This window comes from Scyliorhinus torazame, chromosome 4, assembly GCF_047496885.1.
Source record: "Scyliorhinus torazame isolate Kashiwa2021f chromosome 4, sScyTor2.1, whole genome shotgun sequence".
Lineage (NCBI taxonomy): Eukaryota > Metazoa > Chordata > Chondrichthyes > Carcharhiniformes > Scyliorhinidae > Scyliorhinus > Scyliorhinus torazame.
In genome coordinates, this window is record NC_092710.1 from 49,326,341 (window position 1) to 49,387,288 (window position 60,948).

Sequence of the window (60,948 nt, forward strand, 5' to 3'; positions counted from 1 at the left end):
CCCCCAATCGAAAACACAGCCCCTTTTATATTGTTTTACCTGGCTTTGTCCTGTGATCGGCCAGCCCCTTTTGCATTGAAAAAGGTAAGATTTAAAGTTCCCGCTGGTCCCGCCCCCTTTGAGCCGGTCAGACCTGTCGAGATGGGAGTACCTCCCCTAGGTCCGCCTCCAGTCTGTTTTTTAAGATAACGAGGTTGAGCTCCCTTGAAGATTTTCAAAGACTTCCATCTGCTCCGGAGATAGCTGCTATGTTGATGGGGTGTTGATTGGATTCTGCTCTGGTGGAGGCAAAGTCCTTTACATCTGCATGGGGCTATGACCATCCCATTGTCCTGCTTGCATGCAAGCCTCCTGTGTATTCCCGTGCCCCTTTGTCTGTGTTTTGATGTTATCTTGTTGTCTGGCTCCTTCTTCCTTGTAGCTCCTAGGGGGGTGTTTGTAAATATTTATGTACTTATGTCCCTACTCAGCTCAGCGGACCAAGCCTGCTGGGAAAACTGGTTCTGTTCTCTTGGCTGAAAAGTCAGTTTACAGTCTCTGAGTTTTTATGCTTGGGCAGTTCCAAAAGGGCCGAATTGCCCGAAAACCTTACACATCCTGCACCAGGTTCATAGCCCTGTAGCTTACAGCACTTAAGGTGCAGTAGTTTGGAGTCCCTGCCTCCACCACCAACTCGAGCAGAAAATTCCAGAATCCCACTACCATCTGCATAAAAAAGTATTTCCTCATGTTCCCTCTACACCGTCTGCCACTTTTCTGCCACTTATCTTGAATGTATGGCCCCTCGTACTACAATTCTCCACCAAGGGTAACAATATTCACCTGTTCACTTCATAACTTCCCGATATAATTTTGTACACCTCAATTAAATCACCCATCTGCCTTCTTTAGTCCAAAGAAAATAACCCCAACCTATCCAATCTCACCTCGTAGTTACACTTTTCTAGCCCTGGCAACATTCTTGTAAACCTCCTCTGCACTCTGTCCAGAGTAATTACGTCCTTCCTGTAATGTGGCGACCAGAACTGCACACAATATTCCAGTTGTGGCCTCACCAGTGTTTTATACAATTCCAACATTATATATTTACTTTACATTCTATACCTCTGCCAGTGAAGGAGAGCATTACATGTACATTGTTTACAGCCTTGTCTACTTGAACTGCTGCTTTTAGGGACCTGTGTACCTCTATGCCAAAACGTATCACTTCATCTATCCCTCTTAGTGTAATCCCATTTATTGTGTACTCCTTATAACTCTTTGACCTCCCTAAATACATGACCTGACAGTTTTCTGTGGTAGATTCCATCTGCCACATTATTGCCCACTTCACCAATCGTTCTATAATATTTAGGAGATTATAGCTATCCTCTACATTGTCCACCACTTGGCCAATCTTTGTGTCATCTGCAAATGTTTCTGAATCCTACTCACCACATTCACATATAAATAGTTAATATATATTACACAAACTGTAAGCTCCAAACACCGAACCCTGTGGAACACCACTTCAAACAACTTTCCATTTTCAAGGACAGCCATCGACCTTTGGTTCCTGTCTCCAATCCAACTTTTTATCCAGTTTTCCACATTGCACTGTATCCCATGGACTTTTACTTTTTTAACCAATCTGCCAAGTTGGATTTGTCAAACGCCTTGCTAATATCCATGTACACACTATTGACTTCACACCCTTCATCAACCCTTCTTGTCACTTCCTCAAATAATTCAATCAAATTTGTGAGGCAAGACCATCCTTTCAGAAATCCATGCTGACTATCCCTGACTAGTCCGTGCCTTTCTATCTGACAGTTAACCCTGTCTCTCAGGATTGATTCTACTAATTTGCCCACCGTCAACATCAGACTAACTGGCCATTTGCCATTTCTTTCAATCCATTTTGAAACAACGGAACCACGTTTGCATCTCTCCAGTCCTCCGGTACCTCCCCAGTATCTAATGAGGATTGAAAATTCATCCTCAGAGCATCTGCTATCTCGACCCTGACCTCCTTTAGTAAACTTAGAAACATTCCATCTGGCCCTGGCGACTTATCAACTTTCGAGGATTCTAACCCTTCAAATACTTCCTCTCTCTTTATGATTATACCATCCAATATTTCAGAGGGGTCCTCCTCGACTTCTATATCTGCATAATCCATTGCCTTTGTAAACACGGAGACAAAATATTAATTTAAAACCCGTCCCACAGCCTCTGCATCTACACAAAAGTTCCCTTCTTCATCTCTGATGGGTCCCACTTTCTCCCTAACTAATCTTTTACCATTAATACATTGGCAAAACATCTTTGAGCTTTCTTTAACTTTGCTTTCTATAATCTTTTTTCATGTCCTCTCATTGATTTCCTTATTCATTTTTTTGATACACATCAACTGATAGGAAAATATCAAGTAGTAGTCAAGCCAGCACCCTCAATACCCATTCCGTCATTTCAGGAATCTTTTACTAGCTTCCTAATTCATTGCGTGGGACCCCTTCCTTAAACAAAATATGTGAACTGTATTTCTTGACCATACTGGATCAGTTTATCCATTCCATGGCCATTCCATTACGGGATATTACAGTTAAGAGGGTTGTACAGCAGTTAACTATTTTTTTAACCAGATATGGACTAGCAAAAGTAAACCAATCAGATCAAGGATCCAATTTTATGTCAAAGTTATTCAGGGAATTATGGATAGCTTAGGAGTAAACCAATTTAAATCAACTGTGCATCATCCACAATCACAGCGGGAATAGAAAGGTGGTACTCCACTTTCAAAACCATGTTCAGGACCTATGGTGAAGATTATCCAGAGGGTAGGGATAAAGGTGTTCCATTTGTACTATTTGCAATTAGGGATGCACATAATGTATTAACTAAAGTCCGTTCCATTTGCTTTATTATTATGACGTAAGTGGACCACTTAAATTGATTAAGGAGAACTTGGCCAGTCTAAATCGATATTATTGGATTATGTGTCAGATTTAGGGAGAGATTAATTTGGGGCAACGAGTTGGCTGGAATGCATTTCAAATTGTCACATCATATAATGAAATAAGAGGCGTATACGAAATACAAAACTCGAGTTTCATTAGTGAGGAGAAAGTATTAATATTGTTCAGAGTGGTAGTTAACCATTAAAAGTGAAATTTATTGGGCCCTATCAAATCAAAAGGAAATTTAGCAAGGTAAATTAGACAATGGATCGAAGGAAAACTGACATAGCGTGTCATGTTAATATTCTGAAAAGTCATTTTTATAGGGAAGAAAAGCAGGAGGATGTGTTCCTTGTTATAACTCACGGAGAAGTGATAAATCCAGATGGTTTCGAATTTGACATTCCGCAAATTAGATTGGACAATGATGAAACAAAGATGAAATTTGGATAAATTACAGAGTTACCTTCCGGAGGAAAATCAGAGTCATCTGGAAGAGCTGTTAGAGTCAGGTAAAGCTGTACGTGAGAGCACCTAGGAAAAGAATGGTCAGTCTGTGGAATTTGTTACCACAGGAAGTAGCTGAGGCCAAAACATTGCATGTTTTCAAGAAAGTTAGATATAGCATTTAGGGAGAAGGGGATCAAAGGATATGTGTGGAAAGCCAAATTAAACTATTGAGTTGGATGATCAGCCATGATCATAATGAATGGTGGAGCAGGCTCGAAGGGCTGAATGGCCTCCTCCTGCTCCTATTTTCTATGTTTCAATGTTTCTATATTCCCAATATCAACAACAAGAAGAGCATAGTGTTTTACAGCACAGCATGAGAACCTGCATACCGTCGCATCCGCACCGGCCATTAGCAACTAACTATTCCAATCCCATTTTCCAGCACTTGCTCCGTAGCCTTCCATACAATCGCATCTGCCCCGGATATGATCCTAATGGTTCAAGTATTTAAAGCCCTCCCTCATGCACCATCCCTCAATCCACATGTTTATCTGACCTATCCTCCTATTGCTACACTCAGTCGGCCGTGGCACAGGAAGTAATCCCAATATCACAGCATTAGATGCCATTTTTCTAAACTTTCTGCCTGACTCCCTAATTTCACGTTATCTATGTCATTTGTACCAACCTGTACTATGAGCTCTGGCTGATCACCCTCCCCTTTCCGAATGTCCTGTACTGCTCCATGACATCGTTGATCCTAGCACCAGTAAGGCAACAAACCATTCAGGAGATGTGCTCATGGCCTATCATCTTTCCTCAGTATTTAATTCCCCACCTCAATAGCTTGCTTTGCCCTTTTCCTCCTGTGCTGTCCAGCAAAGACAACTGTGGTGCCACAGAATTGGCTGCTGCTTTCCTCTGAGAGGTCATCTCCCCAAACAGTATCCAAAACGGTATTTCTGTTTTGCAGGGGAATAGCCACAGGAGATTCCTGAACTGCCTGCCTGGCCTGGCCCTCTTGCTCTGTCTGGTCTTGACCCATTCCCTTCCTGCCTCTGGAGTCTGAGCCTGCGGTGTTACCACCTCTCTATACGTGCTATCCACAATAATCTGAGCCTCGAGGATGCTCCACAGTGTCTCCAGGCATCACTCCAACTCTTAAATTTGTGCTTCCAGGGATGCAGCTTGAGACATACCCCGCACATGCTGGTCCTGGGAACTGGAAACATTTCTGGTCTCCCACATGGAGCAAGAAGAGCACACCATGGCTTTGAGCTCTGTTACTATGTCAGACCCCTTTAAGTTAAATTAATCTTTTGACATCGAACAATATTAACTCGTATTAACTAATATTAACCACAGCCCTTCTTCACTACCCCTTTTATTATAGCATATATGATAGAATACCTATGTAATGTAGAACTGCACGCATTCAGCTGTTTTGCTTACCTTGGGGGATATAAACTTGCAGTAACTGTTCCTAACTGTTGCCATATTCAATTATTTGAGTTTCAGCTCTGTAACAGTCCTGGACATCAGTCACTCACAGACCACTCAGCTTACTGCATTATTGTGACATCAGTATTGAACTGTATTTTTCCAACTCAGCGTGCTGCCTGAACAGTCCCTGAGAAGTCTGGTTTTGGGAGTCTGCACATGAGTGTTTTTTACAGAAAGTTCGGACAAGATTTTAGCAGTTTAGTTGCCCCATCGAATGTATTTCTAAAAAAGCACAGGAAATGTCATTAGACATCAGAATGTCAGGGGACGTTTCACAATCTGTAAACTATGTTAACCAACCCACCGGTTTTGATAACACTGAATTATGACTGTACTCGTTGGAATTTACAAGGATGCGGTGGGGGGGGGGGGGGATCTTATAGAAACATACAAAATTATGAAGGGAATAGATAGGATAGATGCGGGGAGGTTGTTTCCACTGGCGGGTGAAAGCAGAACTAGGGGGCATAGCCTCAAAATAAGGTGAAGTTGATTTAGGACTGAGCTTAGGAGGAACCTCTTCACTCAAAGGGTTGTGAATCTATGGAATTCCCTGATAAGTGAAGCAGAATTGACTCCTTCATTAAATGTTTTCAAGATAAAGACAGATAGTTTTTTGAAGAATAAAGGAATAAAGGTGTTCGGGCGGGAAAGTGGAGCTGAGTCCACAAAAGATCAGCCATGATCTCATTGAATGGCAGAGCAGGCTTGAAGGGCCAGATAGCCTACTCCTGCTCCTAGTTCTTATGTTCTAATGCCAAGAAATTGAAGGTGGCTATTTGTGCGAGTGTGCCTTGGTGTTGCACTATTACAAGCAGAGGAGAACGGTATAGAAAGACCTGTTGGTTATTTTTCCAGAAAACTAAACTTTTCATCAAAAGATCTCTTTGATTACAGAGTTACAGACTGGAATCTAATCGAGGGGTTCAGGATGGTTTATATATAGAATAACAGATACCCGGGAGTGAGTTACAGACTGCAATCTAATGGAGGGCTTCGGGATAGATTATATACAGAATAACAGATACCCAGGAGTGAGTTACAGACTGGAATCTAATCGAGGGGTTCAGGATAGTTTACATAGAGAATAACAGATACCCGGGAGTGAGTTACAGACTGGAATCTAATCGAGGGGTTCAGGATAGTTTATATATAGAATAACAGATACCCGGGAGTGAGTTACAGACTGGAATCTAATCGAGGGGTTCAGGATGGTATTTATTTATAGAATAACAGATACCCGGGAGTGAGTTACAGACTGGAATCTAATCGAGGGGTTCAGGATGGTTTATATATAGAATAACAGATACCCGGGAGTGAGTTACAAACTGGAATCTAATCGAGAGGTTCACGATGGTTTATATATAGAATAACAGATACCCGGGAGTGAGTTACAGACTGGAATCTAATCGAGGGGTTCAGGATAGTTTAAATATAGAATAACAGATACCCGGGAGTGAGTTACAGACTGGAATCTAATCGAGGGGTTCAGGATGGTTTATATATAAAATAACAGATACCCGGGAGTGAGTTACAGACTGGAATCTAATCGAGGGGTTCACAATAGTTTATATATAGAATAACAGATACCCGGGAGTGAGTTACAGACTGGAATCTAATCGAGGGGTTCAGGATGGTTTATATATAGAATAACAGATACCCGGGAGTGAGTTACAGACTGGAATTAATCGAGGGATTCAGGATGGTTTATATATAGAATAACAGATACCCAGGACTGAGTTACAGACTGGAATCTAATCGAGGGGTTCAGGATAGTTTAAATATAGAATAACAGATACCCGGGAGTGAGTTAGAGACTGGAATCTAATCGAGGGGTTCAGGATAGATTATATACAGAATAACAGATACCCGGGAGTGAGTTACAGACTGGTATCTAATCGAGGGGTTCAGGATGGTTTAAATATAAAATAACAGATACCCGGGAGTGAGTTACAGACTGGAATCTAATCGAGGGGTTCAGGATAGTTTATATATAGAATAACAGATACCCAGGAGTGAGTTACAGACTGGAATCTAATCGAGGGGTTCAGGATGGTTTAAATATAAAATAACAGATACCCGGGAGTGAGTTACAGACTGGAATCTAATCGAGGGGTTCAGGATAGTTTATATATAGAATAACAGATACCCAGGAGTGAGTTACAGACTGGAATCTAATCGAGGGGTTCAGGATGGTTTAAATATAAAATAACAGATACCCGGGAGTGAGTTACAGACTGGAATCTAATCGAGGGGTTCAGGATGGTTTATATATCTCTCTCAGACAGACACACTCAGTCATTCACACTCACTCACGCTTACACACTCCTCTTACACTGACACAAACACTCACTCATTCTTTCACACTGACTCACACACACACGATCTTACATACTTGCACACTCACTCACCTACTCACTCATTCTTACACACTAACTCGCTCACACACTGAAACTCACTTACACAGTCACTCACATTGACACTCTCACACATTGACTCGCTCACTCTTAGACACACTCACCCTTACACACACTCGCCGTTTACAGATACACTGCAGTGCGATACAATGTGCAATCTAAATCGAGGGGTTAGATTTAACTCACTCTTACACACTCACTAACAACCTTACACAATCACACACTAACACGCACTCTCACTCACTCGTTCTTACACACAGACTCATTATTACATACTGACTCTCACACTCACTGACTCACACACTCACTGACTCTCACACACTCACTGACTCTCACACACTCACTGACTCTCACACTCACTGACTCTCACACACTCTCTGACTCTCACACACTCACTCTCACACAGACTCTACACACTGTCACTTTGACACACTCACTCCCACACGCTAACACATACTCACTCTGCAATCTGGTAGAGAGAGAGAGAAATCTCAGATCAGAAACTCTGAACTCAATTTTGAAAGTGGTCATCATTTGTTGGGCTCTCCCTGTGCCCAGGTTGCCTGCAGAATTCACAAAATTGACGATAGTGTGGTCACTTTTAAAATGAATCCATTGACTGTAAAGTAATCTCGATTGCCCAGAATTAAAGTCTCTTAACTTGAAGCGGGTTTAATTCTGGAATGAAGCCTGTGTTTTAGGCCGAGACATAAATATGGAGGGTGAAATTAAATTCGCAGGTCATTTGAATTCAGTTTGAATTCACTCACTCTCACTCACACACAGACACACTCACTCATTCACACTAACTTACACACAATTACTCACTCACACTCACTCACTCTTACACACTCTCACTCACACTCACTCATACATACTCAGACACTCCCATCCTCACTCATCCACTCACACGCTCACTCACTCTTACACATTCACACACTAACTCACTCTTACACGCTCAATCACTCTCTCTCAGACAGACACACTGTCATTCACACTCACTTACACACAATTACTCACTCACACTCACTCACGCTTACACACTCCTCTTACACTCTCACTTACACAAACACTCACTCATTCTTTCACACTGACTGACACGCATGATCTTACATACTCACACTCACTCTTACATACTCACTCACACCCGCTCACTATTACTCACACATTCCTACATACGCACACACTCTTACACACATACTCACTCACTTTTACACATTAACTCACTCACTGTTGCACACTCACCCACACTTGCAATCACTCACACTCACATACCCACTCCCACACTCACTCCCACAGACTCACACTCATTCACATTCACTCACACGCTCAGTCTTACACACTCAGTCACTCTTATACAAACACACTGTTCACACACTCACTCGTACTCAGTCACTCTCATTCTTACACTCACACACACTAGTTCTCACTCGTACACTTACTCTATGACACACTCATTCACTGCTTTACACATTCACTCAGAGAGAGAGGGAGGCGCGCAGTGCGAGGGGCGCGCGCAGAGCGAGGGACGCGCGCAGAGCGAGGGAGGCGCACAGAGCGAGGGACACAGCGAGAGAGGGACATGGCGAGAGAGGCAGAGAGAGGGACACAGCGAGAGAGAGGGACACAGAGGGAGAGAGGGATACAGAGAGGGTCAGAGAGAGGCGGGCACACAGAGAGTGAGGGACACACACAGAAAGAGGTACACAGCGGGTCAGGATCTGAGGTTTCGGGGACGTGAGTGGGTCAGGATGTGAGGGTTAGGGTACGTGAGGGTGTGATGGTGTGAGGGTGCCAGGACGTGAGGCAGTCAGGACATTGGGGTTTTCAAAATGACCGTTTTCATTGAATTCAAATTGTTTCAGTAAATTCTAATCTCAGGAATTGACATCAGAGGATTTCAGTGAAAATCCCATTGAACCCCCTTGTCTAATAAAATGATGTTGTTGTCGATGACCGTGTATTGATTCAGGAATAAACTTTACATCTCACAGTGAGAAATCAAATCGAATCCAAATTTATAGCGCAGCTCATTGAAGAAATCTGTCTGTGAACAAGTAAAATATGAAGTGAAACTTTGCAATGAGCTTTGATCTTGTGGCCAGGAATCTACTCGTAAGACTTCCGGTTGCGGTGATGACCAGCTAAGTCGCGCGATAGTAGTGGCCAGATTGCGGAGGATCCTCTGGAGCAGCGGCAGAGAAGAGAAGGGAGAAGCAAGATGGCGGCTGAGGGAGCCCAGATGGTATGGGGCCCGGAACAGCAGGAGTTCCTCCGACGATGTGTGGAGGAGCTCAAGAAAGAGGTTCTGGCGCTGATGTTGCTGGCAATCGAGGGATTGAAGGAGACGCAAAAGACCCAGGCGATGGAGCTCCGTGGAGTGAAGGCAAAGGCAGCCGAGAATGAAGACGAGATACAGGGCTTGGTGGTGAAGACGGAGACGCACGAGGCACTGCATTTTGGGTCTTCCCGAAGGGACAGAGGGAGCTGATGTTGGGGCGTATGTGAGTACGATGCTCCATACTTTAATGGGAGCTGAGGCCCCGACGGGCCCCCTGGAAGTGGAGGGAGCATACCGGGTCCTCGTGAGAAGACCAAAGGCAGGGGAAATACCGCGAGCAATAGTGGTGAGGTTCCACCGCTACAAGGACAGGGAGATAGTCCTGAGATGGGCTAAGGAGACACGGAGTAGCAGGTGGGAGAACGCGGTGATCCGCGTGTATCAGGATTGGAGTGCGGAGGTGGCGAGAAGGAGGGCGAGTTTCAATCGGGCCAAGGCGGTGCTCTACAGGAAGAAAGTAAAATTTGGAATGCTGCAGCCGTCAAGACTGTGGGTTACACACCAGGGCAAACACCACTACCTCGAGACGGCAGAGGAGGCGTGGACATTTATTCAAGAAGAGAAGTTGGACTAGGTTTGAGGAATTGATGTTTGGAAAGAAGTAGCGAGGTGGTGGCAAAGAAACGTAAAGGGGGGAGAGGGGGAGGGCTTATCTGTAAAAATGTTAGACGGGAGACACGAAGAAATGTGGGCGCCGGTGGGGAAGGGGACAGGGAAGGGGAGAGGGATCTGCGCCACTAGGGACGGGGCCGAGAGGGAAGCGCGGGTTTTTTCCCGCGCTATGGAAATTGCGGCGGGAAAAGTGGGCGCAGGAAGGAAGGGGGCCTCACACTCAGAGAGGCCAAGGGTAAACGGGGGTAGCCGAGGTCAGCCACAGTTTGCTGATCCCGGAAGCAATATGGGGGGAGCAATCAAGCTAGAAGAGAATCTAGCGGGGGGGGGGGGGGGGGGGGGGGCGGGGATTAACTGGGTTGCTGGTGCTGAGGGTAAGGGGGAGCTGATACGGAATGGGATGGTCGGGACGGGAGGGCGCCGTCTGGGGGACAAACGGGTGCGTGGGACCCGGGTGAGGAGCTGGTTTAAAAAAGGGGATGGCTAGTTGACGATGGCGGGGGGGGGGGGGGGTGAAGGGCCCCCCAACCCGGTTGATCACGTAGAACGTGAGAGGTATGAATGGGCCGATTAAGAGGGCAAGGGTGTTTGTGCACCTAAAGAGACTGAAGGCGGATGTGGTTATGCTTCAGGAGACGCACCTGAAATTGGCGGATCAGGTCAGATTAAGGAAAGGATGGGTGGGACACATATTCCACTCAGGCTTAGATACGAAAAATAGAGGGGTGGCAATACTGGTGGGGAAACGGGTATCGTTTGAGGCTAAGACCATAGTGGTGGACAGTGGGGGCAGGTACGTGATGGTGAGTGGCAGACTGCAAGGTGAGGCGGTGGTGCTGGTGAACGTATATGCCCCGAACTGGGATGACGCGGGTTTTATGAAGCGTATGTTGGGGCGCATCCCGGACCTAGAGATGGGAAATTTGGTAATTGGGGGGGGCACTTCAACACGGTGCTGGACCCAGAGCTGGACCGGTCCAGATCAAGGACCGGGAGAAGGCCGGCATCGGCCAAAGTGCTTAAGGGATTTATGGAGCAGATGGGAGGAGTAGATCCCTGGAGATTTGCTAGACCGAGGAGTAAAGAGTTTTCCTTCTTCTCCCACGTCCATAAAGAATACTCCAGGATAGACTTTTTTGTCCTAGGAAGGGCGCTGATCCCGAAAGTGGCAGGAACGGAAGATTCGGCTATAGCCGTTTCAGATCACGCCCCACATTGGGTGGATCTGGATCTAGGAGAGGAGAAGGAGCAGCGCCCACTTTGGAGATTAGACATGGGACTGTTGGAGGACGAGGGGCTATGTGGAAGGGTGAGGGGATGTATTGAAAGATACCTAGAGGTCAATGATGATGGAGAGGTCCAGGTGGGAGTAGTATGGGAGGCGCTGAAGGCGGTGGTTAGGGGGGAGCTGATTTCCATAAGAGCCCACAAGGGGAAAGAGGGTAAAGAAAGGGAGAGACTGATTGGGGAGATTCTGAGGATGGATAGGCAATATGCGGAGGCCCCGGATGAAGGGCTATACAGGGAAAGACGGAGACTACAGACGGAGTTTGACCTGCTGACCACGGGTAAGGCGGAGACGCAGTGGAGGAAGGCACAGGGAATACAACACGAATATGGGGAAAAGGCGAGCCGATTGTTGGCCCAACAACTTAGGAAGAGGGGGGCGGCGAGAGAGATCGGAGGAGTTAGGGACGGGGAGGGAAGGATGGAGCAGAGAGCGGGAAGGGTGAACGGGGTGTTTAAGTCATTTTATGAGAGGCTGTATAAGTCCCAACCCCCGGAGGGGAAAGAGGGAATGATACACTTCCTGGACCAGCTGGAGTTCCCGAGGGTTGAGGAGCAGGAGGTGGCAGGTCTGGGAGCGCAGATTGAGGTGGAGGAGGTGGTTAAAGGAATCGGGAACATGCAGGCAGGAAAGGCCCCGGGACCAGATGGGTTCCCGGTGGAATTTTACAGGCAATATGTGGACCTACTGGCCCCACTCTTGACGAGAACATTCAATGAGGCTAAGGAAAGGGGGACACTACCCCCGACAATGTCGGAGGCGACAATATCATTGATCCTGAAACGAGACAAAGACCCGCTGCAGTGCGGGTCATACAGGCCCATCTCCCTCCTAAATGTAGATGCCAAGTTACTGGCCAAAGTGATGGCGACAAGGATAGAGGACTGTGTCCCAGGGGTAGTACATGACGACCAGACAGGGTTTGTTAAAGGGAGGCAATTGAATGCCAATATACGAAGGTTGCTGGGGGTGATGATGATGCCCCCACCGGAGGGGGAGGCAGAGATAGTGGTGGCGATGGATGCAGAGAAGGCATTTGATAGAGTGGAGTGGGACTACCTGTGGGAGGTACTGAAGAGATTTGGATTTGGAGAGGGGTTCATCAGATGGGTTCAGCTGCTGTACGGGGCCCCGGTGGCAAGCGTGGTTACAAATAGGCAACGATCCGACTATTTCCGATGACATATGGGCACAAGACAGGGGTGCCCCCTGTCCCCGTTACTGTTCGCGTTGGCAATCGAGCCATTGGCCATAGCGCTCTAAGAAGTGGAGGGGGGTGCTCAGAGGAGGAGAGGAACATCGGGTGTCATTATATGCGGATGATTTGCTGCTACATGTGGCGGACCCAGTGGAGGGGATGCCAGAGGTAATGCAGACACTCAGGGAGTTTGGGGAGTTCTCGGGATACAAATTGAATATGGGAAAGAGTGAACTTTTTCTGATGCACCCCGGGGAACAGGGCAGGGGGATAGACGATCTGCCACTGAGGAGAGTAGCAAAGGATTTTCGATATCTAGGGATCCAGGTGGCCAGGAACTGGGGAACCTTGCATAAACTTAACTTGACGCGACTGGTAGAGCAGATGGAGGAGGACTTTAAGAGGTGGGACATGGTGCCCCTGTCATTGGCGGGTAGAGTACAGGCGGTTAAAATGGTGGTCCTCCCGAGGTTTCTTTTCGTGTTTCAGTGCCTCCCCATACTGATTACAAAGGCCTTTTTCAAGAAAGTGGACAGGAGCATTATGAGCTTTGTGTGGGCTGGAAAGCCCCCGAGGGTAAAGAGGGGGTTCCTGCAGCGCAGTAGGGACAGAGGGGGATTGGCACTGCCGAGTCTGAGTGACTATTATTGGGCCGCCAACGTGTCTATGATATGTAAGTGGATGAGGGAAGAAGAAGGGGCGGCGTGGAAAAGGCTGGAGATGGCGTCCTGTAAGGGAACAAGTTTAAAAGCACTGGCGACGGCGCCGTTACCGTTCTCCCCGAAAAAATACACCACAAACCCATTGGTGGTGGCGACTTTGAAGATTTGGGGGCAGTGGAGACGACATAGGGGAGTGACGGGTGCCTCGGTGTGGTCCCCGATAAGGAACAATCACAGGTTCGTCCCGGGGAGGAAAAATGGGGGATTTCAATCTTGGCAGCGAGCAGGAATTGGGAAGTTGAAGGACTTGTTCTTAGACGGGACATTCGCGAGTCTGGGAGCATTGGTAGAAAAATACGAGTTGCCACCTGGGAATGCCTTCCGATATATGCAAGTGAGGGCATTTGCGAGGCAACAGGTGAGGGAATTTCCGCAGCTCCCGGCGGAAGGGACCAAGGCCAGAGTGATTTCGGGAGCATGGGTCGGTGAAGGTAAAGGCACCGATATATACAGGGAAATGAGAGACGAGGGGGAGACGATGGTAGAGGAGCTGAAGGGTAAATGGGAGGAAGAGCTGGGGGAAGAGATTGAGGAGGGGCTGTGGGCAGATGCCCTAAGCAGGGTAAATTCCTCGTCCTCGTGTGCCAGGCTTAGCCTGATCCAATTCAAGGTTCTACACAGGGCGCATATGACGGGAGCAAGGCTGAGTAGATTTTTTGGAGTGGAGGATAGGTGCGCGGGAAGCCCGGCGAACCACACCCACATGTTTTGGTCATGCCCGGTATTGCATGGGTTCTGGGTGGGTGTGGCAAGAGTGATCTCAAAGGTGGTGGGGGTCCGGGTCGAACCAAGCTGGGGGTTAGCTATATTTGGGGTTGCAGAAGAGCCAGGAGTGCAGGAGGCGAGAGAGGCCGATGTTTTGGCCTTTGCGTCCCGAGTAGTCCGGCGAAGGATTCTACTTATGTGGAAAGAAGCTAAACCCCCGGGCGTGGAGGCCTGGATAAACGACATAGCAGGGTTTATAAAATTGGAGCGAATCAAATACGCACCAAGAGGTTCGGCTCAGGGGTTCACCAGGCGGTGGCAACCGTTCCTTGACTATCTCGCAATGCGATAAGGGAAAACAGGAAAGACAGCAGCAGCAACCCAGGGTGGAGGGGGGGGGGGAGGGGGTGTATTCTGTATTTGGGGTTTTTTGTTTTTTTCTTTCTATGCTAGTTGTTTATATTTATTTTTTCAGTATTATTATTGCTTTTTTCTTGTTCTTTTTCTGCACTTGTTGTTAGTTTAATATATTGTTTAAATAACGGTCAATGTACATTTTGTTACTAAGTTGTAAAAATGGAAAATTCTTTTTGATCGAAAAACTTTAGTAAAATGTATTTTTTTTGAAAAGGAATCTTCTCGTAAAATGGAGGCAGAAATGAAGTTGTGTTTAACTCACATTCTGTGATTTCTTGCTGGTTTTTACTCATTCTATGGAAAGCCTTCCTAAGGCGACAGACGAATGGTCATTCCAAACATGTCAGAAACTCAGAGGGAAACATTTGTCAAACAAAGACAGAAATAATGACAGGACATTGCTGAATCTCTTGTTGACTGCTGAATTAACATAACCATAGACAGGACAAGTGTCTTCCTTAGCAGACACAGGAACCACACCGAGGGGGACATTCCTGACAGAAAGTCGGGGGTAGGGTCTGCACACAGGTCACTGAGGAGATCTCAGTCCAAACTGTTTCCAATCATTTCCCAAACGTTTGACATTTGTGGCTCTTCCAACATTTAAGATACTTTGCTGTCTCTATTCTGTGAATCCAGCTGTGAAATATCTTCACTTCAATGTCTTTTCCCCAACACTATCCCCATGTCCCTTTATGTCTTGGGATTTAGAAATCAGTCAATCTCTGCTTTAAACTTGGTCAATATCTTTCCATCTTTGAGAGTGGAGAAATCACCAGGAATGTGGGATTTGATCTCCAGGGTTAGGTTGGAGAAACAGGGCTCGTTCAGGCCCTATTGAACCAATCTCTCCTCCTAGGACAGTCCGGCAATCTCACTATCAGCCAATTGACCCTCCGCTGCACCCCCCTCTCTACTTTCAGTGACTGGTGTACAAGCTCCCTTTGTACATCCACATTGCCCAACATATCACCATTTAAATTTGACTCTTTCCTTCAGTTTTTGTTTGACACTAACTTGGACAACTGTCCGAATTGTCTCAGTGTTGTGCTCACATAAAATGGCCACCATTAAGTAACTTAAAATGGCTGACTGCTGATCGTGGATTTGTTTAGACAGATTCCCAGAGAGAGAGATAGAGAGATGCAGAGACAGAGAAGATGGTGAGAATACAGAATACATTAATTCAATATTCAGAATCTCCATCAAACACTGTTAGCAAAAGTACATCATGGAGTTAGATACAGATTACACATCCCTCTACACTGTCCCCATTCCCAGGGCAGCTACAGTACGATGATGTATACAGAGCAAAGCTCCCTCTACACTGTCCCCATCAAACACTCCCAGGACAGGTACAGCATGGGGTTAGATACTGGGTAAAGTTTCCTCTACACTGTCTCCATGATCACTCCCAAGACATGGCAGAGGCAGTACAACGTGGAAATCACCATCCCTCTGTATAGTCTGAACAGCGCTGTCGGAATGTAATACATTTCAATCAGAGCTCACAGAATCATAGAATATACATTGCAGGAGTAGGCCATTTGGCCCATCGAGTCTGCACTGGCCCTCGGAGAGAGCACCCTACCTATGCCCACGCCTCCAGCCTCTCCAAATAACCCCAGTAACACCACCTAACCTTTGGGTCACTAAGGGGCAATTTAGCACGGCCAACATCTCCTCTCATCCTTCTCGGCTCTCGTGAATTCAGGCACAATCATAGAATCCCTACAATGCAGAGGGAGGCCATTCTGCCCATCGAATCTACACCAACCCTCTGACACAGCATTCTATGTAAACTCAGTCACCCGCCCTATCCCAATAACTCCTTAACCTAATCTAAACAATCTTTCTTGGACACTAAGGGGTAATTTAGCAGGACCATTCCACCTGGCCTGCACATCTTTGCACTGTGGAAGGAAACCGGAGCACCCGGAGGAAACCCACGCACACACGGGGAGAAACTGCCAACTCCACATAATCAGTCACACAAGGCCGGAATTTAACCCGGGTCACTGTGAGGCAGCAGTGCTAACCACTGTGCCACAGTCAAACCAATCTCTCCTTGTAGGACAGTCCGGCAACCTCCCTATCAGCCGATTGACCCTCCGCTGCACTCCCTCTCTGGCAACTATATCCTTTCTTAGTTAGGGCGACCGAAACTGTACGCAATACTCCAGGTATGCTCTCACCAAGGCCTTGTGTAACTGCAGTAAGACATCTCCACTTATGAACTCAAATCCCTCTTTCAATGAAGGCCAACATATCATTGGCCTTCTTAACTGCTTGCTGCACCCCCCTCTCCACTTTCAGTGACTGGTGTACAAGGACAACCAGCTCCCTTTCTATATCCACATTCCCCAACAAATCACTGTTTAAATCAGACACTTTCCATCAGTATTTTGTTATACCAATGTGTACAAATGTCAGAAATGACTGTGCTGTGCTCACCTAAAATGGCCACCATTAAGTAACTTAAAATGGCTGACTGCTGATCGTGGATTTTGTTTTGACAATATTCCCAGGCAGACAGAGAGAGAAGCAGAAACAGAGAGATGGAGAAACTAATAGAAGACATTTATTTGAGATTTTGAAATTCCGTCAAACACGACCAGCAAAGGTACATCATGGGGTTAGACACAGATTCCTCTACACTGTCCCTGGCAAACACTCCCAGGACAGGTACAGCACAGGGTTAGATACAGAGTAAAGCTCCCTGTATACTCTCCCCATCAAACACTCCCAGGACAGGTACAGCACGGGGTTAGATACAGAGTAAAGCTCCCTCTACACTGCCCCATCAACCACTCCCAGGAGAGGTACATAGGAACAGTAATGGGCCATTCAGCTGATCGAGCCTGCCTTAGCGACTAGACCACCTTAATCAATAACCTATTTTAATAATCCGATAGAAAGCCCTGGATCAATTTATTTCCTGGCAGCATCAGTTGCTGTAAATGCTGCTCTACACTATGTCTGAAATATTATTGCATTAGAGAATGTCATTGTGAATATTATCTTGTAATATATAACCGTTCTCATCTCTATTTAAACACATTAGCTCCTTTCCCAGTGATCACTGCAGTTAACCCAGTCACTGTTTATACTATAAGCTCTTGTCCCAGTTAATACTACATTACACCATACTGCTGTGGACACTACAATTAACCCTTTTGGAGTGCTGACTACCATGTAGCCAGGGTAAGAGCCTGTGGGACTACCATGTATAATAAGCTTTATTGTCACAAGTAGGCTTACATTAACACTGCAATGAGGTTACTGTGAAAAGCCCCTAGTCGCCACATTCCGCCGCCTGTTCGGGTACACGGAGGGAGAATTCAGAATGCCCAAATTACCCAACAGCACGTGTTTCAGACTTGTGGGAGCAAACCGGAGCTCCCGGAGGAAACCCACGCAGACACAGGGAGAACGTGCCAGGAATCGAACCCGGGACCCTGGAGCTGCGAAGCCACAGTGCTATCCACTGTGCTATCGTGCCGCACAAAGAGTCACACAAACAACTCCCCCCCCCCCCTCCCCCCCCCAGACACACAAACACGTATACAGACAAACACAAACTCACACACAGACACAAACTCAGACAGGCTGGGTCAATGCATCTTTCAAATACATATTTCAGGGCAGCACGGTAGCATTGTGGATAGCACAATTGCTTCACAGCTCCAGGGTCCCAGGTTCGATTCCGGCTTGGGTCACTGTCTGTGCGGAGTCTGCACATCCTCCCCGTGTCTGCATGGGTTTCCTCTGGGTGCTCCGGTTTCGTCCCACAGTCCAAAGATGTGCGGGTTAGGTGGATTGGCCATGATAAATTGCCCTTAGTGTTCAAAATTGCCCTTGGTGTTGGGTGGGGTTACTGGGTTATGGGGATAGGGTGGAGGTGTTGACCTTGGGTAGGGTGCTCTTTCCAAGAGCCGGTGCAACTTAATGGGCCGAATGGCCTCCTTCTGCACGGTGACAGCCTCCCCGAACAGGCGCCGGAATGTGGCGACTAGGGGCTTTTCACAGTAACTTCATTTGAAGCCTACTTGTGACAATAAGTGATTTTCATTTCATTTTTTCATTTTCATTTTTCAAATTCGATGATGATCTATGAAATGGAGCGAGATCCATTCTCCACCTTTAACTTGGAGAGGTGTATCTGGCCTGTGTGTGACCCAAGTCACACGCTGACTCTGAACATCCTCACAACAGCTTGCGGACAGACTTTTCTAAAGCACTTTTCATAACCTTTGGGTATCACAAACTGCTACACAGGCAATGGAACCCTTTTGAAATCTAGTCAGTGGTTATTTAGGAAATGGACCAGCTAATTTCAGAGAGAGAGAGACACACAGAAACAGGATGAGATTGTGCTGTGCATGTTTCACAGCTGACACTGAGACACACACGAGACGTACAATATCAATTATTGTTCTGAAGCATGTGATTAAATCACCCCTTAAACTAAATTCCAGTGTTTCAGAGTGAAGCTTCTTCTATACTGTCCATCAAACACTCACAACCCAAATACTGTCTGGGCTTAAATACAGAGTCAAAATCCCTCTGTCCTGTCCAAGGAATTTTTCATTGCAGATAGTTATTTTTATTTTTTGGAAAAACAGAACTCAAATTGCACCGAATCCCAGGGTGGACTCATGTTTATTTCAGCCCTTCACATTTAAACATGAAGTTTAAGCTCCGATTACAGGTGTCTGCTTGTCTCTGTTTGTATATTCTCTGTTACTGTTGTTTTGTTACTTGTCTGAAGTATTTGAATAATAGGCCTTGGTTAATCAATCCTTTTTCTCAGCACATGGAAGTTGTGAATCTTCAAGGCTGTCAGTCTGATGAAGATAACAAAAAACGACATGCTTTGATCATCAATCCATTCCCCAACCCTAAATAGACCTCACACATTTCCATAATGCAGGATTATCTCCATCAAAACTTCTAATCAGTTCCCAATACTCTTGTTAACACTTGCCTGTATAACCTAAATTCCACTGACAGATTCCAAAAGCTGCACAGAAAAATGACAGGTTATTTTAAACTTTGAAACAAAACTATTTGAACTTGTGCTTCAATCCTATTATACAGAAATGTTGTCCCTGTGGGCTGACAGTTTCTCAGTAAGACTGAAACATTGAGGTACGCCTTGCACTGCACTGGACAACATTTGTGGCACTTCCAAAATCTACGACACATTGCTGTCTGTATTGTGTGAATCCAGCTGTGAAATATCTGTCCAGTTTAAACTTCCACTGTTTCTGTCTTCTCATCATTTATAAAGATCACGGTTCTATTCTTTTTAAGTCTAAAATACATCATCTTACATTTCCCGACACAGAAACACGTCCACAGTTCAGTCAACTGCCAAAACGATAATATTTCCCTGCAATTTGATGTTTTCAGCTGTGCTGTTTACAACGCTGTCTAATGTTTGGTGTCATCGGCAAACTAGGATGTGTAGCATTCTATCAAATTGTCTTAAATGGCTAATATATATGTGTCTATGCACGCATGTGTGTGTGTGTGTGTATGTATCTGTTGCCGTGTATGTATCAGTCAGTGTGTGCACGCGCATGTGTGTGTGTATCTGTGAACTTGTGTCTGTGTACGCATTTAAGTCTCAAAGGAAAATATGAGCAGGTGTAGGCGATTTGGCCCATCGAGTCTGCTCCACCATTCAAACAGATCCTGGCACGCACAGACGCACGCACACTCACACACACATTCCTATTTTATTATACACAGTCGAGTTGTGTCTGGAACATGCTCAACGATTGAGCTTCCACAACCCTCTGGATCAGAGAATTCCAAAGATTCTCCACCCTCTGAATTAAGAAATTCCCCCTCATCTCAGTCTGCAATGGTCCACTCCTGATTCTGAGCATTCGCGTCAAGAGGGCGACAATACAAGACCGGGGATGTACTTCTGAGGCTGTATAAGGCTCTGGTCAGACCCCATTTGGAGTATTGTGAGCAGTTTTGGGCCCGGTATCTAAGGAAGGATGTGCTGGCCTTGGAAAGGGTCCAGAGGAGGTTCACAAGAATGATCCCTGGAATGAAGAACTTGTCGTATGAGGAATGGTTGAGGACACTGGGTCTGTACTCGTTGGAGTTTAGAAGGATGAGGGGGGGATCTTATTGAAACTTACAGGATACTGCAAGGCCTGGATAGAGTGGACATGGAGAGGATGTTTCCACTAGTAGGAAAAACTAGAAGCAGAGGACACCATCTCAGAGTAAAGGGACGATCCTTTAAAACAGAGATGAGGAGGAATTTCTTCAGCCAGAGGATGGTGAATCTGTGGAACTCTTTGCCGCAGAAGGGTGTGGAGGCCAAATCACTGAGTATCTCAAAGACAGAGATAGATAGGTTCTTGATCAATAAGGGGATATGGGGTTATGGAGAGAAGACAGGAGAATGGGAATTAGAAAAATATTTCATAGAATTTACAGTGCAGAAGGAGGCCACCCGGCCCATCGAGTCTGCACCAGCTCCTGGAAAGAGCACCACACCCAAGGTCAACACCTCCACCCTATCCCCATAACCCAGTAACCCCACCCAACACTAAGGGCAATTTTGAACACTAAGGGCAATTTATCATGGTCAATCCACCTAACCTGCACATCTTTGGACTGTGGGAGGAAACCGGAGCACCCGGAGGAAACCCACGCACACACGGGAGGATGTGCAGACTCCGCACAGACAGTGACCCAAGCCGGAATCGAACCTGGGACCCTGGAGCTGTGAAGCATTTGTGCTATCCACAAGGCTACCGTGCTGCCCTAATTCTGGCATATCAGCCATGATTGAATGGCGGAGCAGACTCGATGGGCCGAGTGGCCTAATTCTGCTTCTATGTTTATGGTCTTATGGTTTGAGACTGTGCCCCCTCCCCCTGGTTCTAATCTCACCAGTCGGAGATCATCCAACCGACATCTATCTTGTGATGCCCCATGTGAATTGTGTATGTTTCAAGATCACCTCTCATTTTTCGGCACTCTCGGGAACACGGGTACATTTTCCTCAATCTCTCCTCATCAGACAACTTCACCATCCCAGGGATTCGTCTGGTGAATCTCCATTACACTCCTTCTACAGCAAGTATATCCTTCCTTAGATATGGAGAACAAAACTCTACACAATGGTCCAGGTGTGTTGTGACCAAGGCTCTGTACAATTGCAGCAAGTCATCTTAAACCCTGTACTAATAACCCCGAGCGATGAAAGTTAACGTACCATTGGCCTTCCTGATTGCTTAATGGACCCACACGCTAGCGTTTAGTGACCCATGAATAAGGAGTTAGATACAGAGTAAAGCTCCCTCTACACTGTCCCCATCAAACACTCCCAGGACAGGTACAGCACGGGGCGAGATACAGAGTAAAGCTCCCTCTACACTGTCCCCATCAAACACTCCCAGGACAGGTACAGCACGGGGTTAGATACAGAGTAAAGCTCCCTCTGCATTGTCCCCATCAAACACTCCCAGGACAGGTACAGCACGGGTTAGATACAGAGTAAAGCTGCATCGACACTGTCCCCATCAAACACTCCCAGGACAGGTACAGCACGGGGTTAGATAAAGGGTAAAGCTCCCTCTGCACTGTCCCCATCAAACACTCCCAGGACAGGTACAGCACGGGGTTAGATACAGAGTAAAGCTCCCTCTACACTGTCCCCATCAAACACTCCCAGGACAGGTACAGCGTGGGGTTACAAATGGAATAAATGTTCCTCTACAATTTCCACAACAGAAGCTGCCAAGATATTTACAGCAAGTAGAGGGAATGAGGCAATGTTTCCAAAGGAAGGGTTTTATTTTTAAAGAAGATAGGGAATTATCATCATAACAGAACTTACCCCAAATGATGATTATTCCAATATCCAAATCAAAAACGATGCAGAATTCATTCGCATCCCACTTTTCCGGATAATCTTAAATAGATAAACATAGAAATAATTAGCAATAACAGACCACAAGGAAGAGGAGCAGGCCTGAACCATTCAGCCCTTCCAGCTCGCTCCACCAGTCAATATGATCATGGAGCTTCTTCCATTTCAACCCCGTGTTCCTGCCCTATCCCCGTGCCTCTTACTGACCCATCAATTGCAGTCTAGAGCCGGCTCAATGACGGAGTCTCCACATCCCTCTGGGATAGAGAATTCCCAGGATTCACCACCATCTGAGTGACAAAATTCCTCCTCATCTCAGTCCGGCATATCGTTGGTGAATACACAGATTAAATTATATCTGGGAATGAATTACAGACTGCAATCTAATGGAGGGCTTCGGGATAGATTATATACAGAGTAACAGATACCCAAGAGTGAGTTACAGACTGGAATCTAATCGAGGGATTCAGGATAGTTTATATATAGAATAACAGATACCCGGGAGTGAGTTACAGACTGGAATCTAATCGAGGGGTTCAGGATAGTTTATATATAGAATAACAGATACCCGGGAGTGAGTTACAGACTGGAATCTAATCGAGGGGTTCAGGATGGTTTATATATAGAATAACAGATACCCGGGAGTGAGTTACAGACTGCAATCTAATGGAGGGCTTCGGGATAGATTATATACAGAGTAACAGATACCAATGAGTGTGTTACAGACTGGAATCTAATCGAGGGATTCAGGATAGTTTATATATAGAATAACAGATACCCGGGAGTGAGTTACAAACTGGAATCTAATCGAGGGGTTCAGGGTAGTTTATATATAGAATAACAGATACCCGGGAGTGAGTTACAGACTGGAATCTAATCGAGGGGTTCAGGATGGTTTATATATAGAATAACAGATACCCGGGAGTGAGTTACAGACTGGAATCTAATCGAGGGGTTCACAATGGTTTATATGTAAAATAACAGATACCCGGGAGTGAGTTACAGACTGGAATCTAATTGAGGGGTACAGGATGGTTTATATATAGAATAACAGATACCCGGGAGTGAGTTACAGACTGGAATCTAATCGAGGGGTTCAGGATGGTTTATATATAGAATAACAGATACCCGGGAGTGAGTTACAGACTGGAATCTAATCGAGGGGTTCAGGATGGTTTATATATAGAATAACAGATACCCGGGAGTGAGTTACAGACTGGAATCTAATCGAGGGGTTCAGGATGGTTTATATATAGAATAACAGATACCCAGGAGTGAGTTACAGACTGGAATCTAATCGAGGGGTTCAGGATGGTTTATATATAGAATAACAGATACCCAGGATTGAGTTACAGACTGGAATCTAATCGAGGGGCTCAGGATGGTTTATATATAGAATAACAGATACCCGGGAGTGAGTTACAGACTGAAATCTAATGGAGGGGTTCAGGATGGTTTATATATAGAATAACAGATACCCGGGAGTGAGTTACAGACTGGAATCTAATCGAGGGGTTCAGGATGGTTTATATATAGAATAACAGATACCCGGGAGTGAGTTACAGACTGGAATCTAATCGAGGGGTTCAGGATGGTTTATATATAGAATAACAGATACCCGGGAGTGAGTTACAGACTGGAATCTAATCGAGGGGTTCAGGATAGTTTATATATGGAATAACAGATACCAAGAGTGAGTTACAGACTGGAATCTAATCGAGGGGTTCAGGGTAGTTTATATATAGAATAACAGATACCCGGGAGTGAGTTACAGACTGGAATCTAATCGAGGGGTTCAGGATGGTTTATATATAGAATAACAGATACCCGGGAGTGAGTTACAGACTGGAATCTAATCGAGGGGTTAGATTTAACTCACTCATACACACTCACTCACACTCTTACAAATATACTCTTACGCACTCACTCACTCTTACACAATCACTCACTCATACACACTCACTCACACTTACACACCCTCATTCACTCTTACACACTCAGCTGTACACAGAAACTCACTCGTACACAGGCACTCACTCATTCCTACACTCCCTCAGTCTCCCACTCACTCACACTCTTCCACACTCACTCACACTTAAACACTCACTCTTACACATTTGCTCACACACACTCACTCTTACATACTCTTACTCACCTTCACACTCACTCACATGCACTGTCACTCACACACTCATTCACTCACTCTGATACACTCACTCCCATACGCTAACACACACTCACTCTCAGATATTCACTCACTCACTTACACATTCAGTTACTCATACTTACATGCCCACTCACACACTAACTCGCTCACTCTTACACACTCACTCAGGCTCACTCACTGATTCAAACTCACTCTTCCACACACACTCACACTAACACATACTCACTATCATTCACACTCACTCTTACACACTTCCACTCTCAGTCACTCTTATACTCACTCTTACGCACACATTTTCACACATTCACTCTCACTCTTACACTCACCTACTCTCACTTTTGGACACACATACTCACTCGCACACTCGTACTCACTAAATCTCGCTCTTACACTCACTCAATTACACACTGACTCTGTCACACACACACATCCTTACACACACTCACTAACTCATTCACTCACACTCATGCACTAACTCGAACACTCACTACCTCATGCTCACTCAATCACACACTCAATGGCACACACTCATTCATGCACACCGTCTCCCTCTTACAAACTCACTCTCTTACCCACTCACATACTCAACCACACACTAAATCACTTACTCTTCCACAATCACTCCTACACTCTCACAGACTTAATCACTCATTCACACTCTTACACAATCACTCACTAACACACTCTCACTCACTTACTAACTAACTGACCCTGACTCACACTCGCTCACTATTATACAGTTACTCACTCATACACACTCATTTACACACTGAAACTCACTTATTCCTACACACTCACTCATTATTAAACACTCACTCGCACACTCACTCACACTCCTGCACTCACTCTTACACATTCAATCACACACACACTCGCCCTCTTACACACTCACTCACGTGCACACTTATTCTTATACATTCACTCACACACACTCCTACACTCTCACACACACTCCTACACTCGCACTCACACTCCCTCACACACTCACTCACTCTTCCAAAATCACTCACACCCACTCTTGCACACACACTTGCACACTCACTCACCTACTCACTCATTCTTACACACTAACTCGCTCACACACTCAAACTCACTTACACAGTCACTCACATTGACATACTCACACACTGACTCGCTCACTCTTAGACACACTCACCCTTACACACACTCGCCGTTTACAGATACACTGCAGTGCGATACAATGTGCAATCTAATCGAGGGGTTAGATTTAACTCATTCTTACACACTCACTGACTCTGACACACTCACTGACTCTCACACACTCACTGACTCTCACACACTGACTCTCACACTCACTGACTCTCACACACTCACTGACTCTCACACACTCACTGACTCTCACACTCACTCTCACACAGACTCTTACACACTGTCACTCTGACACACTCACTCCCACACGCTAACACATACTCACTCTGCAATCTGGTAGAGAGAGAGAGAAATCTCAGATCAGAAACTCTGAACTCAATTTTGAAAGTGGTCATCATTTGTTGGGCTCTCCCTGTGCCCAGGTTGCCTGCAGAATTCACAAAATTAACGATAGTGTGGTCACTTTTAAAATGAATCCATTGACTGTAAAGTAATCTCGATTGCCCAGAATTAAAGTCCCTTAACTTGAAGCGGGTTTAATTCTGGAATGAAGCCTGTGTTTTAGGCCGAGACATAAATATGGAGGGTGAAATTAAATTCGCAGGAGGTCATTTGAATTCAGTTTGAATTCACTCACTCTCACTCACACACAGACACACTCACTCATTCACACTAACTTACACACAATTACTCACTCACTCTTACACACTCTCTCACTCACACTCACTCACTCTTACACACTCTCTCACTCACACTCACTCACACATACTCAGACACTCACATCCTCACTCATACACTCACACGCTCACTCACTCTTACACATTCACACACACTCACTCTTACACATTCACACACACTCACTCTTACACATTCACACACACTCACTCATTCACACTAACTTACACACAATTACTCACTCACTCTTACACACTCTCTCACTCACACTCACTCACTCTTACACACTCTCTCACTCACACTCACTCACACATACTCAGGCACTCACTTCCTCACTCATACACTCACACGCTCACTCACTCTTACACATTCACACACTAACTCACTCTTACACGCTCAATCACTCTCTCTCAGACAGACACAATCATTCACACTCATTTACACACAATTACTCACTCACTCACGCTTACACACTCCTCTTACACTCACACTTACACAAACACTCACTCATTCTTACACACTGACTCACACACATGATTTGACACACTCACACTCACTCTTACATACTCACACCCTCACTCACACTCACTATTACTCACACATTCTTACATACGCACACACTCTTACACACACACTCACTCACTTTTACACATTAACTCACTCACTGTTGCACACTCATCCACACTTGCAATCACTCACACACACACTCCCACACTCACTCCCACAGACTCACACTCATTCACATTCACTCACACGCTCAGTCTTACACACTCAGTCACTCTTATACAAACACACTGTTCACACACTCACTCGTACTCACTCACTCTCACTCTTACACTCACACACACTCGTTCTCACTCTTACACTTACTCTATGACACACTCATTCACTGCTTTACACATTCACTCACAGAGTGAGGGAGGTGCACAGAGCGAGGGAGGCACGCAGAGCGAGGGACGCAGCGAGAGAGAGAGAGGGACTCAGCGAGAGAGCCAGAGAGCGAGGGACACATCGAGAGCGAGGGACACGGAGATCGAGGGACACGGCGAGAGCGAGGGACAGGGAGAGAGCGAGGGACACAGAGAGAGCGAGGGACACAGAGAGACCGAGGGACACAGAGAGTGCGAGGGACACAGAGAGAGCGAGGGACACAGAGAGAGCGAGGGACACAGAGTGCGAGGGACACAGAGAGAGCGAGGGACACAGAGAGAGCGAAGGACACAGAGAGTGCGAGGGACAGAGAGAGAGCGAGGGACACAGAGAGAGCGAGGGACACAGAGAGAGCGAGGGACACAGAGAGAGCGAGGGACACAGAGAGAGCGAGGGACACAGAGAGAACGAGGGACACAGAGAGAGCGAGGACACAGAGAGAGCGAGGGTCACAGAGAGAGCGAGGGTCACAGAGAGAGCGAGGGACACAGAGAGAGCGAGGGACGCAGAGAGAGCGAGGGACGCAGCGAGAGCGGGGGCACAGAGAGAGCGAGGGACGCAGAGCGCGAGGGACGCAGAGCACGAGGGACGCAGAGCACGAGGGACGCAGAGCGAGGGACGCAGAGAGCGAGGGACACAGAGAGCGAGGGACACAGAGTGAGGGACACACAGAGCGAGGGACACACAGAGCGAGGGACACACAGAGCGAGGGACACAGAGCGAGGGACACACAGAGCGAGGGACACACAGAGCGAGGGACACACAGAGCGAGGGACACAGAGCGAGGGACACAGAGCGAGGGACACAGAGCGAGGGACACAGAGAGAGGGACACAGAGAGAGGGATACAGAGAGAGGGACACAGAGAGAGGGACACAGAGAGCGAGGGACACAGAGAGCGAGGGACACAGAGAGCGAGGGACACAGAGAGCGAGGGACACAGAGAGAGCGAGGGACAGAGAGAGAGCGAGGGACACAGAGAGAGCGAGAGACACAGAGAGAGCGAGGGACACAGAGAGAGCGAGGGACACAGAGAGAACGAGGGACACAGAGAGAGCGAGGACACAGAGAGAGCGAGGGTCACAGAGAGAGCGAGGGTCACAGAGAGAGCGAGGGACACAGAGAGAGCGAGGACACAGAGAGAGCGAGGGACACAGAGAGAGCGAGGGACACAGAGAGAGCGAGGGACACAGAGAGAGCGAGGGACGCAGCGAGAGCGGGGGCACAGAGAGAGCGAGGGACGCAGAGCGCAAGGGACGCAGAGCACGAGGGACGCAGAGCACGAGGGACGCAGAGCGAGGGACGCAGAGAGCGAGGGACACAGAGAGCGAGGGACACAGAGTGAGGGGCACACAGAGCGAGGGACACACAGAGCGAGGGACACACAGAGCGAGGGACACACAGAGCGAGGGACACACAGAGCGAGGGACACAGAGCGAGGGACACAGAGCGAGGGACACAGAGAGAGGGACACAGAGAGAGGGACACAGAGAGAGGGACACAGAGTGAGGGACACAGAGAGCGAGGTACACAGAGAGCGAGGGACACAGAGCGAGGGACACAGAGCGAGGGACACAGAGAGAGGGACACAGAGAGAGGGATACAGAGAGAGGGACACAGAGAGAGGGACACAGAGAGCGAGGGACACAGAGAGCGAGGGACACAGAGAGCGAGGGACACAGAGAGCGAGGGACACAGAGAGCGAGGGACACAGTGAGAGAGAGTGGGACAGAGAGAGAGAGAGGGACGCAGCAAGCGAGCTAGAGAGAGACGGACACAGAGGGCGAGGGACACGGAGAGGGAGAGGGACACGGAGAGCGAGGGACACAGAGAGGGAGGGACACGGAGAGCGAGGGACACACAGAGCGAGGGACACGCAGAGCGAGGGACACGCAGAGTGAGGGACACGCAGAGCGAGGGACATGCAGAGCGAGGGACAAAAGGGAGCAAGGGACAAAAGGGAGTGAGTGACAAAAGGGAGCGAGGGACACAGTGAGAGCGAGGGACACAGCGAGAGCGAGGGACACAGCGAGAGCGAGGGACACAGCGAGAGCGAGGGACACAGCGAGGGCGAGGGGCACAGCGAGAGCGAGGGGCACAGCGAGAGCGAGGGACACAGCGAGAGCGAGGGACACAGCGAGAGAGAGAGGGACACAGCGAGAGAGGGAGGGACATAGCGAGAGAGAGAGGGACACAGCGAGAGAGAGGGACACAGCGAGAGAGAGAGGGACACAGCGAGATGGAGAGGGACACAACGAGAGAGAGAGGGACACAGCGAGATGGAGAGGGACACAGCGAGAGAGAGAGGGACACAGCGAGAGAGAGAGGGACACAGCGAGAGAGAGAGGGACACAGCGAGAGAGAGAGGGACACAGCGAGAGAGACGGGGAGACAGCGAGAGAGAGAGGGACACAGCGAGAGAGAGAGGGACACAGCGAGAGAGAGAGGACACAGCGAGAGAGAGAGGGACACAGCGAGAGAGAGAGGGTCACAGCGCGAGAGAGAGGGACACAGCGAGAGAGAGAGGGTCACAGCGAGAGAGAGAGGGACACAGCGAGAGAGAGAGGGACACAGCGAGAGAGAGAGGGACACAGCGAGAGAGGGGCGCAGCGAGAGAGAGAGGGACGCAGCGAAAGATAGAGGGACGCAGCGAGAGAGCCAGAGAGCGAGGGACACATCGAGAGCGAGGGACACATCGAGAGCGAGGGACACGGAGATCGAGGGACACAGCGAGAGCGAGGGACACAGCGAGAGCCAGGAACACAGCGAGAGCGAGGGACACAGCGAGAGCGAGGGACACAGCGAGAGCGAGGGACACAGCGAGAGCGAGGGACACAGAGAGCGAGGGACACAGAGAGCGAGGGACACAGAGAGCGAGGGGCACAGAGAGCGAGGGACACAGAGAGAGCGAGGGACGCACAGAGAGCGAGGGACGCAAAGAGAGCGAGGGACACAGCGAGCGAGGGACAGAGAGAGCGAGGGACAGAAAGAGCGAGGGTCAGTGAGAGCGAGGGTCAGTGAGAGCGAGGGACAGTGAGAGCGAGGGACAGAGAGAGCGAGGGACAGAGAGAGCGAGTGACACAGCGAGAGCGAGGGACGGAGAGAGCGAGGGACACAGAGCGCGAGGGACAGAGAGAGCGAGGGACGCACAGAGAGCGAGGGACACAGCGAGAGCGAGAGACACAGCGAGAGCGAGGGACACAGCGAGAGCGAGGGACACAGCGAGAGCGAGGGACACAGAGCGCGATGGACAGAGAGAGCGAGGGACGCACACAGAGCGAGGGACACATCGAGAGCGAGGGACACAGCGAGAGCGAGGGACACAGCGAGAGCGAGGGACACAGCGAGAGCGAGGGACACAGAGCGCAAGGGACAGAGAGAGCGAGGGACTCACAGAGAGCGAGGGACGCAAAGAGAGCGAGGTACGCACAGAGAGCGAGGGACGCACAGAGAGCGAGGGATGCACAGAGAGGGACACAGCATGAGAGAGAGGGACACAGCGAGAGAGAGAGGGACACAGCGAGAGAGAGAGAGGGACACAGCGAGAGAGAGAGGGACACAGCGAGAGAGAGAGAGACACAGCGAGAGAGACGGGGAGACAGCGAGAGAGAGAGGGACACTGCGAGAGAGAGAGGGACACAGCGAGAGAGAGAGGTACACAGCGAGAGAGAGGGACACAGCGAGAGAGAGAGGGACACAGCGAGAGAGAGGGACACACAGAGCGAGGGACACAGAGAGCGAGGGACAGAGAGAGGGAAGGACACAGCGAGAGAGAGGGACACAGCGAGAGAGAGAGGGACACAGCGAGAGAGAGAGGGTCACAGCGCGAGAGAGAGTCACACAGCGAGAGAGAGAGGGTCACAGCGAGAGAGAGAGAGGGACACAGCGAAAGAGAGAGGGACACAGCGAGAGAGGGACACAGCGAGAGAGGGGCGCAGCGAGAGAGGGGCGCAGCGAGAGAGAGAGGGACGCAGCGAAAGATAGAGGGACGCAGCGAGAGAGAGAGGGACGCAGCGAGAGAGCCAGAGAGCGAGGGACACAGCGAGAGCGACGGACACAGCGAGAGCGAGGGACACAGAGAGCGAGGGACACAGAGAGCGAGGGACGCACAGAGAGCGAGGGACGCACAGAGAGCGAGGGACGCAAAGTGAGCGAGGGACACAGCGAGCGAGGGACAGAGAGAGCGAGGGACAGAGAGCGAGGGACAGTGAGAGCGAGGGACAGAGAGAGCGAGGGACAGAGAGAGCGAGGGACACAGCGAGAGCGAGGGACGGAGAGAGCGAGGGACACAGAGAGCGAGGGACACAGAGCGAGGGACGCACAGAGAGCGAGGGACGCACAGAGAGCGAGGGACGCAAAGTGAGCGAGGGACACAGCGAGCGAGGGACAGAGAGAGCGAGGGACAGAGAGAGCGAGGGTCAGTGAGAGCGAGGGACAGTGACAGCGAGGGACAGAGAAATCGAGGGACTGAGAGAGCGAGGGACACAGCGAGAGCGAGGGACGGAGAGAGCGAGGGACACAGAGCGCGAGGGACAGAGAGAGCGAGGGACGCACAGAGAGCGAGGGACACAGCGAGAGCGACGGACACAGCGAGAGCAAGGGACACAGAGAGAGCGAGGGACACAGAGAGAGCGAGGGTCACAGAGAGAGCGAGGGACACAGAGAGAGCGAGGACACAGAGAGAGCGAGGGACACAGAGAGAGCGAGGGACACAGAGAGAGCGAGGGACACAGAGAGAGCGAGGGACACAGAGAGAGCGAGGGACGCAGCGAGAGCGGGGGCACAGAGAGAGCGAGGGACGCAGAGCGCAAGGGACGCAGAGCACGAGGGACGCAGAGCACGAGGGACGCAGAGCACGAGGGACGCAGAGCGAGGGACGCAGAGAGCGAGGGACACAGAGAGAGCGAGGGACGCAGAGAGCGAGGGACACAGAGAGCGAGGGACACAGAGAGCGAGGGACACAGAGAGCGAGGGACACAGAGAGCGAGGGACACAGAGTGAGGGACACACAGAGCGAGGGACACACAGAGCGAGGGACACACAGAGCGAGGGACACACAGAGCGAGGGACACACAGAGCGAGGGACACAGAGCGAGGGACACAGAGAGAGGGACACAGAGTGAGGGACACAGAGAGCGAGGTACACAGAGAGCGAGGGACACAGAGCGAGGGACACAGAGCGAGGGACACAGAGCGAGGGACACAGAGCGAGGGACACAGAGAGAGGGACACAGAGAGAGGGATACAGAGAGAGGGATACAGAGAGAGGGACACAGAGAGAGGGACAGAGAGAGGGACACAGAGAGAGGGACACAGAGAGAGGGACACAGAGAGCGAGGGACACAGAGAGCGAGGGACACAGAGAGCGAGGGACACAGAGAGCGAGGGACACAGTGAGAGAGAGTGGGACAGAGAGAGAGAGAGGGACGCAGCAAGCGAGCTAGAGAGAGACGGACACAGAGGACGAGGGACACGGAGAGGGAGAGGGACACGGAGAGCGAGGGACACAGAGAGCGAGGGACACACAGAGCGAGGGACACACAGAGCGAGGGACACGCAGAGCGAGGGACACGCAGAGCGAGGGACACGCAGAGCGAGGGACACGCAGAGCGAGGGACAAAAGGGAGCAAGGGACAAAAGGGAGCGAGTGACAAAAGGGAGCGAGGGACACAGTGAGAGCGAGGGACACAGCGAGAGCGAGGGACACAGCGAGAGCGAGGGACACAGCGAGAGCGAGGGACACAGCGAGGGCGAGGGACACAGCGAGGGCGAGGGGCACAGCGAGAGCGAGGGGCACAGCGAGAGAGAGAGGGACACAGCGAGAGAGGGAGGGACATAGCGAGAGAGAGAGGGACACAGCGAGAGAGAGGACACAGCGAGAGAGAGGGGGACACAGCGAGAGAGAGGGACACAGCGAGAGAGAGAGGGACACAGCGAGATGGAGAGGGACACAGCGAGAGAGAGAGGGACACAGTGAGAGAGGGACACAGCGAGAGAGGGGCGCAGCGAGAGAGGGGCGCAGCGAGAGAGAGAGGGACGCAGCGAAAGATAGAGGGACGCAGCGAGAGAGAGAGGGACGCAGCGAGAGAGAGAGGGACGCAGCGAGAGAGCCAGAGAGCGAGGGACACAGCGAGAGCGAGGGACACAGCGAGAGCGAGGGACACAGCGAGAGCGAGGGACACAGAGAGCGAGGGACACAGAGAGCGAGGGACGCACAGAGAGCGAGGGACGCACAGAGAGCGAGGGACGCAAAGTGAGCGAGGGACAGAGAGAGCGAGGGACAGAGAGCGAGGGACAGTGAGAGCGAGGGACAGAGAGAACGAGGGACAGAGAGAGCGAGGGACACAGCGAGAGCGAGGGACGGAGAGAGCGAGGGACACAGAGAGCGAGGGACACAGAGAGCGAGGGACACAGAGAGCGAGGGACGCACAGAGAGCGAGGGACGCACAGAGAGCGAGGGACGCAAAGTGAGCGAGGGACACAGAGCGAGGGACACAGAGAGAGGGACACAGAGAGAGGGACACAGAGAGAGGGACACAGAGAGCGAGGGACACAGAGAGCGAGGGACACAGAGAGCGAGGGACACATTGAGCGAGGGACACAGTGAGAGAGAGTGGGACAGAGAGAGAGAGAGGGACGCAGCAAGCGAGCTAGAGAGAGACGGACACAGAGGGCGAGGGACACGGAGAGGGAGAGGGACACGGAGAGCGAGGGACACAGAGAGGGAGGGACACGGAGAGCGAGGGACACGCAGAGCGAGGGACACGCAGAGCGAGGGACACGCAGAGCGAGGGACACGCAGAGCGAGGGACACGCAGAGCGAGGGACAAAAGGGAGCAAGGGACAAAAGGGAGCGAGTGACAAAAGGGAGCGAGGGACACAGTGAGAGCGAGGGACACAGCGAGAGCGAGGGACACAGCGAGAGCGAGGGACACAGCGAGGGCGAGGGTCACAGCGAGGGCGAGGGGCACAGAGAGAGCGAGGGGCACAGCGAGAGCGAGGGACACAGCGAGAGCGAGGGACACAGCGAGAGAGAGAGGGACACAGCGAGAGAGGGAGGGACATAGCGAGAGAGAGAGGGACACAGCGAGAGAGAGGACACAGCGAGAGAGATGGGGACACAGCGAGAGAGAGGGACACAGCGAGAGAGAGAGGGACACAGCGAGATGGAGAGGGACACAGCGAGATAGAGAGGGACACAGCGAGAGAGAGAGGGACACAGCGAGAGAGAGAGGGACACAGCGAGAGAGAGAGGGACACAGCGAGAGAGACGGGGAGACAGCGAGAGAGAGAGGGACACAGCGAGAGAGAGGGACACAGCGAGAGAGAGAGGGACACAGCGAGAGAGAGAGGGACACAGCGAGAGAGAGGGACACAGCGAGAGAGAGAGGGTCACAGCGAGAGAGAGAGGGACACAGCGAGAGAGAGAGGGACACAGCGAGAGAGAGAGGAACACAGCGAGAGAGGGGCGCAGCGAGAGAGAGAGGGACGCAGCGAAAGATAGAGGGACACAGCGAGAGAGAGAGGGACACAGCGAGAGAGAGAGGGACACAGCGAGAGAGAGAGGGACACAGCGAGAGAGAGAGGGTCACAGCGCGAGAGAGAGGGACACAGCGAGACAGAGAGGGACACAGCGAGAGAGAGAGGGTCACAGCGAGAGAGAGAGGGACACAGCGAGAGAGAGGGACACAGCGAGAGAGCGAGGGACACAGAGAGCGAGGGACACAGAGAGCGAGGGACACAGAGAGTGAGGGACACAGAGAGCGAGGGACACAGAGAGCGAGGGACACAGAGAGCGAGGGACACAGAGCGAGGGACGCACAGAGAGCGAGGGACGCACAGAGAGCGAGGGACGCAAAGAGAGCGAGGGACACAGCGAGCGAGGGACAGAGAGAGCGGGGACAGAGAGACCGAGGGACAGAGAGAGCGAGGGACAGAGAGAGCGAGGGACAGTGAGAGCGAGGGACAGAGAGAGCGAGGGACAGAGAGAGCGAGGGACACAGCGAGAGCGAGGGACACAGCGAGAGCGAGGGACGGAGAGAGCGAGGGACGGAGAGAGCGAGGGACAGAGAGAGCGAGGGACGCACAGAGAGCGAGGGACACAGCGAGAGCGAGGGACACAGCGAGAGCGAGGGACACAGAACGCGATGGACAGAGAGAGCGAGGGATGCACAGAGAGCGAGGGACACAGCGAGAGCGAGGGACACAGCGAGAGCGAGGGACACAGCGAGAGCGAGGGACACAGCGAGAGCGAGGGACACAGAGCGCAAGGGACAGAGAGAGCGAGGGACTCACAGAGAGCGAGGGACGCAAAGAGAGCGAGGGACGCACAGAGAGCGAGGGATGCACAGAGAGGGACACAGCATGAGAGAGAGGGACACAGCGAGAGAGAGAGGGACACAGCGAGAGAGAGAGGGACACAGCGAGAGAGAGAGGGACACAGCGAGAGAGAGAGGGACACAGCGAGAGAGAGGGACACAGCGAGAGAGCGAGTGACACAGCGAGAGAGAGGGACACAGCGAGAGAGAGAGAGGGACACAGCGAGAGAGAGAGGGTCACAGCGCGAGAGAGAGGGACACAGCGAGAGAGAGAGGGTCACCGCGAGAGAGAGAGAGGGACACAGCGAGAGAGCGAGGGAAACAGCGAGAGAGAGAGGGACACAGCGAGAGAGGGACGCAGCGAAAGATAGAGGGACGCAGCGAGAGAGAGAGGGACGCAGCGAGAGAGAGAGGGACACAGCGAGAGAGAGAGGGACACTGCGAGAGAGAGGGTCACAGCGAGAGAGAGAGGGTCACAGCGAGAGAGAGAGGGACACAGCGAGAGAGAGAGGGACACATCGAGAGCGAGGGACACGGAGATCGAGGGACACGGCGAGAGCGAGGGACACAGCGAGAGCGAGGGACACAGCGAGAGCGAGGGACACAGAACGCGATGGACAGAGAGAGCGAGGGATGCACAGAGAGCGAGGGACACAGCGAGAGCGAGGGACACAGCGAGAGCGAGGGACACAGCGAGAGCGAGGGACACAGCGAGAGCGAGGGACACAGAGCGCAAGGGACAGAGAGAGCGAGGGACTCACAGAGAGCGAGGGACGCAAAGAGAGCGAGGGACGCACAGAGAGCGAGGGATGCACAGAGAGGGACACAGCATGAGAGAGAGGGACACAGCGAGAGAGAGAGGGACACAGCGAGAGAGAGAGGGACACAGCGAGAGAGAGAGGGACACAGCGAGAGAGAGAGGGACACAGCGAGAGAGAGGGACACAGCGAGAGAGCGAGTGACACAGCGAGAGAGAGGGACACAGCGAGAGAGAGAGAGGGACACAGCGAGAGAGAGAGGGTCACAGCGCGAGAGAGAGGGACACAGCGAGAGAGAGAGGGTCACCGCGAGAGAGAGAGAGGGACACAGCGAGAGAGCGAGGGAAACAGCGAGAGAGAGAGGGACACAGCGAGAGAGGGACGCAGCGAAAGATAGAGGGACGCAGCGAGAGAGAGAGGGACGCAGCGAGAGAGAGAGGGACACAGCGAGAGAGAGAGGGACACTGCGAGAGAGAGGGTCACAGCGAGAGAGAGAGGGTCACAGCGAGAGAGAGAGGGACACAGCGAGAGAGAGAGGGACACATCGAGAGCGAGGGACACGGAGATCGAGGGACACGGCGAGAGCGAGGGACACAGCGAGAGCGAGGGACACATCGAGAGCGAGGGACACGGAGATCGAGGGACACGGCGAGAGCGAGGGACACAGCGAGAGCGAGGAACACAGCGAGAGCGAGGGACACAGAGAGCGAGGGACACAGAGAGCGAGGGACGCACAGAGAGCGAGGGACGCACAGAGAGCGAGGGACGCACAGAGAGCGAGAGATGCAAAGATAGCGAGGGACACAGCGAGCGAGGGACAGAGAGAGCGAGGGACAGAGAGAGCGAGGGACAGTGAGAGCGAGGGACAGTGAGAGCGAGGGACAGAGAGAGCGAGGGACAGAGAGAGCGAGGGACACAGCGAGAGCGAGGGACTCAGTGAGCGAGGGACACAGAGCGCGAGGGACAGAGAGAGCGAGGGACGCACAGAGAGCGAGGGACACAGCGAGAACGAGGGACACAGCGAGAGCGAGGGACACAGCGAGAGCAAGGGACACAGCGAGAGCGAGGGACACAGCGAGAGCGAGGGACACAGCGCGAGAGAGAGGGACACAGCGCGAGAGAGAGGGACACAGCGCGAGAGAGAGGGACACAGCGCGAGAGAGAGGGACACAGCACGAGAGAGAGGGACACAGCACGAGAGAGAGGGACACAGCGCGAGAGAGAGGGACACAGCGAGAGAGACAGTGAGAGGGGGACACGGAGAGGGACCCAGAGAGAGTGACACAGATAGAAAGAGGTACGCAGTGAAAGAGAGGGATAGAGTGAGATAAAAGGACACAGAGAGAGACAGGGACACAGAGGGAGAGAGGGATACAGAGAGGGACAGAGAGAGGCGGGCACACAGAGAGAGTGACGGACACACACAGAGAAAGAGGTACACAGCGGGTCAGGATGTGAGGGTTAGGGGACATGAGGGTGTGATGGTGTGAGGGTGCCAGGACGTGAGGCAGTCAAGACATTGGGGTTATCAAACTGACCGTTTTCATTGAATCCAAATTGTTTCATTATAAATTCTAATCTCAGGAATTGACTTCAGAGGATTTCAGTGAAAAATCCCATTGAACCTCCTTGTCTAATAAAATGATGTTGTTGCCGGTGACCGTGTATTGATTCAGGAATAAACTTTACATCTCACAGTGAGGAAAAAATCAAATTGAATCCAAATTTATAGAGCAGCTCATTGAAGAAATCTGTCTGTGAACAACATGTAAAATATGAAGTGAAACTTTGCAATGAGCTTTGTTTTTGTGGCCAGGAATCTTCTCTTAAAATGGAGGCAGAAATGAAGTTGTGTTTAACTCACATTCTGTGATTTCTTGCTGGTTTTTGCTCATTCTATGGAAAGCCTTCCTAAGGCGACAGACGAATGGTCATTCCAAACATTTCAGAAATTCAGAGGGAAACAAATGTTAAACCAAAGACAGAAATAATGACAGGACATTGCTGAATCTCTTGTTGACTGCTGAATTAACATAACCATAGACAGGACAAGTGTCTTCCTTAGCAGACACAGGAACCACACCGAGGGGGACATTCCTGACAGAACGTCGGGGTTGGGGTCTGCACACAGGTCACTGAGGAGTTCTCAGTCCAAACTGTTTCCAATCATTTCCAATACTATTTTAAATTAGGATTCAATCCTATCGGAGGGGAGTGAGTGAGTGAGGTATGGCAGATGCAGTATAACGTGGATAAATGTGAGGTTATCCACTTGGGTAGAAAAAATAACAAAGTCCCTGTCTAATAATTACATTTAATCCAATTTTTTCAGGCCTGCTCAGCGAACAACACTGGTGTGGGGAAGGCCAAGGTTTGGCTGAAGTCACATTCTGTGTGTGTGGGTCTGAGCAGCAAGGAGATCAGTATCTCTTGTCAGTCATTTACATGTCAATAGAGAGCTGTCCCCTGAGACACACATTCCACACATGGCAGAGACTAGGGGTGGAGTCTGCTCACAGCTCACTGAGGATATATCTGTGTCTGAGGGACTTCAGTTCACAAACCAAAAACCCACTACACTGAAAACATTACCCCTCTGCTTCAGTGTGTGTGTGTGTGTCGCTGGGTGTGTCAATCTGTCTGTTTTGAGCTGTGCATTTTGGGTGTTGACATGTTACTGATTGACTCGAGATTGGAAATGTTGGACTCCTGTTGTGCTGTTTTGTATATATTATTAAAATGTCCCTGTTATTACCTTTATAATCAATTTTATCTCCTTTTTTTCTCCAGAGGCATTTTTATTTGGAAAACTGGAAGGAGGTTAGGAATCCAGTGAGGAGGACGAGGGAGTGTGAATTCTTCCCGAGGGAGCGCTGGCTGAGGCCTGTTCCGCAGGCTTCACCCGGGTTATTACCCTGACTGAGGTTTAATTTTAATATTGGAGGGATCAAAGAGAGGGAGGGAGGGAGACATAAATATGTATAAGAGGGATAGAGAGACAGCGAGAAATACAAGAGAAGGGGATTTTCACAGTAACTTCATTGCAGTATTAATGTAAGCCTAATTGTGACAATAAAAAGATTTTGAGTATTAATTGTCTCTCAATCGTTTTTAACCTCTGGTTGAAAGCTGTGACTTATTTGTATTTGGATGTTGCTGAGGGGTTGTAAAACTGAAAAGGGCACCCTGGGCTCTCGCTGTATTAAATAGTTTCAATCTTTTCCTCTGGTTCAGTAAATTTTCTCCCCCTTTTCCCCAGGAATTTGAATTTTGAAGACTGCAATGCGACAGGAATCTTTGGACAAGGTATGTTCTCCAGAGGACAAGTGGATGGACTGAGGCCGACTCCACAGGCCGCACTCATGTGAGTTGTCTCTTTATTGCCGCCCCGGCCTTGCACTTAGACACAAACACATTAAACCTTTGGTGGGCGGCAAAGAGTAAAATACAAATCTGGAATATGAAGCTGTCTAATTTTGTTCCAAAATAACAGGGGTTATATTAATTCTGAGCATCCCAGGGGTGGGGGTGGGGGTGGGGGGTGCGGTGGGGGGGGGGACATTTCACTGTTTCAGCCACTCTGCAATCTGGTAGAGAGAGAGAGAGAAATCTCAGATCAGAAACTCTGAACTCAATTTTGAACGTGGTCATCATTTGTTGGGCTCTCCCTGTGCCCAGGTTGCCTGCAGAATTCACAAAATTAACGATAGTGGGGTCACTTTTAAAATGAATCCATTGACTGTAAAGTAATCTCGATTGCCTGGAATTGAAGTCCCTTAACTTGAAGCGGGTATAATTCTGGAATGAAGCCTGTGTTTTTGGCCAACTATCAGGGTGAAATTAAATTCGCAGGAGGTCATTTGAATTCAGTTTCCTGTGGTTGTGAATGCTGGATTCCTGTGTGTGACCCTGTCTCTCTCTCTTTCTCCTTGCCAACTATTAGAATGATAGAGAGAGAGAGAGAGAAGTACAGAAAGAGTGTGGGGCTTGGGGGGGTAATGGAGATTAGAGAGAGGGAGAGGAGAAAGACAGAGGGTGGAGGGAGAGGGAGGTCGTGAAAAAGAGAGGCTTTCTCTCCCTTTCTGTCTTCTTTCCATACTTGCCTCTCTCTCTCTCTCTCTGTCTCCCCAGCTTTCTGCCGCTATCTGTCCATTTCTCTCCAGCTTTTTAGTGTCTCTTTAAACCGTTAATCTCAGAAAACCACCCCACAAACTGCAACGGGGAGTCTCATCACATCTTTCTGGGGAGACCCTGATTAGGGAAATAAATAGAAATAAATGCTGGGAAGGTGATGAGGGATAACGAGGGAGACAGAAATATGAATGAGAGGGATAGAGACCGAATGAGATAGCGAGAGAGAGAGAAAGAGAAACACAAGGGAAGCGGGAACTGTCTCTCAATCTTTTTTATTCTGTGGTTTATAACTGAGATTATTGTAGGTGGATGTTGCTGAGAGTGTGTGTAACTGAGAGGGGGAATCTTGGCCTCTTGCTGTGCGACAAGTTTAAACATTTTCCTGCGTTTTAGTTAATTTCCTCCCTCTTTTCCCCAGGAATTTGAACTTTGAAGACTGCTATGCGACCAGGAATCTTTGGACAAAGGCTATTCTCCAGAGGACAAGTGGATGGACTGAGGCCTACTCCACAGGCTGCGCTCACGTGAGTTGTCTCTTTATTGCTGCCCCGGCCTTGCACTTAGACACAAACACATTAAACCTTTGGTGGGTGACAAAGAGTAAAATACAAATCTGGAATATGAAGCTGTCTAATTTTGTTCCAAAATAACAGGGGTTATATTAATTCTGAGCATCCCGGGTATGTGTGGTGGGGAGGGGGGGGGGGGGGGCGGATTTCACTGTCTCAGCCACTCTCTGCAACCTGGTAGCAAATGTGAACGACACTCAACACTGTCGACTGCACCTTCTGGGATCTTTCTGTGCGCCAATGGATTTCATTTTAAAAAGGTTTTTCTTCGTTTTCAGAGGCTGTTTTACTCTTTCAGAAACTGAAGGGACTTCTCCAGGGATGTTCCAATCCACACATGACACGGCAGTGGGGGTGGGGTTGTTAGGTGCAGTGGGGAATGGGGCTCCCAGCAGGAGTGAGGGGGGAGGGGTGGGGGGAGGAAGGACAGTGTCCCATCTGGTTACGTCCAGATTGCTGCTGCTGTGGGATCTTGCTGTTCACTCACAGGCCTGTGGCCTTTGCCCGCGCAGCAACAGTGACCACAACTCTTAAAATAAAATAGCTCTCTCCCAGTGTTTGCGTGGGTTTCGTCCCCACAACCCAAAGATGTGCAGGCTAGGTGGATTGGCCACGTGAAATTCTCCCTTAATTGGAAAAAATGAATTAGGTACTGTAAATTTATAAAAATAAATAAATAAATAAAGAGTACCTACTTCTTTAAACAAACAATGAAATAGCTCACGGACTGCAAAGTGGGTTCGAAGGTCTCGAATTTTAAAGTCTTAAACTTGAGGGATTGGGAACGAGGGAGTTAATGAACCCTTTCTGCATGCACTGACGGGATATTCAGCCATGATCTCATCGCTGCTGAGAGAGAAATCCACCATCAGAAACTCTGAACTCAATTTGGAAAGTGTCACCATTTTTGGGATCTCCCCGTGCACAAGTTGCCTGCAGAATTCCTGAAATGAACCAACAGTGGGGTCACTTTAATAGTGAATCCATCGACTGTAAAGTAATCTCGGATTATAGTCCCTTAACTTGAAGCGGGTATAATTCTGGAATAAAACCTGTGTTTTAGGCCGAGACTTAAATGTGAGGGTGAAATGAAATTGACAGGGGGCCATTTGAATTCAGTTTGCTGTGGTCGTGATTGTTGGATTCCTGTGTGTGACCCTCTCTCTCTCTCTTCTTCCCAACAACTGTGATGAGAGAGAGAGGACAGAAAGAGTGGGGGGGTGGGGGGCAGGGGTGGGGGAGGGGGGTAAGAGGGAGATGTGAGAGAGCGAGGTTGGAGGGAGAGGGAGATAGTGAAAAAGAGAGGCTTTCTCTCCCTTTATGCCTTTCCATTCTTGCCTCTCTCTCTGTCTCTGTCTTTCCCAGCGTTCTGCCACTATCTGTCCATCTCTCCAGCTTTTTAGTGTCTCTTTAAACCTTTCATCAATGAAACCTTCCCACAAACTGCAATGGGGAGTCTCATCACTTCTTTCTGGGGAGAAAGCAGAAATAAATGCTGGGAGGGTGATTGTAAAAAGTCTCCTGACGGACCCGGCAGCTGGTTTCCCAGTTTAAAGAGGGAAGTGTAACTCTTTCTGGGGATAGTGGATGTGTTTCCAGACTCCGAATACCCGTGGTGTTCAGGGGTGGGGGTATTTGGGGGGTAGGGGATGGAAGATAGAATATAGCAGGCAAGGGAAGGAATATGTCCCCCCCCCCCCCATCACCTCCTGCCTGGCCCACCCTGCCAGGATCACATTGCTGGTTGTGGGATCCTGCTGTGCGTCAGTGGCCTGCAGCCTTTCCTGAACTGTCAACTTAGTGACCACGCACAATTTAAAATTAAACTGGCTCACTGAGTGTGAAGCAGTCGGGAGGGGGTGAGGGAGTGGGTCTGAAATGAATAGGCCGCAGCCTGGGTACAGGTTTGTCCTCAATGGTGGTGTTTGTGTTTTAGACAGGGCGGTGGGATAGGAAGGATTTCTGAGGGGGGTTTGGGGTTAAATGTCCCTGCCTCAGTCACTCCAGCTTTCTATCTCTCCCCCTCTCTCTCTCCCACTTTCCAGCCATTTCTTTCTACATTTCATCTTGTACTAAATGTAATAGAGAACCCCAATGTGATTTGTCGAGAGATTAGAGAGAGTGGAGGGAGAGAGAGAGTGAAAAAGAGAGGGGGGAAGAGAGAAAGAGAGAGAGAGTGGAGGGAGAGAGAGAGTGAAAAAGAGAGAGGGGGGGAGAGAGAAAGAGAGAGAGTGGAGGGAGAGAGAGTGAAAAAGAGAGGGGGGAGAGAAAGAGAGAGAGAGAGTGGAGGTAGAGAGATATAGTGAAAAGGGGAGGGGGACAGAGAAAGACAGAGTTGAGGGAGAGAGATTGAAAAAGAGGGGGAGAGATAGAAAGACAGAGAGGGCGGTGGGAGAGAGTGTGAAAAAGGGAGTGGGAGAGAGAAAGACAGAGAGAGGGCGGTGGGAGAGAGTGAGTGAAAAAGGGAGGGAGTGAGAGAAAACGGGGAAACGGGGGAGAGATGTGGGGTGGGGTGAGGGGGTGATCAGGCACAGGGTCTGGGGGTGGGGGTTCTGCTGTGCACAGTCACGGCCCAGTTACAGTATCTTTTAGAAGTGCGATTTTCCACAATCCTGAGACAGTCGATGTGTAAATGCCCTGAGACAGCCCTGTCCTGTCCTGAGACAGTCGATTTGAAAATGTCCTGAGACAGCCCTGTCCTGTCCTGAGACAGTCGATTTGAAAATGTCCTGAGACAACCCTGTCCTGTCCTGAGACGGTCGATTTGAAAATGCCCTGAGACAGCCCTGTCCTGTCCTGAGACAGTCGATTTGAAAATGTCCCGAGACAGCCCTGTCCTGTCCTGAGACAGTCGATTTGAAAATGTCCTGAGACAGCCCTGTCCTGTTCTGAGACAGTCGATTTGAAAATGTCCCGAGACAGCCCTGTCCTGTTCTGAGACAGTCGATTTGAAAATGTCCTGAGACAGCCCTGTCCTGTCCTGAGACAGTCGATTTGAAAATGTCCCGAGACAGCCCTGTCCTGTCCTGAGACAGTCGATTTGAAAATGTCCCGAGACAGCCCTGTCCTGTTCTGAGACAGTCGATTTGAAAATGTCCCGAGACAGCCCTGTCCTGTCCTGAGACAGTCGTTTTGAAAATGCCCTGAGACAGCCCTGTCCTGTCCTGAGACAGTCGATTTGAAAATGTCCTGAGACAGCCCTGTCCTGTCCTGAGACAGTCAATTTGAAAATGTCCTGAGACAACCCTGTCCTGTCCTGAGACGGTCGATTTGAAAATGCCCTGAGACAGCCCTGTCCTGTCCTGAGACGAGTCGATTTGAAAATGTCCCGAGACAGCCCTGTCCTGTCCTGAGACAGTCGATTTGAAAATGTCCTGAGACAGCCCTGTCCTGTCCTGAGACAGTCGATTTGAAAATGTCCCGAGACAGCCCTGTCCTGTCCTGAGACAGTCGATTTGAAAATGCCCTGAGACAGCCCTGTCCTGTCCTGAGACAGTCGATTTGAATATGTCCCGAGACAGCCCTGTCCTGTTCTGAGACAGTTGATTTGAAAATGTCCCGAGACAGCCCTGTCCTGTTCTGAGACAGTCGATTTGAAAATGTCCTGAGACAGCCCTGTCCTGTCCTGAGACAGTCGATTTGAAAATGTCCCGAGACAGCCCTGTCCTGTCCTGAGACAGTCGATTTGAAAATGCCCTGAGACAGCCCTGTCCTGTCCTGAGACAGTCGATTTGAAAATGTCCAGAGACAGACCTGTCCTGTCCTGAGACAGTCGATTTGAAAATGCCCTGAGACAGCCCTGTCCTGTCCTGAGACAGTCGATTTGAATATGTCCCGAGACAGCCCTGTCCTGTCCTGAGACAGTCGATTTGAATATGTCCCGAGACAGCCCTGTCCTGTTCTGAGACAGTCGATTTGAAAATGTCCTGAGACCGCCCTGTCCTGTCCTGAGACAGTCGATTTGAATATGTCCCGAGACAGCCCTGTCCTGTCCTGAGACAGTCGATTTGAATATGTCCCGAGACAGTCCTGTCCTGTTCTGAGACAGTCGATTTGAAAATGTCCCGAGACAGCCCTGTCCTGTCCTGAGACGAGTCGATTTGAAAATGTCCTGAGACAGCCCTGTCCTGTTCTGAGACGAGTCGATTTGAAAATGTCCTGAGACAGCCCTGTCCTGTTCTGAGACGAGTCGATTTGAAAATGCCTCCAGAGGGAAAGAAGCCCTGAGAGAGAAAGAGAGGGTGTGTGGGAGAAATTGCCTGTCTCACTCTTCCCCACCGCATCCCCCTCCCCTCACCGAGCCTCTCTCTCCAGCTATTTCCCTCTATATTTCCTCTTCCAATAAAATGATAAAAACACCAATGTGATTTGTCGTTATTTGAATGGGGAGGCTGGTGGGGGTTGGGAATGTGTGTGTGTGTGGGTGGGGGGTGTGGAGGGGGCGGTTGAGTGGGAGCTTGTTAAGAAAGATGCAGGATATGGACTGGGCTCCTGTCTCCATCATGTTTATTTTTTGTGGGATCCTGCTGTGCACACTGCAACATGTAAACATGAACGTATCGACTTTCATAATGTTGCCGAGGTGCTGGAACTGAATTTGTAAATGTGAGGCTGTGTAAGGGATTGTTTCTAATCCCAGAATATCTCCTGTGCTGAAGAAGGACAGATTAGTAAAGTGTTGGTGATGGGGAGGGGGGGTGGTGTGGGGAGAGTGGAGGGGGGGGTTAATTCAGCTTACTGAGTTCTCCAAAGTTTCCAGGCTTCCCCCCCCCCCCCCCGGCCCTACTGTCAGTTTTAAAGAGGGGCTTCTATTTAATCAGACAATTTCCCAATCGCACAGTGCCCGTGTTGTACTGTGATTAATGTCACGGTTCCTTGTGAAAGCCCAGGGGACCGTTTGAATCGACTTTTACTGAGTTTCTGCTTGTCACATTCTCAGTCTCTCTCAGTCTCCATCGTTCTCCCAGAATGAGATAAATTGTTAAAGAGAGAGAGAGAGAGAGAGAAAAAGGGGAGAGCGAGGGAAACAGGACTAGACGGCAGAATAGAGGTGGAGTTTGGTGGGTGGGCCGAGGGAGGTGTGTGGCGGGGGGTTAGAGAGACAGTATCTGGGGGTCTCCAGTGTGAAGTCAGTGCCCAGCTCCCAGTCCCAGGCATGGGGGTGGGGGTGGGGGGGGGGGGGGGGGGGCTCTGTCACACCCTGTGGGGATTCCCTGATTTGGGAATAGAAATAAATTCTGGGGGGGCGATTTTAAAAAGTCTCCTAAAGGAATTGGCGGCTGATTCCCCAGTGTAAAGAGGGCAGTGACGTGATGACTTTGCATTTGTCCCTGTGTCTGTCGCTCTCTCTGTCGCTCTGTGTCTGCGTCATTTTCTCGTTCTGTCGATACCTCTCTGACTGCCTTGTCATGATATTCAAACACACACATCATGATGGACACACTAACAGGCAAATCAGAGTACACAACACCACAACCAATCACAGACAAGAACACCAACCACATAAAAAGCACGAGCACGACACCTGGAGGTCAGTAGGTCTGGGGAGAAGGAAGCATGAAAGAGCTGTTGAAACACCACAAGCAGGGAGCCCCCCACGTGCAGAGTGCAAAGACCAAGTTGTAAATAGTGAGTTTAAATAAACAAGTGTTGTACCATATGCAACTGTGTTGGCTCTTCTGTGTGTTAGAACACCCAACACCACATGGTACAGGAGTGGATCGATACCTGCCTACCAACCTGCCATTCTGGACATGGACCACACCGGCAAACCGCAGCCGATGCAAGTCACGGGGAACCTAGGCACCAACTGGAAGCTCTACAGGCAGCGATTTGACCTGTACATCCGTGCCACCGAAAAACAGAATGTCTCGGATGATTCGAAGATTGCAATGCTCCTCTTCTACGCAGGCCCCCACCCAAATGATGTCTTTAATTCACTGGTGTTCGAGGAAGGCGAAAACCAGGCCAAATATGACACGGTCATCCTCAAAATGGACCAGCACTTTCAAACTGAAGTAAACGAAACTTTCGAAAGATACATCTTTCAGCAACGCCTGCAAGGTAAGGAGGAGCTTTTTCAACCCTTTTTGACGCACCTCCGGATTCTAGCGCAGTCCTGCGGTTACGGCACCACCACAGAGTCCATGATCAGGGACCAGATTGTTTTTGGCGTTGCCTCCAGTGGCCTACGCCAGCAGCTTCTTAAAATAAAGAGCCTCACCTTAGCGTCTGCTGTGGAAGCCTGTGTCCTCCATGAAAATGCGACCTGCCGTTTTGCCCGATTTCAGGCGTCCGAGTTGGCACGGAGGGGGTCCCCAGCCGTCGAATCGGCAAGCCAGGCCGCCCACGACGTTGAACGCATCCAGGCCGTCGATTTCTTCCCGCCCCACGGCCCGGACGACAGCGGCCGCTTCCCGCGCTTTTCGCGGTCTCCCGCGCAGGTGCGCGCCAAGAATAACGGCCACAACGAGGGACGCACTGCGCAGGCGCGCCCACCGCAAGATCGCACTGCGCATGCGCAGTGGCGCAACGAACGCCGTGACGTCATGACGTGCAGCAAGTGTGGAGGTCTACACTTAAAAGGGCAATGTCCTGCAAAATACCAACAGTGCAACAGATGTGCCATGATAGGCCACTACGCAGCCCGCTGTCGTGCGGCTCAACCCATGGATCCGGCGCATCCTCGACAACCTCGCACACGAGTCAGGACCGTCCAGCCCACGCATCAAGACTTCCAGTTAAGTGATGCAGATGACCAGGATGACTTCAGAGTTGCCGTCATTGATGTCAACAAGGTCAATGCCATCAATCCAGACGATGAGTGGTGTGCCACCCTGACGGTCAACCGATCGCGCGTCGCCTTCCGTCTGGACACCGGCGCATCCGCCAACCTGATTGCTTACTCTGCAGTCCAGGCCATGAAGGTCAAACCACTCATCACACCATCCCGGCTTAAGATGGTTGACTATAACGGGAACGTTATCCCGTCCGTAGGATCTTGCCAGCTACAGGTGACTCACAAGAGGTACACGGCCACACTCCCCTTCGAAGTTGTGGGCTCATCAAAGGACTCGTTACTGGGCGCACAAGCGTGTAAGGTCCTTCACCTGGTACAGCGCATCATGTCTCTCTCTCCAGATGAGATATCCGACTTCCCGGATGCTGAGTTCCACGCGAATCTCCATTCCCTCCTCGCTCACAACCAGGAGGTTTTTGAAGGCATGGGGACATTGCCACACACGTACAAGATTCGACTCAGACCGGACGCCATCCCTGTCGTTCACGCACCTCGCAGGGTTCCTGCGCCTCTCAAAGACCGCCTCAAGGCACAACTGCAGATTCTTCAGGACCAAGGGGTCCTATCCAAGGTCACGGAGCCCACGCCATGGGTCAGCTCCATGGTCTGTGTAAAGAAGCCCTCTGGCGAGCTCCGTATATGTATAGATCCAAAAGATCTGAACAACAACATCATGCGGGAACACTATCCCATCCCAAAACGAGAAGACCTCACCAGCGAGATGGCGCGAGCCAACATATTCACTAAATTGGATGCGTCCAAAGGATTCTGGCAGATCCAACTGGACCCGGCCAGCCGAAGACTATGCACATTCAACACCCCTTTTGGCAGATTCTGCTACAACCGGATGCCATTCGGCATCATTTCGGCATCTGAAGTATTCCACCGCATTATGGAGCAGATGATGGAAGGCATCGAAGGGGTACGTGTATATGTGGACGATATCATCATTTGGTCCACCACTCCGCAGGAACACATGCATCGTCTTCGACGTGTCTTCACCCGCATACGGCAAAATGGCCTGCGTCTCAACCGTGCGAAGTGTGCTTTCGGCCAGACGGAGCTGAAATTCCTCGGGGACCACATCTCAAGGTCCGGGGTCCGTCCCGATGCAGACAAGGTTAGCGCCATCACAGCCATGCCACGACCGGCTGACAAGAAGGCTGTCTTAAGATTCCTGGGCATGGTCAACTTCCTTGGGAAGTTCATTCCCAACCTGGCTTCTCATACAACAAACATGCGCCATCTCGTAAAAAAATCGACGGAATTCAACTGGCACCAGTCGCATCAGCAGGAATGGGAGGAGCTCAAGCACAAACTGGTCACGGCACCAGTGCTGGCCTTCTTTGACGCGACTCGCCCTACAAAGATCTCAACAGACGCCAGCCAATCTGGTATTGGAGCGGTACTCCTGCAAAAAGACAGCACGTCATCATGGGCCCCGGTTGCGTATGCCTCACGAGCCATGACCCCTACCGAACAGCGCTACGCGCAAATCGAAAAAGAATGCCTGGGCTTGTTAACTGGACTGGACAAGTTCCACGACTATGTGTATGGCCTGCCACGATTTACGGTCGAAACTGACCACCGCCCCCTGGTCAACATCATTAACAAAGACCTGAACGACATGACTCCTCGCCTCCAGCGCATCTTACTCAAACTCAGGAGGTACGATTTTGAACTGATCTACACTCCGGGGAAGGAACTCATAGTGGCGGACACTCTTTCCCGAGCAGTGAGCACACCACCAGATGCGGAGGGGTTCGTGCGTCAAATTGAGGCACACGTGACTCTGACAGCAGCAAATATGCCAGCTGATGATCCTTGTCTGGCCCACATACGCGCAGAGACGGCGACTGACCCTCTGCTGCAGCGAGTGATGCGCCACATGACGGAAGGGTGGCTAAAAGGGCAGTGCCCCCAGTTTTACAATGTGCGAGATGATCTCACCAATATAGACGGGGTCCTTATGAAATCGCATAGGATCGTCATTCCACACAGTGTGCGCCAGATGATTCTTCGTCAACTACACGAAGGCCACTTGGGTGTCGAAAAATGCAGACGAAGGGCCCGGGCGGCGGTATATTGGCCGGGTATTAATGAAGACATAGCCAACATGGTGCTCAACTGCACAACCTGTCAGAGGTTTCAGCCGGCGCAACCTCCGGAAACACTTCTACCACACGAGATGGTGACGTCCCCCTGGGCGAAGGTGGGTGTTGACCTATTTCACGCGCTCGGCAGAGATTACATTGTTATTATAGACTACTTCTCAAACTACCCGGAAGTCATGCCTCTCCATGATCTGACGTCGTCCGCAGTCATTGGGGCCTGCAAGGAAACGTTTGCTCGCCATGGCATTCCAAGGACTGTCATGTCAGACAATGGACCTTGTTTTGCCAGCCGTGAATGGTCGTCCTTTGCCGCAGCATATGGTTTCACTCATGTGACATCCAGCCCTCTGCATCCACAATCGAACGGGAAGGCTGAAAAGGGTGTCCACATCGCAAAGCGGCTCCTGTGCAAGGCGGCTGATGCCGGATCGGACTTTAACCTTGCCTTGCTGGCCTATCGATCGGCCCCGTTATCCACGGGCCTCTCGCCAGCGCAGCTACTAATGGGTCGCTCCCTCAGGACGACGGTACCTTCCGTCCTGGCACCGACAACAGACCATGAGGCGGTTCTTCGGGACATGCAACTGCAGCGTGATCGCCAGAAAGGTCGGTACGACACACGAGCGACGGACCTGCCCCCCCCTGTCCTCCGGAGACAAAGTACGCGTCCATCAACCGTATGGTGGCTGGTCAGCACCGGCCGAAGTCCTCCGACAAGTGGCTCCCCGCTCGTTCCTGGTTCGCATGCCGGATGGTTCCGTGCGTCGCCGCAATCGGCGCGCCCTTCGCCGACTTCCACGTTCACAGCCACACAACACGCCAGATCCTCAACAGGCTTCCGAGGATGACTTTGTGGAGCTGCCGCACATCACGCCCTTTCCATCGCCACCCATGGCCATGCCTGCACAGCAGCCGGTGGTTCTTGATCCACCCTTAAGGCGGTCAACCCGAATTCGTCGCAAACCCATTAGAATGGACTTATAATACAGTTCATATGTTTAATAAGTTGGACAATTTTACATGATAACCTGTTGTTGTTTATCGTTCCAGATGTCGTCTGACTGGACAACTGTTCAAAATTTTTTTTCTTCTTCTCTCGTTCGCATTTCTGTTATGTTATGGTACAACTGGATTCATGTGACGCACTCGACATCGCCCCATGTACATAGTTCCGTCATAGACACATGCTGCACACGACACACACACACTCTTAGATGCACTCACGTCACGATCATATTTATTACCACGTAGGCACATATCTTTGTAAAAAGGGGGGATGTCATGATATTCAAACACACACATCATGATGGACACACTAACAGGCAAATCAGAGTACACAACACCACAACCAATCACAGACAAGAACACCAACCACATAAAAAGCACGAGCACGACACCTGGAGGTCAGTAGGTCTGGGGAGAAGGAAGCATGAAAGAGCTGTTGAAACACCACAAGCAGGGAGCCCCCCACGTGCAGAGTGCAAAGACCAAGTTGTAAATAGTGAGTTTAAATAAACAAGTGTTGTACCATATGCAACTGTGTTGGCTCTTCTGTGTGTTAGAACACCCAACACCACATGCCTAACTCTGTCTCTCTCTTTACCTCTCTCTCTCCCTCTGTCTCTGTGCCAGTTTCTCATTCTGTCTCTCGCTGACTGCCTGACTCTGTCTGTCTCTCTCCCTCTGCCTCTATCTTCTGTCTGTCTGTCTCTCTCTCCCCCTGTCGGTCTGTCTCTACCTCTCTCTGACTGCCTGACTCTGTCTGTCTCTCTCTCTCTGCCTCTATCTTCTGTCTCTGTCTGTCTCTCTCTCCCCGTCGGTCTGTCTCTACCTCTCTCTGACTGCCTGACTCTGTCTGTCTGTCTCTCTGCCTCTATCTTCTGTCTCTCTCTCTCCCCCTGTCGGTCTGTCTCTACCTCTCTCTGACTGCCTGACTCTGTCTCTCTCTCTCTGCCTCTATCTTCTGCCTCTGTCTGTCTCTCTCTCCCTGTCGGTCTGTCTCCACCTCTCTTTGACTACCTGTCTCTCTCACTTCTCTCTCACTCCCTCTGTCTCTGCCTGCCTGTCTGTGTGTCGTTGTGTCACTCTCTTTCTCTTTCTGTCTGTCTCATGGTTTAAAGTGCTCAACACAGCTGACATTGCAATAAATCCAGGTTCGAGTTAAATGCACAGAAAATATTTGGATTTGAGTTTTAGTGATGTACTGGCTTTGCATTTTTCCCTTCTCTCTGTCTGTTTCTGTCTCTGTCTGTTTCTCTCTCTCCCTCCCATCTTTGTCTTCAGCTTGTGAAGTATCAGAGAGAGACAGAGAGAGAGAGAGACAGAGAGAGAGACAGAGACAGAGAGAGAGAGTCAGAGTCAGAGAGAGAGAGTCAGAGTCAGAGAGAGACAGAGTCAGAGAGACAGAGTCAGAGAGACAGAGTCAGAGAGAGAGACAGAGTCAGAGAGACAGAGAGAGAGTCAGAGAGAGAGAGACAGAGAGAGAGACAGAGAGAGAGAGACGGGGAGAGAGAGTCAGAGAGAGAGAGTCAGAGAGAGAGAGTCAGAGACAGAGTCAGAGACAGAGAGAGACAGAGAGAGAGAGACAGAGAGAGAGACAGAGTCAGAGAGACAGAGAGAGAGCAGAGAGACAGAGTCAGAGAGAGAGTCAGAGAGAGAGAGACAGAGAGAGAGTCAGAGACAGAGACAGAGACAGAGTCAGAGCCAGAGAGAGACAGAGAGAGAGAGACAGAGAGAGAGACAGAGAGAGAGACAGAGTCAGAGAGACAGAGAGAGAGCAGAGAGAGAGTCAGAGAGAGAGTCAGAGAGAGAGAGACAGAGAGAGAGTCAGAGAGAGAGAGACAGAGAGAGAGTCAGAGACAGAGACAGAGTCAGAGAGAGAGAGAGTCAGAGACAGAGACAGAGTCAGAGACAGAGACAGAGTCAGAGAGAGAGAGAGACAGAGAGAGAGACAGAGTCAGAGAGAGAGTCAGAGAGAGAGAGACAGAGAGAGAGTCAGAGGGAGAGACAGAGAGAGAGTCAGAGAGAGAGAGAGAGGGAGAGAAGCCAGAGGGGCAGGGAGAGGAAGAGGAGATTTTTGGATGAGGGTCTCTGCTGCACAGCCAGGGCAGACCCCCACCTCCCCCCCCATATTCCTCACCTCGCCATGGTGTCCACACTGTAAACCTAAATAGACGGAGGGAAAGGGCGGGGGGAGAAACAGGGTGAGGGAGAACCAAACTGAGAGGGGGTGGGGAACATTGGGGACTCAGTGGGGGAAATCGATGCTGGATCTTGGAGCGGTTGAGTCCTCCTCCGTTGTGGGGCTGCCCGTGGGATCCTGCTGTGCAGAATGGTCTTCATTGTAACTTTAGTCATTAGTACATTGACTGGTGGGGGGGTAAGGTTTTGGGTTTTAGTTCTGTAATCATGAAAATTAAACCTGTCCAGTGTGGTGGGACACTCATTCTAAATGGGAAGACAGGAGATTTTCCGAGGACATTTCAATCCAGCTCTCACAAAGGGCCTGGAATGGGAAAGGCTGCGATTGAGGCCTGGTTTAATTTACCAATCGCACAGTGCCTGTGTTTTACTGGAATTAATGGGAAAGGAGAGAGAGAATGGGAAAGGAGAGAGAGAATGGGAAAGGAGAGAGAGAGAATGGGAAAGGAGAGAGAGAATGGGAAAGGAGAGAGAGAGAGAGAGAGAGAGAATGGGAAAGGAGAGAGAGAGAGAGAATGGGAAAGGAGAGAGAGAATGGGAAAGCAGAGAGAGAATGGGAAAGGAGAGAGAATGGGAAAGGAGAGAGAGAATGGGAAAGGAGAGAGAGAAAGGGAAAGGAGAGAGAGAATACAGTAAAGGGGGAGGGAGAGAGAGAAGGGGACGGAGATTGGTAACGGTGCCTTGGAGTCTTGCTGGGCAGAGATGACCTCCCGGAAAGTGCCTCCCTAAAGAAGCAGCCGCTGTGTTTTAAATCCATTCTCCACTTGTGAAGCTGGTGGGAGAGGGACGGGAATTGAAAGTTGTTTACGGTGAAGTTTTATTCCTGGATAATTCTGCTGGCAGTTTTCCCCACACGGGGATGAATTGAGGGATTCAGCGCAATGTGCAGGAAGCATTTTGAGTTTATTGAGGTGTTGACTGGATTTCTCTCTCTCTGTCTGCCTGTCCACATTTTGGACCATCTGTGAATTTTGTGTTTATACAGATCCACCCTGGATAATGTTGCTGTCCAGCTTGTTTTAAAGAAGGATACAGCTCTGGGGAGGATCAAAGGATGTGGGGGGGGATGGACAGGTTACTGAGTTGGATGGTCAGCCGTGATAATGAATGGCAGAGCAGGTTGGAAGGGCCGAATGGCCTGCTCCTGGTTTCCGTGTTTAAATTGTTCCCCTGTCCGTGAGCAGGTTGTGTGTGTGTGTGGGGAATCGTGCTGTGTACTCGCCTGGTCTGGCTTCCTATTACTTACAAACACCCGCGAGCTCACTGTAAATGTAAAAGATTGAGGGAAAGAGGGAGGCTGGGAGAGGGAGAGGCAGACACAGAGAGAGATAGATAGGGAAATGGAGGGAGGGAAGGGCAGCTGAACAGGGAGGGGCTGGGAGGGGGTGTGTGAGGGGCTCAGGAAGGGTAGTGGAAAAAGAAAGAGTGTAAGGAGGGGGGGGATGTCCACCTCTGCCGTGGGACTGTTACTGGGATCTTGCTGTGCGGAACTGCCTTCATTGCGACTGTAATCGATTCATTGACTGGAGAGGGTTTGGGATGTGATTGTGGAATGTTAAACATTAAAACATGTCCAGTGTAGCGGGACTTTATGAAAATGAAAACCGCTTATTGTCACAAGTAGGCTTCAATGAAGTTACTGTGAAAAGCCCCTAGTCACCACATTCCGGCGCCTGTTCAGGGAGGCTGGTACAGGATGATAAGACATCAACATTTCGAAGGACATTTCGATCGAGTGTTGACAAGGGCCTGGAATGTAAAAGGCGGTGACTGGAAGCGGGCTTAAATTGCCAATCAGAACGTTAGTATGTCACATTTACATGGAAAAGGCCAGGGACCATTTTAATTCACTTTACTGAGTTTCTGAGTGCAGAATGTTCTTGTCTCTCTGTCTCTTCCAGATTTCTCTCTGTTGGAGAGAATTGGGCGGTTGCGACACCTAACGTGTGGTGACATTCAAGGCTCTGGGCCTAGTGCTGGGCAGAGGGATGAGAGCAGATTAGAGTATTTACACTTGTCTCTCCAGGCTTGGTGGGTGGAAGGGCCTGTTCTGTACGGTCTGATTCTGTGGAGATCCGGCTCAGAGAGGGATAGGGAGAGAGAGAAATGAAATGAGAGAGAGGGAGAGAAATGAAATGAGAGGGAGGGAGAGAAATGAAATGAGAGGGAGGGAGGGAGAGAAATGAAATGAGAGAGAAATGAAATGGGAGAGAAAGAGAGAGATGGAGGCAGAGGTAAGTGATGGAAGTTGAAGGCTGGGGATGTGAAGGGGATCTGGAGGGGTGGGGGAGAGAGATAGAGAGTGTGGGAGGGGTGTCCTGCACCATCGTGGTACTGCCAGTGGGATCTTGCTGTGTAGAATTGCCTTCATTGCTCATGTACACTGACTGGAGGGGTGATTGGATCTGATTGTGCAATTAGGACGGAGATAGGGGAGAGTGCAAAGCCAGAGGGAGAGGAAAGAGAGACAAGAGTCATGGATGGGGGTTCCTGGTGTAGAGTCAGGGTCCAGCGCACCCCCCCCCCCCTTGCGCCCACTCAACCCACCCCATATTCCTTGCACGGCGACAATGTCCACACTGGGGGATGGGGGATGTTGGGGGCTGTGTGGGTGAAAGAGAGCCAATGAGGCGATGGGGTGGGAGGTGGGAGGGGGTATCCAGAGACAGCAAAGCAGAGATGGACATTGGTTGGTGGCTCAAGGGAGGGGGTGATAAAGACACAGAATCCGACGGTCTCCAGTGTGGGATCTTGCTGTGTGAGGCTGAGGGAAATATTGACGTGGGGCGGTGGGACCACTTGGGAGAGGCGAGCTTTGATCAGAAATAGTCAGCGTGGCAGAGGGAGGCCGTGCTGAACCAATGGGAGTGAATTATTTGAGGAGGTGACCAGATGAGGGTGGTGCAGTTGATGTAGTTTATCTGGATTGCAGCCAAGCCTCTGACAAGGTCCCACATGGGAGACTGATAAAGAAGTTAAATGCACATGGGAGATGGGGTAACTTGGAAGTAGAACTGAGTTAGTGATAGGAGACAGAGGGTGGTGGGAGAAGCCTGTTTGTGTGACTGGACGCCTGTCGAAAATGAAAATCGCTTATTGTCACAAGTAGGCTTGAAATGAAGTTACTGTGAAAAGCCCCTAGTCGCCACATTCCGGTGCCTGTTTGGCGAGGCTGGTACGGGAATTGAACCATGCTTCTGGCCTGCCTTGGTCTGCTTTCAAAGCCAGCAATTTAGCCCTGTGTTCAACCAGCCCAGTCATAAAGTTAAAGATGTTTACAGCATGGAAACTGGCCCTTCGGCCCAGCGTGTCCATGCTGCCCTGTTTCTATCACTAAGCTAGTCCCACTTGCCCGCATTTGGCCCATATCCCTCTGTACCCACCCTGCCCATGGATGGGAGGGTTCCTGCCCCCCTAGACCCCGCCCCACATTCCTCACCTAACAACTGCGGCACTTCTCACCTCAAACCCTTTTTTATCAAATCCGGCCGATACCACATTGCAGTGTGTGTGTGGGATCCTGCTGTGCGAGGATGAGGGACATATTGAAGTGGAGTAAGAGGGGGTAGTTTGTTTGGAGAGAGGTAAATGTTCTCGGGTGTTTGTGGGATCGGACTGTGCACTGCCACTGTACCATGGAATATACTGACTTCCAAGTGTTTGTGAGAGAGGGAGAGGCGACTGATGGAAGGGGAAGCGTCAGTATTAATACTGAATGAGGAAACAGCAGCAATCCTGGAGCACTGGCTCGGGAGACATTATCTTTGACCTTAATGATTTTGACAGTAAAATTCTCTCGTCCCACATTGTTGTAATGAAGTAAAGATGCTCCATCTGTGCAGTAATTGAGTAGCAGGTGCTACATCGGTGTTGTAATTGGTTAGCAGGTGCCCCATCAGTGCCGTAATTAATAATTGTGCTCGCTCAGTGTTGTAATTGTTTATCGGGTACTCCCTCAGTATCAGTGTTGTAATTGGGTATCGGGTTCTCCGTCAGTGTTGTAATTGGTTAACGGGTGCTCCCTCAGTGTTGTAATTGGTTATCGGGTGCTCCGTCAGTGTTGTAATTGGTTAACGGGTGCTCCCTCAGTGTTGTAATTGGGTTATCGGGTGCTCCCTCAGTGTTGTAATTGTTTACCGGGTGCTCCCTCAGTGTTGTAATTGTTTATCGGGTGCTCCGTCAGTGTTGTAATTGTTTATCGGGTGCTCCCTCAGTGTTGTAATTGTTTACTGGGTGCTCCGTCAGTGTTGTAATTGTTTATCGGGTGCTCCATCAGTGTTGTAATTGTTTATCGGGTGCTCCGTCAGTGTTGTAATTGGGTATCAGGTGCTCCGTCAGTGTTGTAATTGTTTATCGGGTGCTCCGTCAGTGTTGTAATTGTTTATCGGGTGCTCCGTCAGTGTTGTAATTGGGTATCGGGTGCTCCCTCAGTGTTGTAATTGTTTATCGGGTGCTCCCTCAGTGTTGTAATTGTTTATCGGGTGCTCCCTCAGTGTTGTAATTGTTTATCGGGTGCTCCGTCAGTGTTGTAATTGGGTATCAGGTGCTCCGTCAGTGTTGTAATTGTTTATCGGGTGCTCCGTCAGTGTTGTAATTGTTTATCGGGTGCTCCGTCAGTGTTGTAATTGGGTATCGGGTGCTCCGTCAGTGTTGTAATTGTTTATCGGGTGCTCCGTCAGTGTTGTAATTGGGTATCGGGTGCTCCGTCAGTGTTGTAATTGTTTATCGGGTGCTCCGTCAGTGTTGTAATTGGGTATCGGGTGCTCCGTCAGTGTTGTAATTGGGTATCGGGTGCTCCGTCAGTGTTGTAATAGTTTATCGGGTGCTCCGTCAGTGTTGTAATTGGGTATCAGGTGCTCCGTCAGTGTTGTAATTGGGTATCGGGTGCTTCCTCAGTGTTGTAATTGGGTATCAGGTGCTCCGTCAGTGTTGTAATTGTTTATCGGGTGCTCCGTCAGTGTTGTAATTGGGTATCGGGTGCTCCGTCAGTGTTGTAATTGGGTATCGGGTGCTCCGTTAGTGTTGTAATAGTTTATCGGGTGCTCCGTCAGTGTTGTAATTGGGTGTCGGGTGCTCCGTCAGTGTTGTAATAGTTTATCGGGTGCTCCGTCAGTGATGTAATTGGTTATCGGGTGCACCCTCAGTGTTGTAATTGGTTATCGGGTGCTCCCTCAGTTTTGTAATTGGTTATCGGGTGCTCCGTCAGTGTTGTAATTGGTTATCGGGCGCTCCGTCAGTGTTGTAATTGGTTATCGGGTGCACCCTCAGTGTTGTAATTGGTTATCGGGTGCTCCCTCAGTTTTGTAATTGGTTATCGGGTGCTCCGTCAGTATTGTAATTGGTTATCGGGTGCTCCGTCAGTGCTGTAATTGGTTATCGGGTGCTCCGTCAGTATTGTAATTGGTTATCGGGTGCTCCGTTAGTGTTGTAATAGTTTATCGGGTGCTCCGTCAGTGTTGTAATTGGGTGTCGGGTGCTCCGTCAGTGTTGTAATAGTTTATCGGGTGCTCCGTCAGTGATGTAATTGGTTATCGGGTGCACCCTCAGTGTTGTAATTGGTTATCGGGTGCTCCCTCAGTTTTGTAATTGGTTATCGGGTGCTCCGTCAGTGTTGTAATTGGTTATCGGGCGCTCCGTCAGTGTTGTAATTGGTTATCGGGTGCACCCTCAGTGTTGTAATTGGTTATCGGGTGCTCCCTCAGTTTTGTAATTGGTTATCGGGTGCTCCGTCAGTATTGTAATTGGTTATCGGGTGCTCCCTCAGTGTTGTAATTGTTTATCGGGTGCTCCCTCAGTGTTGTAATTGTTTATCGGGTGCTCCACCAGTGTTGTAATTGTTGATCGGGTGCTCCGTCAGTGTTGTAATTGTTTATCGGGTGCTCTCTCAGTGTTGTAATTGTTTATCGGGTGCTCCATCAGTGTTGTAGTTGTTTATCGGGTGCTCCCTCAGTGTTGTAATTGTTTATCGGGTGCTCCACCAGTGTTGTAATTGTTTATCGGGTGCTCCGTCAGTGTTGTAATTGTTTATCAGGTGCTCTCTCAGTGTTGTAATTGTTTATCGGGTGCTCCCTCAGTGTTGTAATTGTTTATCGGGTGCTCCGTCAGTGTTGTAATTGGGTATCGGGTGCACCATCAGTATTGTAATTGTTTATCGGGTGCTCCCTCAGTGTTGTAACTGGTTATCGGGTGCTCCATCAGTGTTGTAACTGGTTATCGGGTGCTCTCTCAGTGTTGTAATTGTTTATCGGGTGCTCCCTCAGTGTTGTAATTGTTTATCGGGTGCTCCGTCAGTGTTGTAATTGGGTATCGGGTGCACCATCAGTATTGTAATTGTTTATCGGGTGCTCCCTCAGTGTTGTAACTGGTTATCGGGTGCACCATCAGTATTGTAATTGTTTATCGGGTGCTCCCTCAGTGTTGTAACTGGTTATCGGGCGCGCCGTCAGTGTTGGAATTGGTTATCGGGTGCTCTCTCAGTGTTGTAATTGGTTATCGGGTGCTCCATCAGCGTTGTAATTGTTTATCGGGTGCTCGCTCAGTGTTGTAATTGGGTTATCGTTTGCTCCCCGAGCGTTGTAATTGGTTTTCGGGTGCTCCCTCAGTTTGTTATTGACTATCGGGTGCTCCGTCAATGTTGTAATTGGTTATCGGGTGCTCCGTCAATGTTGTAATTGGTTATCGGGTGCTCCGTCAGTGTTGTAATTGTTTATCGGGTGCTCCGTCAGTGTTGTAATTGTTTATCGGGTGCTCCGTCAGTGTTGTAATTGATTATCGGGTGCTCCGCCAGTGTTGTAATTGGTTATCGGGTGCTCTCTCAGTGTTGTAATTTGTAATCGGGTGCTCCATCAGTGTTGTAACTGGTTATCGGGTGCTCTCTCAGTGTTGTAATTGGTTATCGGTGCTCCGTCAGTGTTGTAATTGTTTATCGGGTGCTCCGTCAGTGTTGTAATTGTTTATCGGGTGCTCCCTCAGTGTTGTAACTGGTTATTGGGTGCTCCGTCAGTGTTGTAAATGTTTATCGGGTGCTCCCTCAGTGTTGTAACTGGTTATCGGGTTCTCCCTCAGTGTTGTAACTGGTTATCGGGTGCTCCGTCAGTGTTGTAAATGTTTATCCGGTGCTCCCTCAGTGTTGTAACTGGTTATCGGGTTCTCCCTCAGTGTTGTAATTGGGTATCGGGTGCTCCGTCAGTGTTGTAATTGGGTATCCGGTTTCCCTCAGTGTTGTAATTGACTATCGGGTGCTCAGTCAGTGTTGTAATTGGTTGCTCCCCGAGCGTTGTAATTGGTTTTCGGGTGCTCCCTCAGTGTTGTAATTGACTATCGGGTGCTCCGTCAGTGTTGTAATTGGGTGCTCCCCGAGCGTTGTAATTGGTTTTCGGGTGCTCCGTCAGTGTTGTAATTGGGTATCGGGTGCTCCCTCAGTGTTGTAATTGTTTATCGGGTGCTCCGTCAGTGTTGTAATAGTTTATCGGGTGCTCCGTCAGTGTTGTAATTGGGTGTCGGGTGCTCCGTCAGTGTTGTAATAGTTTATCGGGTGCTCCGTCAGTGATGTAATTGGTTATCGGGTGCACCCTCAGTGTTGTAATTGGTTATCGGGTGCTCCCTCAGTTTTGTAATTGGTTATCGGGTGCTCCGTCAGTGTTGTAATTGGTTATTGGGCGCTCCGTCAGTGT

At 50.0% G+C, this 60,948-nt stretch overlaps 1 protein-coding gene across 1 annotated transcript; it reads left to right on the forward strand.

Annotated features, from left to right (window-relative positions):
- The first annotated feature begins 38,576 nt into the window (after positions 1–38,576).
- Positions 38,577–55,218, forward strand: LOC140410970 (uncharacterized). The gene is made up of 6 exons (XM_072499834.1): positions 38,577–38,685; positions 39,249–39,382; positions 39,718–39,822; positions 41,011–41,116; positions 46,851–48,273; positions 55,177–55,218. Exons 4-6 carry the CDS (start codon positions 41,034–41,036, stop codon positions 55,216–55,218), a joined length of 1,548 nt encoding a protein of 515 aa, XP_072355935.1. The 5' UTR covers positions 38,577–38,685; positions 39,249–39,382; positions 39,718–39,822; positions 41,011–41,033.
- The last annotated feature ends 5,730 nt before the right edge of the window (positions 55,219–60,948 follow it).

Bases quoted from the DNA above. Each gene is read 5' to 3' on its own strand.
- LOC140410970 (XM_072499834.1), top strand. From the start codon at position 41,034: ATGCGACCAGGAATCTTTGGACAAAGGCTATTCTCCAGAGGACAAGTG. The intron at 41,117-46,850 runs GTGAGTTGTCTC...TCTGTGTGTTAG, and splicing joins ACTCCACAGGCTGCGCTCAC to AACACCCAACACCACATGGT. The intron at 48,274-55,176 runs GTACAGCGCATC...TGTCTCTTCCAG, and splicing joins CGTGTAAGGTCCTTCACCTG to ATTTCTCTCTGTTGGAGAGA.